Source organism: Triticum dicoccoides, chromosome 4B, assembly GCF_002162155.2.
Source record: "Triticum dicoccoides isolate Atlit2015 ecotype Zavitan chromosome 4B, WEW_v2.0, whole genome shotgun sequence".
Taxonomy (NCBI): Eukaryota; Viridiplantae; Streptophyta; class Magnoliopsida; order Poales; family Poaceae; genus Triticum; species Triticum dicoccoides.
This window is the reverse complement of record NC_041387.1, coordinates 218,607,248-218,679,336: the sequence shown is the minus strand read 5'-3', so window position 1 is coordinate 218,679,336 and position 72,089 is coordinate 218,607,248. Positions and strand designations below refer to the sequence as shown.

At 45.4% G+C, this 72,089-nt stretch overlaps 2 protein-coding genes and 1 non-coding gene across 3 annotated transcripts; 1 reads left to right on the top strand and 2 right to left on the bottom strand.

Annotated features, from left to right (window-relative positions):
- The first annotated feature begins 13,629 nt into the window (after positions 1-13,629).
- Positions 13,630-14,372, top strand: LOC119293554 (putative ATP synthase protein YMF19). The gene has a single exon (XM_037572000.1). It carries the CDS (start codon positions 13,644-13,646, stop codon positions 14,217-14,219), a length of 576 nt encoding a protein of 191 aa, XP_037427897.1. The 5' UTR covers positions 13,630-13,643; the 3' UTR covers positions 14,220-14,372.
- Positions 14,373-20,610: 6,238 nt separating this feature from the next.
- LOC119295825 (NADH-ubiquinone oxidoreductase chain 4-like) lies at positions 20,611-28,289 on the bottom strand. Its single transcript, XM_037574274.1, has 4 exons — positions 27,749-28,289; positions 26,213-26,727; positions 22,351-22,773; positions 20,611-20,699 (listed from the first exon to the last, which is right to left on the bottom strand). Exons 1-4 carry the CDS (start codon positions 28,207-28,209, stop codon positions 20,611-20,613), a joined length of 1,488 nt encoding a protein of 495 aa, XP_037430171.1. The 5' UTR covers positions 28,210-28,289.
- Positions 28,290-45,936: 17,647 nt separating this feature from the next.
- Positions 45,937-46,011, bottom strand: TRNAP-UGG. The gene has a single exon. It is a non-coding gene; the product is annotated as a tRNA-Pro (tRNA).
- Positions 46,012-72,089: the final 26,078 nt, after the last annotated feature.

The following is a 72,089-nucleotide window of genomic DNA, read 5'->3' as shown; positions in this document are numbered from 1 at the left end:
GGAGTTGACCAAATATCCATGGCAGAACCCCACATTGGCTAGGAACTGGGCTGCACTAAGCCCGGCACTTTTTGGGCTTCTTCATGAATCTAGTTTTCAGGTAAGGTCAGATCATCTTATTGAATAGATATCTGAAAGAAAGCAAAGGAATGAATCGTTTTTCCAATTACCTTCTCTCGAAAACCATAGATCTTCTGGTTACCATTGACTATCCGGCACTTTCGTCTGTAGAGCAAAGCAACAAACTGCATGGAAGGGCTTTTACGCTAATATCAGCCTTGTTTGGAACATTAGATGCAATCCATTTCAGTGTATGTCACTGAGTTCACCATTGCAGTTGAGACGTCAGGCAATTGAGCGTTCCCTAGAGTTTGGTTCAAAGGCTAAGGACTCCCCGCCGCCTTCATAAGGGCACTAAGGCGGAGCATGAAAAAGCAAATTGGGCACCCATGTTTTACCAGTCCCAGATCTCAGGGCCATTTTGCCAACCGCCGACATGAATGAAATCGAATTTCATTGCGGGAAATTAGGATTTCATGAGGGAGGAAAAGGGGGTGGAGAGTCGTACAATGCATTGGTGGGATGAAGGTGCTAGCTTGGCTGAGATAGGAAGTTTCGATGTGTATGTAGATTTGGTTCTAGGGCCCCCACCCTTTTCGAGATCTGTCACGATTAGCAAGATGTTCTGGTGTAAACTATAGAGAAATGGAATGAATGAAATGTATCTGAGAAGAAAGGAAGCCATGCTCCATCCTGTTTCTAAAAAGAACATCACCTCCCTTTTTGGTTAGATACCGCTCCGTTAGGTACTAATGCTTCTACCTATCACCCGGAGGGTGAGTTTGAGAGCTGTGTTTTTTTCCAACGTTAATAGCATTCCACGAGAAAAGTCATCTACTGATGTTGTCAGCGGAGTCCCTCGTCCATCCATGTATGAATAGCGGTATCCCCCATTTTGGAAAGTGATGAGGTAGTCGACGCAATTTGCATGTGTATTTGCGTTCGGCTTTGCTACTTTCCTTCTAGAAAAGAATGTCCGCGGAAGGGAATAGTCTACGTGGCCCGAGGTAGTCTTTCAATTCCTTTATCGGGTGGGAGAGTTTAGAACCAGTTAAGCAAATAGCTGCTGCTTTAGTCACACTAGCTACATCAGTTGATCATGGATTTAGCATACCACCTCGGAATAGTCTACGTGGCCCCTTGTTTTTACTACAATTTGATATAGTGAATCCAGTAATGCAGACAACCCTTTTTAAAGCGCTTTTAAAGCCCCTGACTCTCAAAAAGAGCTGGAGGTTTTGCCTCAACTCATTCCATGAATGTTGTTTCATTCCCCACGCGGCTGAATCCAACTCAGTCTTTATCCTGCCTTGGAGTTCTCTCTCATAACTGAAGCCAAGAGGTATTCGATTTATCGGATTTCGAGCTAGCTGCCCTTTTCTTGCTCCTTGCCATTAGCGCAGCCCTTTTCTTTTTCTTAGCTAGCATAGTTTTTCACCTTTTTAAAAGAAAGCGCCAGCGCTTTTGTAGTGACCCCGGAGGGGTCCCGGGTTGCTTTGGCGCGCCCCACCCCGTCAGTCCTGTGTTGTACTTGACTTGACTCTCCCCGCTTGCTGCTTGCTGATCGCAGTGTTCAAAAATGACACGAAGCTGGATATGAGTAGATGTTGTTGGTCGAAAACGTCTTTCATTCACAATGAAACAGAATGGTCTCGCTCGATGCGTTATTTTAGAATGTGTATTTTCATATTAAGAGTTCTTAAAAGTTCTCAACTCAAAGCCCAACCGTCAAAAGGATGCTACAATGTTCGAAATTATCAACTTAACATGCCCCCTTACTTCCTTCGTGACCTCCCACTACTTCATCTACCGAAATGATTAGGCAGATCTCGTTTTTCTTTTTGAGGCCCTATTCTTTGATAAAGCGCCACAAATTCCTGAATGACATCTTGTCGCATACTAGACAGCTTTTCTTCCATTAGGAAGAGCTTAAGCCGTCCAGGTATGTCCTTCAGAGGGGTATTGTGATTAAGCTCGTTCTGAATGAACGTAACCCATCCAGGATCCTGCTCGTAAAGGCTCAGATAGAAGTTTAGCCCTGCTAAATGAGCTAGAGCTTGGGGATCCTGAATCTCTGGAGGAAGAGTAATAATGAAGGAGGCTCCGAAAAGATTTAAAATTGGGAGAAGAATAATCGAAATAAAACGCACTAAAAATAAAAATAGACAAATAGAAAATAATAAAAAATCATATATATAAGGAATCTTAATACAAAAGTGCAAATAGAAAGCAGTAAACCTGCTAGTGGAGAAGAGCCATCGAACCATAGTTGTCATTGTTTATTTGAGAAATGCAAACTTTCCTTATCAAAGAGGGGCCGGGGGGCTGGAAGAGAAGAACTTGAATACTAAACGCTGGAAGAGAAGAACCTTAATACTAAACCAAGTTTCGGGAACTTCTTGGTGACTTGGTTGGTTCCCTTCCCCCAATTTGCAAAGGATGATTCCCGTGAAGGTGATCTCGATCATCATTCTATGATATTTCTAGATGCTTTTGAGAAGCTTTTCCTTTTACCTAATGCCGGCTACCGACAACTTACTTCATGCTATTACTAACACTTATGACTGAGCCGCACTTGCTTTCCAAAAGAAATGGAAACTATCATGCCTGAGACTAGCCAATAGAAGAAAGAGCCACAAGCAAGCCATAGCAGCATCCTTTTTCTTCGCTTTCTTCAACAATGTGAATCTACCTCACTCCTCATCATAACTCAAATACAAATTCGAGTTCCAAATTGATATTTCCTCACGTAAGCAATAAAATGTGAAACCAATATTCATCATGAAACTTCAGACACTGATGATTGTGAGGTTCTGGAAGAGAGACGACGTAGGCTGAAAAAAAGTAAACAGAAAACCACCCCTTAAACTCATTTGCTCAACATTCTTTCCACAGCAACTAGAAAAGTGGAGAAAATCCAATAAGGGGAGGTCCCGGTGAATACAAATCAATTGGAAACCGAACCCCGCATTCATGTCTCTAACAAGGCTGTCTAAGCTAAGCAGCCATGGACCCATGGACTCGGGCAATCTGAACCATTAGGTAGAGTTTCAGCTGAAAGAAAACCAGGTCAATCTTCCGATCGCGAGTCTTTACAAGCTTGAAACAACTTAAGCACAGCCGGAGTCGCCCCTTTTAAAGTCAGTATTTATGCGGCGTTGAACTAACGAGCGGATACCTAACCTTCAAAGGAGAAGAAAAGACGGATGTATCTTTCATTCATATCGATCAGATGTGCTTTGCTTAGGACTCCCATTTTACCATTGCTTAAGCCATATTACATAAAGCATAGTGAGTGATACGCAATGCTGGTACCACCATGTTTTTTTCCTCACTCTGTGTAGCCACACTCGTTTGTCCATTTCTACTTATATTTATGTTAAATAGTATCCGTTGGTTGTAGAAGCACTGGCGTTCAGGGATTGCAAAATCCATAATATCAAGAAGCGGTAGGAACCTGGCTAACTTCGATGCAGATAACGCGCTGTAGAAGAAAGTGGATCAACCAAAGTAGACCTTGATCGAAAGGCACCACAAGGCGAACCAATAGAGTGTGGTGTAAGCGGTGAAGCAGAATAGGAATTGGAACTGCTTGAACTAGAAAGGGCTTCCGCTACCGTGCTACCTCGGGAGCTCCGAAAACGGTATACTCGCTTCACTCATCTGTAATGGTATCCTTGAAAGCTAGCTAAAGTGCGTTCTAGACAAAGTTCTCCTAAGCAGGGCGGAAGGAAAAACAAGAGCAGTATAGCTCTACATTACGCTTCGGGGGCCTCTTCTTACTCACTCACCTTCTACTAATCGTGCCGTGACAAAACAACCAGCCCAGCAATAGGCAAGGACTGGCTGAAATCCCTTTCCGGATCCACTCTATCCGTATCTGCTGTCCCTTCCGCTTTCTGTGTTGATGGAGCTCGGTCAGATAGTTCCGGTATTGCGAAGGAGGGCAACGCATTGGGATCGTCCAATCCCTTCTGATCGGTTGTTATATTGAATTGCAAATTCTCGTATAGTAAGAGTTCCTTCGGTTTCCTACCTAGCACATTCTCTGTTGTCTACGCCAATATTTTACCTGCGAGTAGAGTGTGGCTGCCTACATACGGGGGAACTCAACCTACCTTTCGAAGGGTAGACCTTTACAGATGAGTGAAACGAGGATTTAGGTATATAAGGAGACGACCCGCCAAGCGAGCCAGCCTGATACCGACTTTCATTGATAGGCCATGAAACATAGAGAATGGGAACTTGTTCGCACGTACCTCGACCGCAGGTCAGAGAATGACGAGTGTGCTTTCGCCCACAGCTTATGTTGCTTAACCGGCTCGTGGTGTTTATGGTCCTGACCCGGTACAGCCGCTAAGCTCATTTTTCATTTCCAAGTGTTGTTACGAGCCTCGAGAGAGATGTTTCACAGGATTCACATACAACTAATAAACCTGGGGGATAATACCAAAACAGTCCTTTTTTTCTGATCATAGAGGAGCCGTATGAAGCTAAGGTTTCATGTACGGTTTTGCAATAGCGGTGGGAGCTATGATGTTATTATCGACTATGATTATCTAACAGTTCAAGTACAGTTGATATAGTTGAAGCACAGCCAAAATATGGTTTTTTTGATGGAATCTTTGGCGTCAGCCTATAGGCTTTCTAGTTTTTAGAATTTCTTCTTTGGCCGAATGTGAAAGATTACCCAGAGGGGGAATTAGTTGCGGGTTATCAAACCGAATATTCCGGTATCAAATATGGTTTCTTTTCTCTTGTTTCTTACTTATCCTTATTAGTTTCCTCTTTATTTGTAACAGTTCTTTACTTAGGCGGGTGGCATTTATCTATTCCCTACATATCCACGATTCTCCCAGTGTAGGAATCACACTAGTTATCTTGACCTTGATTCGGTCAAGTAGTTTTTCCTTACTATACTCCAGTACGAACAGGAAAAGAATCTGTGTACTCAACGGTGCATTAGTAATTATCTGGGATTTATTTGGCTCTTTAAAGCAAAACGGTGTCTTGACTCTCAAGAATAGTGCGTGTTAATATCCATGTAGATAAAGATAGAGATAGCAACGAACTGGATGCATAGTCAAACAAAAAACTTGTGACTTGTTCTCGTAGGCTAACTAACCAAATCATAGGATCTAACACGAGAGCGGATAAACACCGCGCCCCCGCCGCGTCTATCTATATAAGTTAATCCCTCGACCTCAACCGACTCCCAAATCTCAATTGCTTTGGCTCTCTCTCTCCCTCCCTTTCGCCGCGTGCACCGTCCAATCCAAACCAATCCCAAGTCCCCACCCGCTCGCGGCGAGCAAAGCAAGATGATTTCCCCGGACGCGGCCCGCAACGTCGTCGGCAATGTCATCTCCTTCGGCCTCGGTGCGCTGTTCGGCCTTGTCCTCTACGCCTGCTACTACAGGCCGACCCCCAAGAAGGAGAAGAGTGTAAAGCTCAAATGTGATTGAAGGCTCCTGGCTCCTTGACTGCAATAACAAGTGCTAGCTACAGTAAGAACAAGGGAATCTAGAGACCGAGACTGAAAGAAAAGGCTAGGCTACTTCTATTCATTATTCGTTTCCCATATGATTTTCCATATTTTACCATAAAAAATAGGATGTTTTTAGCCATTTATTGTTAGTACTGAAATCAGGCATAAAGGATTTTACGGGAGGTAAAGAAGTTATTTCAACAACGTTCCTGTCATCAAATCCTGATTCAACAAAGCCATGCCAGCTGTGTTGGTCGTTCCTCCGATTCAAAGTTCTCTTGGATTCCAAAAAGCATCGCTACCCGCATACTAAAGTTGCTTAAATCTATTGAATTCCACCTATGCACCTCTTTCTTGGGGCATAGGTGAACCTATAATTGATAGTAGAGCGTATGCTAAATCCCCAACCCTCATGATGCACTTCGTTTGATTCATTCCGCTTATCGTACCACTTAGAGCTTTCAAACCCTTTTCTTAGCGCTGCGGTAATATGTTGTTATTTATAAATAGGAATGGTATGTTTAATAGCTCGCATATGTGTGTTTCAGATTCTATAGTACTCGGTTCTTCTGTTCGACGAGTTCTTATTTTCCTAGGTCTAATAATATGTTTACTGGTTCGTTTTCACTGGAGGAGGCAGCTAGAAATCCTGTTTTGTAAGTAGGTTGGCGTACAAGGAGCTTAAAGGGGATGGATAAGGCTTTCACCCATCCGATACTGAGTAATCCGTTAATCGATCCCCAAGGGAAGGGTACTTGTATCTATAGCACATTGGTGTTTCAAGCAGGCCAGCCCACTCTTAACAACAATGCAATCAGTCCATTCACTCAAAACCGGAACCCACACTCAAAGTTAAGGTCAATACTCCATTTATACATACAAGCCTCGACAGAGGGGAAGCACCTACAGCATAATCACTCATGAACACACATTGACTCACTTCTAGATAGATTAGTTGATTCACAATGCCCGCAGATACCTATATATGTTATTTAACCTTTTTATTGGAATATGTTTATCTAAGGCAGATCGAACTAGTCTTAATATATGGAAGATCTTGGGGACAAGGAGCTTAAACGTTATCGATCGACATATTGGCTCGATCGGGGCCCAGGCTCTGCCCTCCGAGCACTTAAGCATGCATCCGGATTCGGGCTCTGGGCTTGCTCATCAATATGTCAGTGTGGCAAGTGCTTAATGTAGCATTCTTGTCAAGGACTTCCCAATGTTTAAATAGAGTCCAGGGATCTGCAGGCTTGTATTGGGAATGCCATCCGCTTCCAGCGTGCGGTTGACCGGGCTGCCATCACAATAATCTAGGGTTTGCATATGCTCTAGCATTCATTCTTGTTCTTGGTCTTGCTTGTTCTCCCTGGATCTCACTGCTTCCTTCCTACCCCCGGTAGCAAAAGTCACGAGATTAGTTATTTAAAACGGGCCTTCTGCCTTGGATTGCTTTGGCCCATTTGACTGGATTCCCAGTATGGCACCTTGCCCATAAAAGCTAACTACTAACTTCGGAGAAGGAAGAAGCAAGTTCCCAAGAGAAGTGAAGTCATCAACCTGGTATTAGTTTGCTAATCTAAAAGTCAAGTGATATAGGTCGGGATGGGAAGAAAGAAGCGATTTCCTCGAATTTGCTTTCGAAAAGGTGTAGCTGCATGGAACAAAATCCACATTACCAGTTCTCAATTATGAGTAACTTGCAGGATGAAAGATTCTTATTATTGTTAGCACCTCTGCTCTACCTTTTCAGGCTAGCTTCCCATCGCTCGAAGTACACTTCTGGTGCACTTCTCACTGGTCAAGCACTATCGCTTGATTTCTCTCATAACTCTTCCACCTACTCCTTTGAGTAAAGGAGAAGATTGTTGGATTGATCCCTCGATTTGGACACTGTAGGGAGCTTCTTCAGTCAGTGGGAAAGGAATTCTGCGGCTCAAGTCTCTGAGCTTGATTGCACATAGGGTGAGAGAAATCTACCTTCTAGTAAGGTGAGGTGTACTGTGTGTAGGGCCCTGCTAAGTCTTAAAGACCAACTTGAGGACTCAAGCCAACCGCTGACTGACTTCTCGATGGCCCGAGAAAAGCAATTCGAAAACAAATCTAAGTAGTTCCACACACAGGGCTTTGTTTGCAAGACAGAGGTATGTTAGTAAAGGTATGCTAGGCGCAGTGCAATCCTTAGAAAGCATACCTAGATTCAAAGCCCACTCTTTCCTTCAGCTTCCACCGCTGTCTTATGCGACAAATAACCACCTAGGGAGTAGAAGTTTCTTATTTCGGTCTTTTCCTAGTTGTCTCTATTTCAATTGCATTCTATGTCAATAGGTTCGTTTTTGCTTTATCGATAACTATCTCCTCTTGATGGAAGAACAGAAATCTCATTTGATTCGCTAGGAATAGGAAAAATTGGAATAACCAGAAGGGAGATTGGATTGGGACGACCAGTCGGTATTCGAAGATCCTTTGGGCTTAAATGAAATAGACTAATAAAGACATTCACACAGAGCGACGATTCGCTAACTAGTCAGGATTCAGATTTGGTGTAGCATAGTTTGGATCAGTGATATCATGACCTGAGCAGGCATCCTTCACCTTGGAATTTCCCATATTATGAACAGTCAAAGTTCACGTGGATGCTGCTTTCTGTCTCGGATACTGGAATTGGCGCAACTGGAGCAATTATCCGAGATGCGGCGGGCATGTCCATTGCGGCCTGCAGTGTTATGCTCCCTCAGGCAATTGACGCGACATCAGCGGAAGAGAAACCAGTATCTATTGATGGAGAGCCTGGATAATTGAAACAAGCAAGATACCATCTCTTCTTTAACTGAACTGAACAGAGCAAACCTCAACCGATGCGGCCAAAGAGCAAGTGGACTGAACTGCTCTCCCTTACTATGAATAAAATGGAGAGTAGAACCGAACACTTGAAGCTCTAATTACCAGTATCTTTGGATACAGAGACCGAGGAAGAGTTCCTCCAATCTCTTTAAACACACTCTAATTGGGGGTCCAGATTCCAGGTCGGAACCCACGTTATCCCTTGTTTAAGGGGAATAGATGAGATCCATGGCATATACCTCGTAACTAAAAGAGGCAGACCCGGTTTAATGACACCTTTCACAATATCATTAACCCGAACCTCGTCCTCAGCAGTCAGAGGCATGATAATTGACGCGAACGTCCTCTTATACTAAATATCTTTTTATCAAGCTATTATGATGCTCGCTTCTCTTCGGTTGGATTCCTCTCGAAGAAGGAAATTGTGCTTCTTCAGTTCTACATTCAAATTATTGTGAGTAGATGGATACCAGGCCTTTTCTGAGAAACTTGGTTTCGGGAACTTTGTGGGATCCTTGGTAGAGCCATTTGGAGCGGAGGGTAATCGGTTTATGACAAAGACTGTGCTTTCAAACACGACACCCAGGGGAATGGAGGCTTTGTACATAGTTGCAAGACGTTGCTCTACAATGTCTCGGTGTTGACGCTCTGCGAGGCCTTACTGCTCCTTATCTCATTTCTTTGGAAAGGCAAACCTAATTCATACAGAACTCTTGGTACATTTCTTTTTCACTCTCGCCCCGGCGAAAGCACACAATGCAGATCCATGCATGGGAGCTAGTTCAATAGGCCTCTCAGTGAAATCGCCTACTTTACTTTTTATAGGAAATTCGTTGCACGTAGATCTTCCATTTATTGGGAATTCGTTCGACGACCGTCTGATTCTAATTCACTTCCATCCTTTAGCCATGTCTCTTGATCGATACCATCCACGTGTCTTTTATTCTTTCTAAAAATAAAATGCATTGCGACTTCCTCTTTTCTGATTTGCATTCAAGTAGATAAGAGAAGCTTGTGGGGATCGTCAAGAACAAACTTAGACCAGTTCATATTTGTTCTTGCACAACTGAAGAGGTGAAGAGCAATAGGCCCGGATGCGCTCACCTTGGCCCAGGGTTGGCCCTTGAAAAGGATTAAAAAATATGAGATAGAGTGGAATTCTTTTCGCTATTGCATTCCCTGTAGATCGGTTCAGCCCATTTCTTGTAGCATACATTCGAAGAGAAACCATTTATCCAATCTGCAGCTGTACGCTGAGAAGGAAGGGGCAGCATACCCGACCGTTGCTCATACTCGGTTTTCTATGGAAGGTCTCGAGTCAGCTAAAAAACTAGAAAATCAACAGCGATCGATCTCAGGGATCAGCCCCTCTGATCTTTTATTTGATTGGGATTGCGGTTTCACTGGGCTTACTTTCTTGATGAGGTTTAAGGTATAGCAAGTAAGGCGATGCCTCCTCCCTGATTGCAGAAATTGTTGACTTTAGAAAAGGTTCAACAAGAACTATAGCAATAAAGGAGCTTCTCCAGTTCCACAGGTCAAGGTACAATGGTAGAACTTGTCTCCTTGAATGGCTACTTTGGGAAGACAGACCTCTCCCTCGCTTACCGCATGGCTGTCTTTCCCCTCTACGAATGCCCAAAATCGGGTCGATTTTGAAAAACATTCCCTCCGGCTATAGGCCGAAACCACGCTCAAGTGCTTTTATAAGTTATTTTTTACTCGAAAGCCGGTTGCTTTTTATACGATAAAGCCGCCTCTACTATGCTCGCCAGCAACTGATACTGGTTTAGCTTCAGCGGAAGGATGGGGAATCAGGAGAACATGGGGGGAGGAAGTAGCTACGCCTAACTCAAAATCTAGGAAATACTTAGTAAGGTATCCCCGGTATTTACTGATTCTTGATGTCCCTATATATCTGTAATGATCGCTCTGGCTCTGGGCCGTATGATCTTCGGGATGCAGAATAGGGGATCGCTTGTAAAATGGACCAGCTCCGTATCAACGAATCTTCTCCGTTCTTATTTTTACCTGTTGTATTATTTCCTAGGAGGAATACAATGCTCTTCCGTTCTTTCCAATGACAAACAGGAAGTCAGGTTTCAAATGTAATTCCGTGTTGGTAACTTAATTTGGGTCTGGGAGGCCGAAGCTACCGATCAAGCTCCATTTTATAGATTTTATAGCTCAGCCTCTTTCTAACAATGAATCACTGATTTCCCCGATATTTGCCTCGGAAAGGGGAAACAAGATATCGATGGAATTTACCCACACCATCACCACTTTTGAAAGAGAAAATAAGTGTTCAGCTGACCCAAATTCCGATCAAAAAAACAAAAACTTATGGATTGAATGATTTCGACAAGCGAAATCGACTCGCAACCAAGGGGAACAAGACGAGATTCCTTGTTCACTTATCGATTCCAAAATGAATCGAATTCGTGAACTTTAGAACGATATTACTCCTCTTCCTTACGGCTCCCCTGTGCCTAGTGATTTCTCGTGCTCGATTCATCCCATTCGAGTATATCTACTCGGCTATCATTAGAAAAGTCAAAAGATAAGGAGCTCAACCTGTGGAAATCCTACTACCATCGGCTGTCACATTCGTTCCCACTTACCGCAGGGATAGATCATGTAACTGGTGATTCTTTTCAAGGTCAGATGCTTTTTGGGCTTATTTTCTAAAAAATCTTCATTTTGATAGAAAAAACCCGGGGTTAGGCGAATGCGCGGGTACTCTTGATCTGGCTGCTCCATGTAAATTTCCTCATCCAACTCCCCATTAATGAAAGCCGTCTGCCCATCTGATGAACGAGAAGACCGTGCGAGGCAGCCCGTGATAGTAGTACTCGAATGGTGGTAAATCTAGCCACAGGTGAGTAAGTATCAAAGAAATGCCTACTTTTGCTGCTATGCGGATGGAGGACTTTTGGGCCTGGCATTACGAGAAATCGGGATAGTTCTCTGTCCATTCTGCTTACCGGATGTTGATAAAAACGAAGCAGCGACGGGGTACCCGTGGATCCACTATGCAATAGACCACTCGGGTAGTGTTGCCATAGGCGACACGCAGAGCCCGCACTGTCAGATGGGAGAGCGCCAACGGCCTTTGGACGATGTTAGGAACGGGGGACCTTGAAGGATCAGGAAGAGAAACATCCGAGCCACCGTCAGACTCATCACCGTCGGAGCCAGCGTTGTCAGGCGCCTGAATAGCATGGGATCAGTCCATCATCGCCCGCAACTTCACTTCACTTCAGTTCAGCTCAGCATACTAGGGAGACCATGGGGAATGTGAGAGTACTGACATATGACCCAATCGCGACAAACCCTTGTGCTGCAACAACTGTGGCTAGGGATAAGAGTTCCTCGGCTGCAACTTCCAATAACTAAGCTCGCGTAAAAGTATTAGTTAGCGGGTCTTGGTTGAATAGTGGATCTTGGTTGAGAAACTCATAGATAGAGATTGATCTGTTTGCTCTCCGCTTAGTGGTTTCTTACTCGGTCTCCTCATCTGAATAGATGGTCGCACGCTTCAACTAGAATCCAAACCATAGTAGAATGGGGGCTCAAAAGGAAACTTCAGAGCTGGAATATATAATCTCTAGTAGTACACTTAGCCCTTCGGCCTTATTTCAACTTGAACATGAATTTGCAGCACATTTTGGCGTTATTATATTAACATAAGCATTGAACACTGACGGCTAGCCCATACATGCAAACACAAGAAATCAAACCAAACAAAGACACTTAGCATAGGAGTAGATCGGAATCAAACTAAGACAAAGAACACCTGACATGAAAACAAATGTCTCCAGACACTTATTGAATTTAAATCAACCTTAGAAAACTAAAAAGAGTCTACGGACTCTTCTATTCTAGCGAGATGCTAGACGAATAAAGAGCACTTGCTGCTCCACCCGCAGCGCTTCCTGCCTCTCCTCCAAACCCTCTATGCGCTCTCTGGTAGCGCGAATGCACGCTTCTTTCTTTGCAGGATCCATTGTTCTAACACTTCTCAACTGGTTGTTTAGCACTCTACGGTGCCCTTCAATCTCATTTTGCAATTGCTCCGTTTCGGTAGCAATTGCAGAAAGCATGTTTGCGGTTGCAGCATCCATAGCAATGCGTGCTAGTACTCAATTTCTTTGTGATGAAGTGAAGATATCTATATACCATTTATAGAGTGGTAGAGTAATATCGTCATGCAGTACGAATTGCATGGCTGCATGCAGCCTTTATGAACAAACAAACTTTGCAGAGCCTTTCACCTAATCGATTCCATCGGCGGATCATCCACGTCACGAATTGAATGGCAGGCACAATTCTTACTAGTTCTCCGCCCTACTTTTTTCAGTTGAAGACTATCAAGCCTGGAAATGGAAACTTTGGACCCGGGAGACGGTTTGATGTCTCGTACATAGCCAGCCCAGGGCGCTGCCCATAAGGGTCACTGTATGTAGGTTTTCAGCTCTAAGGTCCCGACTCATCACAATCGTTGGCCCTCATCCCGCATTGGAGCATAGCGTTAGTATCTTTCGGTGTATCAACAACATAGGCACCTGATCTATTTGAACTTTAAACCACAAGGGAAGTTTTCACATAAGCAGCCTTTCTCCCGTTAAAAGGTGGGTACCTTTCCCTAAATCCTTCTCCCGTGCATGCTATTCTCCTGTTCCCCCGAAGGGCGGTATCAATACGGCAACCCGAAAGCTCGTTATCAAAGTGGTCTCTTCTCAAAAGCTTATCTGCCAGATGAAAACAAGTTCGTAGTAACAGGTGGCCGTTGAGCTCCTAGTTTGATTGTTGGTGCCAGACTAGAATGGAAGAATGCCCATAATACTAAAATGCAGAAGAATACCTCACTAATAAGAAATAGAGCAACACCCATTGTGCTTCCTTTCTTTTACTAGAGAGAGTAGTCCAAGCCTCTAAATATCTTGAGGGCTTTGTGTTGGATCTGATGGTTGAGCCTTTGCTCTTTGCGAGCCTTGCCTTTCTCTTTTTTGCTCTGCTGTGGAGTTCTTTGATGGTCTATCTTCGCACCTGGCGCTTCTGGCGCTTTCTTCCTTCCACCTTCCTCTTGTACTCGACTCTTCCCCAATCACTCCCCAACAAAGGCTTGCTCGTCTTCGTCATAGTACAAACTCTTTCTCGTGTGACTATGGTGCTTTCTTGAGCGATGACTTGGGAGGGTTCTGGTCACCCCTACCCGGGCAGACAACCTCCCTCATTCACATCAGAAATGGCAAAGATTCCATTTTGGAAAGTCAATCTCTTTTTGTATAGATATAAAATAGCAAAAGTACGGTTCGGAGTCTTTTCTTTCTTATTTGAAATCCAAATCGAAATGCCTCAACTTGATAAATTAACTTATTTCTCACAATTTTTCTGGTTATGTCTTCTCGTCTTTACTTTTTATATTCTCTTATTTAATAACAATAATGGAATACTTGGAATTAGTAGAATTCTCAAACTACGGAACCAACTGCTTTCGCGCCGGGGGGGCGAGATCCAAAGCAAGGACCCTAAGAATCTGGAAGATATCTCGAGAAAAGGTTTTAGCACCGATCTCTCATATATGTACTCCAGTTTATCCAAAGTATCCCAATGGTGTAAGACCGTCGACTATTTGGGAAAAAGGAGGAAAATCACTCTGATCTCTGATTTCGGAGAAATAAGTGGCTCACGAGGAATGGAGAGACAGATTCTCTATTTGATCTCGAAGTCCTCATATAACACTTCTTCCAGTCGGATCACTTGTTGGAAAAACATAATGCTCACACATGTTCCACACGGGCAAGGAAGCATAGTATTATGATGAAAATGAATGGAATACTCGGCAGAATAGGAATATTCCTATTAATGATTGTGATAGCTTTTATAGGATACGTACCACCTTGGGGTCAGATGAGCTTTTGGGGAGCAACAGTAATTACAAGCTTAGCTAGCGCCATACCAGTAGTAGGAGATACCATAGAGACTTGGCTTTGGGGTGGTTTCTCCGTGGATAATGCCACCTTAAATCGTTTTTTTAGTCTCCATCATTTACTCGCCCTTGTTCTTCCTTTTGATTTAAACGTTCTCCCCACGGGAGCTGCAGAATTCTGGCAGGGGCAGCCCCCTTTTCCAGATCATGAAAATGTGGTGGAGAGTGATGATTCATCAACTGATTCATGAGGGAGTTCATCTGATGATTCATCAACTGATTCATCAGGGAGTTCATCTGATGATTCATCAACTGATTCATCGGATCTCGACACGGATTATGATGAGCTAACTGATGATTCATCAACTAATTCATCAGGGAGTTCATCTGATGATATGGACTGCTCTGAAGGAACACCCCCCCTGAAGGGAATGAAAGCCGTCTGATAATCTTTCTATAGGTTCCCCGAAGAGAATGGAAAAATCACAGAAACACTTTCTATATGTTCTGTTATTTCGAGATTTGAAGAAGCAAGCAAGTTTTTCATATAGTTGTTTTTGTGTAGTGATCTCTGTTCATGGAGATCACGAGGCCACTGATACCCCATGTGGATAGGTGGGATAGAAGAGTGGGCATGTGGGCTTCTATCAAAAGAGGAAAAGATACCGCCACGCTCATATCTCCCTTATCACCTCTGGGAGGGGGAAACTAGCACTTTCGCACTAGATGGTTAACTCTAAGTTTTTTCTGAAGTAGGTTGTTCAATGCTAGTTCAATGATTGAGCCATCTTCCTATCACCAATAACAAATGGATAGCATGCGTTGTGCAACCAATCCTACCCTCAGTTGTAGTAAGATGAGTGTGATTCGTAGAGAGCAAAGTGTGTATCACATGAATTTGATAGCTCAGGCCTTGGAAGGACCTTTTTGGCACTAGACAGACTCTTTAATATCGATGGCAGCAACTATCCATTTTCTCAATCAGATTACTGCGTGTGCGCTTGTGTGCTCCAATCTTTAGTAAATAAAGCAAAGATTTCTGAGCTAGGAATCAGAGGAAATGCTCTGACTCAAATCCAGATACAATTTGATATGTCGGAGACCTGTGTGACTCCCTACATGTATTTGAAGAGTCCCTCGGGATCATATCACAATAAACTAGACTGGTCAGGATGCTCCAACTAACAATCTAGAATCCATACTTGATAGGATCAAGAATAAAAAACATGATATCAAGAATAGCATATTGAAAGATCCCAATCATTTTTCTTGATAACTTCTTCAACCTACGTATTTTTCGTATAAATTGGATCAATTATTAATAAAATAAGGAGCAAACATAGGTATCAGATATCAGGAACATAAGCTTACCCGGGAGAAATGCACTCTGTGTTAGTCCGATCACTTAGCTTTTGCTTTCGCACTCCCTACTGATGCCTATTGCATGACTCTCATTCAGTCAAACTAGAAACTGTGTTTACAGCTGGAACGATGAATGTAATCCTACTATTCTGGAAGGGTAGGGTCGTCTGAGTACGGTACTATGGACATCAGGGCATATTGAATATAGTCATATAATTTGGTGTGCTGGCACACCCAGAAAGGTTTCTACCTACGCAAGGAAAATGAAGAAAGCAAGCCAAATACTGAAATGTATTAAGCTATCGATCGGGGGACATAACACTATGAGGGTTGTTAAGGCGGGGCTAGGAGCTTGATATGCTGCCGACTCAGAATCAAATGAGCACAAGGGACCCTAGTCAACATTCATATTTCTACCCACCGGTGGATGATCGGTCAGCTTAGTTCCAATTTAGCTACTATTCATTTTGTTGAACTCCAAGAAGGACCGATTGCTATGTACTCTTGAGAAACAAGATGTTATGACGCCGCTGTGCCCGCGGTCCAATGATCCACCTATGTTTGTGTCGGATCTTATCCATGCTGCAACCAGGCCGTGGAATATGGAGGTGGTCAGAGAACATATGTATGAGATGGACGCCGAAGCAGTAGCGAACATTCCCATCAGTCATGTTGCCCAGCCGGAAAGAATGGAAGAGGATTTTTCGTATCACATTCGTACTGACTTAACAGGATCCGTCTCCCATAGTAATATTATGACAGTCTCTCTTGCCCCTTCGTACTTACTTGAAACAGGAATTTCTTGGTGCTCAACTGCTTATTCTGCTTTTCCTGGAACCGGTATAGATAGATAGAAAGCGCATTCAATCGAGAAAAGGATCAACTGATCCACCTCTTTACTTTTTGGTTTTATTCGGCTGTTTCAGCATAGGTTGCATTTTAAAACAAAAGAAAAGAGCAAGTTCCCACAGGCAAAGAGCTGCTTCTGAGAAATCTTTTACCCCCTTTACGCCCTTCGGGGCTGCTAACAACGAGCTAATACACAGAACGGCACGGCTCCTACACCGCTTAACTCCAATAATAGAACCTGGTCCCACATCCCTTGCATTTGATAATGAAACAATCAGAATTTGTTGAATTGAAATATGTTCAATCTCATTTCTTTTATGTGGTTTTGGCAACTATCAATTATCTCTTTGCTCGGCTTCCTACGCGGATATAGCCGTAAACGGTATCTAGTAGGCAACCTGGGAACTACATTAGCTTAGGGGGATCGGGTAGCGAGCGCTCTCCTCGGCAAAGCAGACAAGAAGCAATTCCACCATTGGGAACGGCACGCCCCCTTCCCTAGGGCTAGAGGTATTTACACGCTGCTTTGAACCTAACGCTAGAGCGAGTACTACGATGAAAATCACTTTTACGAGCGATACCTTTGTCTTTGGTGCTTGAGTTGTCCTCCCAGCGGTGTGGTCCTCGGTTTCGGAAATGACATATTGAACCGGTATCTTTAGCATATAAAAAATCCTTTGTTTGACGGCATCCCTCCTCTAAAGCTGCTTCCTTCCTTTCCGGTTCGTAGTGGTTATGAGCAGAAGTGCAATTCAAAGCGCATTCCATAGTTGTATTAGATAGTGTAGATATAGTGACCCACTAGTTCGAGATGCACTGACCTTGGCCATTGCCTGCTAACTACGGTCATTATATGTCAATTCGGATCGCACACCGGAAGCAAAGATCAGGGGATTGCCAACTTGAATGAATGTAATCCGGTTACGGTGTAGGGGAGATTTATTATTGAGTTGATAACGCACTCCGTTTACTAACATTGAGAACTATGCCATGGAATGGAATATTCCCATTTCCGATTGTTGAAAACAAATGCGACTTTCAAAAGGCACATCAAATGTATGGACACAACGATTTGCCCATGGATTCATTGATTCATTAGCTGCGCTGCTTTTGTGAGTTCCACTGGCGTGAAACTCCGAAGGGAGAGCCTAGAGGGAGCTTATTCATTCCTTTCGTGGCTTGCCATGGTTATTTCCTTGCCCAGGGCACAGTCTGGTTATCTGTTTTGTGCCTCATCGGGCACCCAAGGGTTTCTCTTATGAATGGTGCGATCCGGCATCCTTGAAGCTCGGAACTCCTCTCTGGAATTTTGACCATGAAAATGCCATTTACCCTTAGCAATGAAGAAATCTATTGAACAATCTGTTTCATTGCAATACCTCGCTCTAACAACTCCTATTCCCACGGCATTACCACAAGGATTTCCTGTTTCCCCGATCCACCAGCTACATTCGCACACTTCCAAATAGTAAATGCTCCCGCGGTTGGAGTTGAGACTTTCTTATCCCTCTTGTTACGACGGATCGAGCATATGATCTTTTCTTGATTGAAATCATTCACTTTTCCTTGAAATTGTCACAAAGTAATTGGGCTGATCATTTCGAGATGAAGTAGTGGATTAATCAAATTGGGCTGAACATTCAGGCCCGCGCTTACATCATTGGCATCGCATGATTAAACATCAGCACACACACTTCCCTCCGTTTTCAATGCCGACAGGGGGCTGCTAGGGGGTGTAAAGTTTCATTTCGGTCGTGTCAGACGACATGCAGGGGGGCAATGGCTGCCAACGGAATCTATAATAATTCGATACTAGGTCAACTGTACCATCGGACTTGTAAGAACATGTAAAATGTACCGCACGAGGTTGTACCAGCTGTGTGCAGTCCTCCGGCACGGGTTAAGTGTCCTGCATAGATCTTCCCCTCTCTCCCAAAGAAGAGATGTTTGCTTCATAGCCTTCTCTTCCGAGATAAACCCTACAAAGGATCCTAATCGTGCTAGCCTTTCATGGACTCTTCTTGGATTTCCTTTCAGCTGCGCCCAGCACCTCTCTAGTTTCTCTACGGGATGGAGTTGGCTCATTCTCTAGTTTTCCTACGAGATATAAGTAAGTTTCTATCGTACTTTGAAGTTCAGGAAGGAGTTGTTAATTAAGACAAAAAAGAACTGGGTGGGGATATGCCTTTCCCATAAAAATAGAAAGAATCCAAGCCAATATACACTAAACTATCACTATAGAGTTTTCGCCTACCTATGAAAAGTGAGATGAGAGCTTTGTGCTAATAATTTATTATAAAGGTGTACCTATCGACCCCAGGTAATTAATGCCCTATCCTTCTACTTAAAAAACGTTACGTTAGACTTGACCAACTGTTAATACCAATCCGGCAGCAATAACTACTACTAATGCATATTCATATCCCACTAGTAGACTTAGCAGACTGTGACCTAGCCAGTCTATTTGTTGACAACAGACCAATACTATCCATCAATGCCACAAAGACCATAGACGACCTCTATTTCGTGGAAGAACTCCTTCTTATATGATGCAGGGCAATAAGACCAGCTGCCCGCCCTACCTAGTGAGAAGAAAGCTTATAAATATAAGCATAAACGAATTCCTAGCCGAGCCCTATACTTACTTGCTTGTATGGTCAATGCCCTAGTAGACATCAACTTGTTCATAAACTCCAGCCTTATCTATGCTGCTTTACCCGACCCAGGTGACCTACTTTCTCAGATGAGAGATTCGGCCGAGTAGTAGGAAGTCCCTGTGGTGAACTAGAAGACAAAACGAATATAGCGAACCTAGCAATGAATGACCTAGCCTAGGTAGTCCTATGTTTGACCAATGCTGCCTTGTATGTATTGATCCAAGATTTCTCAGCAAAAAAGACATGGGATTATTGATCAATTCACCACCCTCTTCATCTGAGTGTGCTTCCACTTTACCGTTTGTGGCATGTGCATTATGCAACAAGTAGATTCCTGATAAATGAACCTTCTCCACCCCTTTCCTATCCAACACAGAGCGGCAGAACTACTCGTCTACAAAGTGGGAAAGCTCCCTCCCTCCTACCTAGGTGTACCTCTTCATTGGAGCAAACCATCCAGCAACTTCTTACATTTAGAATTCCCTTCTAAGCTAGCTATAACCATCCTTATTGACCAGAAAGGAATTGAGAAAGGGGATGCTATAACCAGACCATAGACAGTGTTTCCACATTCACTTTTGAACTTAGGGAAACAGTGGAAGAAGCCCTCGTTCCCGCTCTTCTTTCCCCCGACTTACCCTTAGAAGGAAAGTAGGGGCCTCGGTTTCTGCAGAGAAACCTACACCAGTGAATTTCTTTTTCATAGGTGATCTTGCTCCCAATCGCAGATTTGAATAATCAAGTCGGTATGGGGCTGCTCCCTTTTGTTACTCTGAAAATCTTGGCTTCGCTTGGACATATCTTCGAGGACCTGGGCGATTTTGATCCGTTTCTCCGCGCTCGCCGTTTCAAGGTGAAGATCCGAGTAAGTAGAGCGTAATAGGCGATCCGCTGGGTACCTATTTCGACAGGACTTAAGAACCGTTTTAATGTGTTTCCTTAAGAAATCAATAGATGGTGCTTCAGGAAAAGGGTTCGGCGGGGTGTGGCTTGTGGATGGCTCTGACCTCAACTCCTCTTTTCCATCGGCGTCTCTCCGTCCCACTTTGTTTTTTCTTGGATCATCATCTCCTGGCGTAGCGGAAGCACTCGACAAGGCCTCTACGACAGAAGAGATTCTTGCCCGTTTCTGCCCGGACGATTCCATAAATGAAATACAAAGAAAAGTGCAAAGTAAAACGCATAACCAGAAGAAAAAGATATCGTGATGTAAAATGATCATGGGAACACATTGTTTTGAGGACCACAATTTCCTGCACTATGCCTGCAGTGATTTCAGAATTCGGCAACTTAGCCTACTAAAAGATCAGTTACAAGAGCACAATGCTTTTTGTGGCTTCCTGCTCGGCAGAGAAGCCACGCTGCCGGGGCGGCCCTGTCACCCGGAGAAGATTTCTTTTCTTTGCTGATTCCTCTTAATGAAATTTGCCATGTTGCACTAAGTTACTTACGGATGTATGCATGCAGTCCGGGAACACTTTGGGGTGAACACCCATCCGAACAAGTAGGGTCAATAGTTCAGCATTTAGGCCGTAACATTTAGCAAAAAACGAATCTAAAACCCAACAAGTGCTCTCCGAACCAAGCTAGATAGTCTCCTATCACTAGGCTCACCAACCAACCTGGACTTTGATTCTTTCTTATTATTCTAACCGGATATAAAAACCATAAGGATTGTTTCCAGCCGAGAGTTCCCATATGACATAAGCGCTCTTGGGTGGGGTGGGCCCTCATTCGCCAGGTCTTTGAGTGCCCGTCATACCACGTGGTTGGCACACTAGGCTGATAGATACTTTACTTTAAGGATCTGGCACCTTCGCTAGACGGAGAGTAAGCGACTTCTATTAGCACCGGACCGTCGAGTCGAATTTCTCGTATCATGTGCAATGTCCATCAATGGTGGTTCATTAATGTCCATAGATTTAGACTCCTTCCCCCTTCCCTTATACGCAAAAGATCGAGAGGGGCCCGAACCCAAACCGAGAACGTAAACAGAATTCAACTCACTCTCGTATGGCTCGCCCTCGAGCCCTGGGCGAGTCGGCCGGGTCTGTCCCTCTTGTTCTGTTTCCGCCATGATAAAGACGCACGGAAGAACTATGGTATGCCTAGCGCGTGGAGGATCCGTTGAGAGTGTCCCTTGTCTCGGTAGGGAACAATACCTATTGTCTTGAAAAAAAAGGTCAGTGCTACGGTCCCCTATTGTTTGATCCAATATTGACCGGTGCGGATCACGTTCTACTACCTCCGGTCCGTGGTTCGACCTCCCGTAGTGGTCCTTGCTTTTCTTTTTGAAAGCTCCGCAGGGCCAATTTTGCATACTTGCTCAGCGTGCCCCCCTTCCGTCGAGTGCCCCGCCCGGTTCACAGGGCTGTTGGCCTACCAAGCAAGCACTTGCCCGCTGCTCCTGCCGCCTGCCAAGTGGGCTCCGCGCTCGTTATCCTGACTGTTCTCTCTGCTGGGCCCTTTCCTATTGCTCTAACCATAAGCTATGGCAATTCCAGCTCGCACCCACTCTGGCCCGCCCAGCGGGGCCTCAGTGAGCTTAGTGGTCAGCCCCTGACGTTAGGGGTCTTTCGCTTTTGCCAGATCTATAGAGATATTACGAGTCCTCCATCCCAGATTCCCTCGCCGCGGCCATCTGGTTCACTGGTACTACCAAAAAGTCTCATGCTTACGTTACTGTGACTGATATATAAGTATGATCTCGGACTATGAAGACCCAGTCATGCTTCTGGTTTCCATTCTCATCATCATATTGAAGGAAACTCCTCGTGCTCTGCCATAAGAACTTGGAGTCCGTATCATGGTGAAGGTAAGGTAACGCTGTGCTTCTTGCTCAAAAAACTGACCGAACACGTTCGAGTTATTGGCTCGTCCGACCCGGCAGCATTCATGAGTCGCTCGTTCAACTGTCCCTCGGAGACACGGTCGAGAAGTGCCATGCATGGTCGCCCCCCCGTCCTTTCTTTCTCTCGGTCCCACCAGGGTGGGCCCCTTTGGGGTAATAAAGAAATGGATAAAAAGGGGACTTCTGCTACGGGCTATGCCACCCATTACTTATGAGGGAAGTCGCATCCGTCCCATCGCAAGCACCTACAATGTCATGATCACATTGGTTTACCCTTTTTTGGTAGTTCAAGGGACGGTCACCCCTCCAACAAGAAAAGGTAGAAATATGGAAACTTCTCTGCCATTTAGATCGGAGAATTTATAGAGGAAATCGGGTTTTAAATTTCCAGAAACCACACGATTATATAGCCACAGGGAATACGCCGCGCCTAAAATCATCCCAAGCGCAGCTAATGTGGTTACTAAGCTATTTCTATGGAAAGCTCCTACTAAGATTAGAAATTCCCCGATAAAGCTGCTAGTGCCGGGTAAACTCATATTGGCTAAAGTGAAAAAGAAGAAAATTGTAGAGAAATTCGGCATGGTGCTCACTAAACCTCCATAATATCTAACAAGTCGAGTCTTATGTCGGTCATATAGAACACCAACACATAGAAAAAGGGCTGAAGAAACCAGTCCATGACTTAACATAAGTAAAATGCTACCTCCAATTCCCTGTATGTTCGATAGAGCCTAATATTCCCCCAGAGTACGCCGCTTACCCCCCAAACCATACAAGATAGTTACCACCTATCATACGGCTTTCTAACTCCACTTCTTTTTCTGGTCGTTCCGCTCTGTCGGATCGATGGTAGTCTCAGAGATCTGGTAACCTCCGACATATTTGACAACACGCTTCCTGCTTCCGTTTTGAGTTGCGCATCTTTCTCCTCGGGGCATACTATAGTATCACATCGTAGACCCCCACCCCAACTCTATCTTCCTTATCAGTGAACCGGAACATAGTGCATAGGTACTCTTCGATGCTGCGAGGACGAGACGAGGTGACATACTACGATCATGCACTGAAGTTCTGCCCTTCGGCTCGGCATATGGAACCTCTCAGCTGCTCCCTCGGGATAGGTAGGCCCACCCCCCCTTTCCCGAAAGGCGGCCGGCTGTGTTTCCCCTGCGGCCACCCAGTGGCAGCCGAAAACGAAAAAGGGTGGGCTCCGCACGGTTCGCGTTTTATTGTAAAAAGAGAGCTTTTCATTCTCTTATAGAAGCCCACGCCCATGCGGGTAAAGCCCAGTGAAGCTGCAGGGAGCACTGAGCAATGGGGGGATGAGGGCGACTCCGCCCACGGGTTGGACCACACCACAGGCAAAAGTCCTTCCACGGCAAGAGAAGGGTGACCGGAACAAGAAAAGGGAGCTAGTCGTTGGAGGGAAGACAAGGCTCGTTCCGTGCGACTCCACAGAAGAGTACGCGCGCTAGAAAAGGCAGCCAGCTTAAAAACGCTAGCTAGCTACTTTTGTAGCCTTATTTAGTTTGGTTGCCTACGCTTGCTCTCCGGCGCGCTACAGCAACACCCCCTGCTTGCTTCTTTCTATTCGACGCGGAGTTCGCAGCCTCCCCACCCTTGCTTAGCGTTCCACTTGTGATCCTGGAGGATTTGGAGAAATGCGCCCGGCCATGAAGAATGGATTTTGTATTTTCTTTCATGTGAACGGCCCTATCTTGTAAAGAATGGTTTTTTCGTGCTATAGACCATGTTGAGAAAGACCAACCAACAACACAAATAAAGACCGTTCCATTTCGGTACCTCGAAAGGGAGGTGCTCTTTATGATGCTACGGACGGCTGTCCGAAGTGCATGCAATGACGGGCTCGGATAGGATAGGATTGTGCGCGCCGGGCCCTTCGGGTGTCCATATTTTGGCCGACCTTAGCGTATATACTATGTTATGGTTATGCGGCCGTAATATTTTGATACCTTCCACCGCTGTTACGCCAGAAATCCAAGGTTCCACACGAGCTCCTGTTCTGTGGCGTGGTGGCAGGACCGCTAGGGGATTGGCTCCGAGTGTAGGTAGGGTCAAATCCGCAGGGGTCATGCAAATACATAGGCCCCTTCCCTTCTGCCGAGTTGGTTAGAAGGCGCTTTCCGTTCTATGGTCCCTCGGAGCGAAGGGTTAGGCAGGTAGTACGGGCCCTCTGACTTCCAGCTATGTGCTGTGTGCGACTCCTGCGAAGCGAATGAAGGGAAGCTCTTCGAGCTTTCTCCGCCAGCGGCTTATGTAGTGGTCGGCATTCCTACGTGCTCCGACTGATCCCCACTGGAGATTATATGAGGGGTCTTGGAAACTGTCGTGACACTTTGGTGACGAAGGTCACCTGGGTGACTATGGAAGGATTCCGTGGTAGTCTCTGACTCCCTCCAACTCAATCAATATCAAGAACATGTCGTGAGCATGGGGGTTTGGCCGACTACTAAACTATTAGCTAGGGCTTTTCTAGTTATAGCTTCTATAGTGAGTGGCCCTTCCGCTTTGATCTAGTTGTAGTTTGTATTGTACTAAATTGAACACATATCAAAGAAAGGCGATCAATCAATAAGTAGTTGCCCTTCTCCGGCCTGGGAAAAGCAGCGAACTCGTTAAACAAGGGGCTTTTTTATTCATGGTCGCTACTGTTGTATTGTATATTGTCGGGGGAAGCTACTGCTTCTACGACAGCTCCGCTTCCTCGTCTTGCTTCTACTTTGCTTGTTTGCGTGAAGGCTTAGAGTCCTTTTCGCTAGGTCCAAATTCGTCAAAGCGAAAGATCTGATCCAACGGAAATCCCGCATATTGAGCGCAACTGATATGTGGGTACTAGGCGCGATCATCCCACATGCCATAAAAAAATACTTCTTTTTTTATGGCCCGTCATATAAAGATAGAATAGATATGGATAGAGAGACATTCTATTGATTCGCGAAATGGCTCGTCGATCCAAATGAATCATTCCTCTGGTCTCTCTCTGCCCCCCCGCCCCAAAACTTACCCACGACACAGCGCCCATTCGTTTCGCGCGCGGGAAGGCAACGAAGTTCAGTTCAAAAGACCGCAGCGGAGTGGAGCAGCCGCGACACGAAGTTCCTTACCTTAGCTGGATCTCGTTGGTGCCACCTAAACGGTAGGTATAGGCGGCGGATGTCTGACGTTTGGAGTTGTCGTTCGTGCACCTGTCCCCAATAGAAGAATGAGTGATCCCTTCCCCTGCGGATCATGTCCTTACCACTAGGTCCCCGATGGCCAGCGGGGGATTCGGTATAGCAGCTCACGTTCGTTTGCGCTTCGCGTTCCCGCTGGACTGGACACGTGTTAGCTGTAGGAAGTATGGTTACGAAAGTGACTTCGGTTCGCCAGTTCAGGCTCAACTCCTCGCTTTACGTTAGCGGACTTACAGGTCAGGCCGGGGCTCCACGCTCTTTCTTTCTATGTGGGACGATGCCGGGGAATGTGTCGAGGTGGCGAACAACAACAAGACAACTAACTACATTTGCTTTTTCCCTCCATGTGATGAGCCAGTGCATTGGACCGATGGATAATAGAACTGAGCTGGCCAAACGCTTGGGCGCTCTACATACGATGTAGAAAAAATAAGATACATATCGATTTCTTTCTGATGGATCCAGAATAGATAGAGATCTTGTATCATCAATAGATAGAAAGAGGTCAACCATTATTATTGATAAAAAACCTTTCGATCTATCAGAACAGATCAGGCCATCTATCAATCGATTTGAATCATCTCGCTTTTCGTTCATTTCAGCCACGCCATAATAGCCGCCACAATAAGAAAGAAGCAAGCAAAACAGCTAGAAGCGCTCGCTTCGCCGCGCCCAACAATTCTTATTCACGGGAAAGCCAACCGAAAGATTTGATTCAGACTTCGTAGAGCTGGTGCTGCTGCTGTCTGCGTAGGGCCGTCCCCCACTCCCGTCCCGGGGCGCTAAGGGGTTTTGTTTTAGGAACAGACGACGGTGTTGTGCTGACGCCTCGAATCGACGCTTTTGTTGCGACATGCTAAGTTTTCTCCCCTATTGCTAGTAAGTTGATGGGTCGCACGCCCGGCACACATGTTTTGGCCTTGCTTGTGTGTCCATAACTCAAAATAGGTGACCTAACGGCCGCCGCCCGACTAAACATACCAATAGTCACCAAATTCATATGGGCTACTGAGGAGTAGGCAATGATCTTCTTAAGATTGATCTGTCTTAAAGTGGTCAAGGAAGTATATATTATAGCAATCGCGCTTAGAGTATAAATGAAAGGAGTGAAACAAAGTGTCACCTCGGGAAACATGGGTATGGAAAATCTTAAAAACCCATAGGTTCCCAATTTTAAAAGAATTCCAGCCAAGATGATGGATCCAGCCGTAGGTGCCTCTACATGGGCTTCGGGTAACCAAATATGAACTGGTACCATAGGCACTTTGACGGCAAAAGAGGCGAAAAAAGAAATCCATAGAAGGATTTGGCGCCGCTCACTAAATTCAGTGGTTAATAAAATTTGTAAATCGATGGTTCCTGTTTGGAGAAGAATCAACAGAATAGCTAATAGCATAAAAACGGATCCCAGTAAAGTATATAGGAAAAACTGATATGCTGCCTTGATCTTTCTTTGTCTCGAACCCCATACCCCTATAATGATGGTAGAGTCAGGGGTGGCCCCAAAGCGGAATTGACCGGTGGTAGTTGGTCGGAGCTCCAGTGGGTAGCCACTCCCTTCTCAGGGAACCGTACGTGAGACTTCCACATCATACGGCTCCGTCCCGAGCTTCCGTCGTCGGCCCTTGTCATTAGACCACTATGCTTGTCTTTTCCACCTTTACTCTCGAATCTTTTGCTTCTCGGGTGGTGGCGAACAATGCTGCTTGCGTAGCGGGAGATGCCCGCCCGTCGTTTAGGCCTGCTTCCTGCCCGAAAGAAGGCTAGCCGGACTAGTGGTAGGGGACCCGACCGTAAAAAACCCTACCCTATTCTCGAACCCTCTGCCGAGCTCTACCCTGCCCGCATTTATTTGGAAGGGGGCCAAAGAAATGTCTCCACCTGCTTCCAACAGTCTTTCTTCGGAATTCTACTGAACGGGTCGATCCTACCCTCCGTTTGTTTTAGCAACTTATCCTAAGGTCTCTTCGCCAAGAACTCTCCGGCAACGACAGAGGAACTAACATGCCTGTAGTGGCGGGGCAGCTTTTTTTAAATAAGACCTGGACGATTATCCCTACCCTTGGTAGCTTACGAGTTTACGTCCATCCCTGGTCGGGTATAGTTTCCTTTATTATTATCCCTTGTAGCCATTACCCAAATTCGCGCAAGTGTGTCCACACCCCCCCTGACTTGACGAGGAATTCATTCTCGCGAACAAACACACCCCCTACACACACCTAGGAGCTCCCCTTCCTGCATATCCATACAAGACCTGAGTAGGCGGGTTGAGGTCCTACGAGGTACCCACTACTCGGAGTACCCTCCCACTAAAAAAGATGTGTGGTTTGGTGGTTCGACCAGAAATGCTATGCTTACGCACAAGACTACCCCTCTTCCCGAAAGCTTCGCGGGGACCTTTACTACTTTACGACGACGGGGGACCGCCCGTAGGGGGTTTACTGCACAAGGCCCCTGCAGAGGAAAAGCTTGATCCCAGCGAATAGAAGATGCTCAGCTCCGCACAACATAAGGATTGGCACGCTTTCGGAAAGAACATAGAATAGTAGAGGATCCAGCATGCAGGACACGGCGATCATTAGAAATTCACGAATTAGAAATGTTGTAATATACTCTTTACCAAAACTTCTCATACCAGACCAACCCACTGAAATGCAAATAGGGATCAAAAATGTGGTCAATATCACGAAGAATAATGAAAGACCGTCTATACCCATATACAAATGGTTGTTTTCATAAGGAAGCCATCGAAGGCTTTCCATAAATTGAGATTTGGCCGTAGAAGGATCGAATTGTATCCGAGGAACAGGGGGATACAAAAAAGTAATAAGAGAAATGCACAGACCAATCAATCGTATCGGTCTTATTGAAGAATTTGGAATGAAAAGAGGAGTAATGCTTCCTAGCACGGGATAGAGAATAGGACCACTTAGATCGAAATAGCATTCACAGAAATGTTCTAACATAGAGTAGAATTGAACATTGAAAAGATTAGTTGACAACAGTCAATCAAAAGATGGGGCGCCAAATTACTAAACAATAGGGGTCTTTCCGTGCAAGTCAGCTGAACACCGTAATTGATGAGTGAGTAGGTGGGTTAGGTGCACCCCTCGCCCAGTGGGAAGTCATGAGGCTAGCCCCCCTGAATGAAGAAGTAGTGGGGCCCCCTGCCCGCCCACGTATGCGCCTTTATTTAGATTCTAACTAAATATTCTACTAAACTTTATCCGGGAATCTTTCTAAAGAATCCATCTGGCAAAATGAAATTTGTCGATTTCAATCTAAGGTGCACCTTGCCTTTTTCAGGTAGCTTTGTTACGCCTATTCAGCTAGGTGGGGCATTGGTCATAGCCGAAGTCGAAGGGAAAAAATAAGGTAATGAGATGATGGTGCCATCAAGAAGTTTTCGATGAACGTAGTAGCGGCCAAAAATGAAACTCTTGCATGAAAGACCGGATTTGACGCAAGATGAATGGCGTTGGGGTTTTTCAAATGAAACCCGCGATCAGAAAGTCACCAACGGAGCCATACAATCTATCTAGTAGTGTGCCATGGCACGGTACTCCGCTTCGGCAGTGGAAGGAGCAACTGTCTATTGCTTTTATCTCATCCAAGATGGTGTCTCGTCTCCCCATAAAATAGATAAGCCTGTAGTTGAGCACCTATCTGAAGGCCCAATCGGCATCAGTAGTTGCACGCAACTCTAAAGAAGACAATGACGGAAAAAAGGACGGCTCGAGAAAAGGTACCTCGAATATATCTAAGAATCCGATGAACTGCTGCAAAGTGAACTGACCGGGGGGCAGCCATGAAAGGCTGACTTTCTTAGGAAAAGCCATCTGGGCAAGAGATCGTCAGATAAACCAAACTGCCGACCTACTGTCTGTACTGCGTCGGATCAGATAATGGTGAGCCATCAGTCGGACGGAGTTTACCGTAAAGCTCCAAGGGAGTGTCAACAGTCTTCTCATCATTGAGTTGAGCTCGAGTGATCAAGTCATGACGTTATTTGATCTGAGATACCAAATATCCACGAGGAGAATGTGCGACCTCCAAGCCAAGAAAAGGCTTAGGGCGCGTCAGCGCCTTCATAGCAAATAATTGATGAAGGCGACACTTGATCAGCGATATGGTAACAGAGTAATCACCAGTCAGTTTGATATCATCAACATACAACAACAAAATAGCATGTCCTCAAGGATAAACTGATACGAACATGGCCGAATCATGATCACTCCGAGCAAACCCTGCCTGGATAACATAACCACTGTGCTGAACTTCAAAAACCGACGCTATCGGGGCTTGTTGAGACCATAGATCGCTTTGCGTAAAGGACAGACAAGAGAAGAAGTCAGAAGGGCAGGTTCTCTTTCATCCGTCTTTTCTAGGTGCGCATCTCCATCTACTAAAAGTAGGGGTGGTTGCCATAGATAGATTGGGTCATTCGTAACCTGAGCAATAACCGATGCTACTACAGCAATAACGGAAATAACCGATGCTACAGCAGAAACTACAGCTATACGTGGCGGCCCCACACGCAGCTTTGTTTAACAAGCATCACCCTTCCTTTCTTTTCAAATGCTTCCTTAGTCAATCAGCAGCTTATTCGATTCCTATTCTTATTAAACATCTGATATAGATGGTGGGAACAATGAAGCAGATTCTTCATCTGTAGGTTGCAATCCGTATGATTTCTTTTCTCAATCTCCTGCTTGTGTTTCACCTTGCACCTAAGCATCACGTTCCTAGGGACAAAGACATCTGCGCTCTAAGGCAATCATAGTACTACCAGCATGGTTACATCATTCTGCGGGCAAGCTTCAACTTCAAAGTCACCTGATTTGGCACCAGCCAAAGGAGTAGGAACAGTAGCCGGGGAATCACCATTACCATCCATGGGATGCTTTGTGAACAGCCCCCTCTGTTCAATACCAATACCTGTCAGATTCCATAGCTGATGAATCTCTTTCTTTTTCCACTCCTTCCCCGTCACGCAAGATGCTTTTCTGGCACAAACCTAGTAGTTATTTGTCCTGCTGATCTTGGGTGAACTGATGACACTGATGCTCCAAGACCAAGAGTTTTCACAGCCAAAGCTACTGAAGCTGCTCCCTCCCATGAATCACAGCTTTCTGGACGCACTGCTTGAACACCATGGAGCAAGATAGAGAAAAACTCCTATCCCAGTTGATCAAGCTGAACCCACCCACCGCCGGGCAGGTGCATCAGCCTCTTCTTTGTAGTTTCTGACAGGGGTACCCGCACTAGCCTCTGACCTCTACTCCAAAACCTGAACTTCACAGATCCGAAGCCTAAACCTTCACTACTTCCATCACTTCACAGAGCAGGTCTTGTTTTCAAACTTGCTTTCGGGTTAAGTGAACAAAATCAATTCAATATTCCTGTCATTGAGGATCTATTAGATGAGCTACATGGTGCACAACTGTTTTCCAAACTTGATTTGAGATCAGGTTATCATCAGATAAGAATGAGAAGAGAAGACATTCCAAAATTTTAGGACATATTTTTGTCATTATGAATACTTAGTGATGCCATTTGGACTCACTAATGCACCTGCTACCTTCCAATCTTTAATGAATCATGTTTTTGCTCCGGAAATACCTTTTGGTATTCTTTGATGATATTCTGATATATAGCAAGACCAAACAAGCTCATCTCAAGCATCTAAAGTTAGTCCTGGACATTCTAAGGTCATAAAAACTATATGCTAAGATTAGCAAATGAAGTTTTCCTGTCCCTCAAGTGGAGTATTTAGGGCATGTTATCTAAGGATAGGGTCTATCTACAGACCCCCAAAAAATAGTTGCCATCAAAGAATGGCCAGCACCTAAGACTATCACTCAGTTGAGGAGTTTTCTTGGTATGGCTGCAGAAAAAGAAGATTTGTCAAGAATTATGGGATAAATTCTAGGCCATTTCATGACTGTCTAAAAAAAGAATCATTCCAGTGGTCAGATGCTCAAATTGAGGCCTTCACAACATTGAAGAATTGTCTGGTCACTGCTCCTGTTATGGCTTTGCCTGATTTGACCCTACCATTTACTTTTTAAACAGATGCATCAGGTCAAGGTATTGGTTCTGTCCTCATGCAACAAGGCAGACCAATTGCTTATTTCAGTAAAACCCTTGGACCCAGAAATGCAGCTATGTCAACTTATGATAAGGAGAAGCTTTAGCTATTTGTGAATCCTTGAAGAGATGGCGCCACTACTTTCTTGGTTCCCAATTCTTTTATTGATCAAAACTGATCAACAGAGCCTTAAATACATCACAGAACAAAAAGTCTCTGAGGGCATTCAGCACAAGCTTATGTGAAAATTGCTTGAATTCAATTACAAGATTGAATACAAGAAAAAGAAAACAAGGTTGCAGATGCTTTGAGCAGAAGAGATTCTCTTATGATGGCAGTCACTGCAGTTACTCCTGCTTGGGCTTCAACTGTAGAAACCAGCTACACTAATGATGATCACTACAAATCTCTGCTTGAGAAGCTCACTGTATCAGCCAATGCAGCACCCCCTTATACTCTTCATTCTGGCATTTTGAGATATAAAGGAAGAATATATGTGGGATCAGATGCTGTTCTTAAACACCAAATCATTGATTCACTTCACAACTCTCCCATAGGAGGCCATTCAGGCATTGTGGCTACTTATCAAAGGGTAAAAAAGCTATTTGATTGGCGCCAGGCCAGGAGATTGAAACTTTTCTACATGAGTGTGCAGTTTGCCAAAGAGTCAAGGGAGAGCATTGCCACTACCCTGGTCTCCTAGATCCACTGCCATTACCTACTTCTGCTTGGACTGACATCTCCCTGGATTTCTTTGAGGGTCTTCCCAAATCATTGGGCAAAGAAGTCATATTGTTGGTGGTGGACAGGTTCACTAAATATTCTCATTTCATTCCCCTTGCTCACCCTTATACAGTACAATCAGTCTCTCATGCTTTCATGGATAATGTTTTTAAGTGGAATGGATTGCCAAAGTCAATAGTCTCTGATAGAAACTGGATATTCACAAGTAACATGTGGCAGGCCTTCTTCAAAGCACTGCAAGTGAAATTGAGGTTTAGCTCTGCCTATCACCCACAATTAGATGGCCAGACAGAACGTGTGAATCAATGTGTGGAAAATTACTTGCGTTGCATGGTTTTTCAGCAACCAAGGAAGTGGGCTAGTTTGGATCAAGCAAATGCCACTTGGGAGGATGCCAACTTCATCAAAGGTCTCTTTCCGGAGTTCTATACAGCTCCTACTCGTGGTTGGTACCCTAATTCCAACACTTGGCAATGCTTTGGGGGAGGTATTGTCATATCTGAAGATTACTGTACCTAACTCTCGATTGAATTCAGAGTGCTGCCTTTACTTCATCTGCCGTGAACGGAGCCAAGAGGCTTGCGTTCATTTCTTCAGTTACTCGCCTGTTTACTTTCCCCAGTAGCCCAGGGTCGGGAGCTAGGACTTCTGAGGTGAACAGTTCCTGAAAGTAACCCTGTATCAGAGATGCTAATTGGTCATTACCTTCGATCCTGTTGCCGTTTGAGTCATTCAGAAACTTTATTATGTTCTTCTTTTTTCTCCGTTGCAAAATGATGTGATGAAAGAAGCTCGTATTTCAGTCTCCATGGCGGAGCCAATTAGCCCTTCCTCTTTGCAGCCATTAATCCAAGTGCAAACTCTCTCAATTAAGTGTTGGAAGCAGTCGCTCCTATCCACTCCTACCAGGGAGGGTAGCCCCAAGTATTTGTCAGTGAGCGATTCGGTGACAATATTCAGCAGGTTGCATACCTCTTGTCTGTCCCCCCTATCTGTCTAAGGGTCCTTGGTAAAACTCTCTTCATTGAAGGCAGTACGTGGGTATCCATCTTATCTACGGTCTGTGGGTCATCCACATGACCAAAACAAAGGGTACGAAAGCAGTGAAACCGATATATCTGTTGAAGGCGATCCCACCGGTCCTATTTATTAAGTTGCAATGGCGAGTATCTTTGGACCCCAAAGAGTTGTATAAGTTGGAAAATGGAGATTTGCCTGTGGCATTGGCCGTTGGGCAGCTAGCTATTGCATTTGAAGGCTCCACAGAAAGAACCCGCAGGTACTATTACGACAGGTGGCTTCGAATCCAGTTTGTTAGTCGTTTGCATCTCGGTTAACAAAAATAAGCTGGAATCCGTCCATTCGTAGATCAATCAGCTAAAGTTGTTAAAACAATGCCCCGGTAAAAAGGTAGCAGAAGGTCGTTCTTTCTTACTCTAAGTTACACTCAGGTGCTGCCATTTTAGAGCTAGGCGATATTCTCTATGTAAACCAGTATCGTATCTGTTCGATATGGACCATTCTATAAGTATAGTCATTTCAGTCTTCCTCAAAGGATCTCCGATCTATTGTGCAACCTTCCCTTCGAAACCCACCCCACACGAATACTTCTACCCCTTATCACAGCTCCAATGTCCATAGGCATCTGTCTCTAGCACAAAACTTTTACTGAAATCAGGGAGAACCAACACAGGGGCCTCAATTAAAGCATGCTTGAGAACATCAAAGGATTGCTTTGGCTTGTCCACACAAATGGTACTCCTTTCTTTAACAAGTTCGTGAGAGGTCTCCTAATTATGTATATACAGGATGAGTCACATCTTGACCGGAGCCATGCGGAGCACAAAAAGTGAAGAGAAAGGATTTGTTCACCACTTTAAGCCAAAAGATAGAAATGAAAGTTGTTCCCATAGAATGAGATTAGATCCCGCAAGTGATCTATTTATACCGAAGCTTACAAGAAGCAAAGTTGAAACGGGAGCTTTCCCACCACGGCATCCAACTCTTCTCTTCCGTAAGCAATGGGGCTTTCAACGAGATAGGGAGCTGTACAATTTCACCCGTGGGTGGGGCTGGCTACGCTTGCTAGATTGGATCAAATATACGTGTCCTACGCTAGGCGGAATCGTTGTTTCACTCCTCCAAGCATTCCTTGCCAATGGGTAAAGCCTTCATCTATCACTTCGGTTGGAGACATATTAATTACCTTTTTTATCCTTGGACCCTTGAAAGGTCGCTTCCCTTCCTGAACTGAGGGAAACCGGTGCCTGAGAGATCCGTTATCTGCAGTCTCTGAGCTTGATTGCACATCTTTTCCTGCTCATACATGTGTTTTTGCACGCTTGAGACCTCCTCTTTCGCTTGGCTATCCGAGGAAAGATGTCTTACGAGGTGGGTTGGACAACGTACGTAGTGAGCCTGCTGCTATCAGTGTGAGGATGAGCATCTATCTTTCTTTTCAGGATTTAGTGTGTGTGTGCTTGTTCTTAAGGGAACGTGCAAATCACCCAATCATATCAGGATGGATCCAATGGGTGTGATTTTTGTCTGTATTGATCACTTACCCACGCTATAAGAAGAATGGCGTCATGGAAGAGTTTGGGGTCCAAAGCCACACCTTCTTTCCCCCATAGGAACAGAGGTCAGGAGCTGCCGGCAGGGCGCTGCATTCAATCTGACTGATGGCTCAAGATAAGTACGAGACGTACTTGAGATAGATAATTTATGTATTTCGCTATTTCGAATACCTAAACTGCTGCTAACAATAATAAGTACGGAGAGATTGGATCTCCCTGGCGTAGTCCCTGAGAAGGTTTGAATTCCTCAGGACGCTCCCCATTGAAAAGAACCGAGAAGGTAACTGAAGTCACTAACCTCATCACCATAGAAATCCCACCTTTGCTGAAAAAAAGTGGGCTGGATAGCCGTCCGGGCCAGGGGCCTTTCAGGGTACATCTTAAAAAGGTCACACTTCAGAACCAGTAAAGGGCGCAGTCAATTGCTCATTCATTGCCTGAGATACTTTCCGAGGAACTATCAACAGAACGAACATCCTCGATTCTTTCAGTACCTTCAGCAGTATAGAGATGTTTAAAGAACTCATTCATCATCCCACTCATCTCCTCTGAAGGGACAACGAAGGATTGTCTGAAGTAGGACCTATTCATAGCTCATTTCAAATGGGCCAAAGAAACTAGGGCCACAGAGACCCCCCCTGTGTCATGAAAAGAGACACTTTCGGTAGTCACAAAACCCTATTTTAAGAAATAAGTCATTAGATCCCGTATCAGCTATAGCAGTGAAGTTCTCATAAGTTTTCATCATGTCGAGCTTTAGTGCACACACCTGATCATCTCGTGCCTCTTATATAGTTTCTAGTTTAGGAGTCCGAGCTGGAAGAACAAAAGGTGGAGCTCCACCCTAGTGTTACCCTTTGCCTCGCTCTTTAGAGGCATGAGTGGTCACAACTCGACGTAGTCTAGCAGTTCTATTTGGCGCATGAATTGCGTATAGCAAAGTTGAAGAAGGCATTCTAGGAGCTAAAGGCGTCTCATTCGTCTCTCATTCGCTCGATGCTTAAGTACCTGTTTGCTTCTACGTCTACGGTTGAACTTGAAGGCCTCGGATTCCGAAACCTGTAGAGCTTGCACGGTGAAGAACAAGTACGTACTTCATACGAAGAAATGGTAGTCGGACTCCTCTGGTTTTCTCCACAGTAGGAGTAAGCATAATCCTAAAGCCGGCCCAATGGGCTATATTTCTTTGGAGTACTCAAAAAGTATGCTTTTGTCGGAGGGAGATTGCCGGGTCTATGTAGAATAGAGAAGCAGCAAAAGAAAATAAATTGAGTAGCCAAAGGCCTCGTGCACAGTATGGAAGGAAGAGGAAAAATGCACGTTACGCAATGTATGATGATGAACATATGGAGTTAGTTCGGTGGGTTGGTTGGGGAGTAGGGCCGGGGGGAGAAACTTGTCCCTTCTTGATGGCGAGTATATGCTTCGATCGATTCTTGTGCTCCCTATGCGCGTGTTCTTGATCACCGAACAAGTTACAAAATAAGTTTATGCGCTCCTATCCTTGTTCTTGTGAGTCCTTGTGAAGCTACATTGGTGATGGTTGGTGGTAGATGCGGATTACCAGCGAGCTCTGGATGCTACTCTTAGGGATATTATTACTGTGCTTTTTTGCTATGGTTAGTCATGATTACTGATCAGTTGAGCAGTTCTTTTGAATGTACCAATTTTATTTTTTCATTTATTTGTTTCCCCCCATTTGAAACAGGGCTCAAGTCGCTTCCTGAGATGCATTTCACACCTGACTCACCTCCCACGCCTAAAATGTCTCCAGGTAAACGTTTTTCTGCTTGTCTAGTAATTCGGTGAATCTGCGGCCACTAATGCCATTCAGAGACTCTTGGCCATTTCGGCTTTCGCACCATATGATCCCTGCTCATCTGCCCACAACAAAACGGAATTTTTTTATTTTCACTTGCGGTGTTCTCTCCATTTCTTGTTATATGCTGCTATAGGGCTATAGGAATACAGATTCAAACTTGATTGTATGATAAAACTGATTATTGATTCAATTCTTCTACTCGCTGCATCTGTTCTATTAACTTGTAACTGCCTACTAATTACAGTATCGAGTGTCCTGGTGATGCGGATGCTATATATATAGTCTTCTCAAACTCTGAGTGCACAGATCTGTTAAGTTGTAACTGTACCTTCTAGTTTTTTAATCTGAGCAATCGTTGATCATCTCATCCATTTGATCGTTTGAACACTGGAATTAATATCTTTGCGGAATCGTTGATCGTACTTCGTGTGTACTAATTGAAATCAGTTGTGCATGTCCGTGCTGCTGCCGCCCCAGGACAAGTGAAGTGCCCCCGTCGACTATGGAGGAGCTTTCGACGTCCGTGCCGCGCGATCGGTCGGGATCGGTGGCCTTCAGTTCCTGCCGGATTTCCCTTGTGACGTTAGTCCTCGCAGCAGCAGCTGCAGCCTTGATCACGTTGCTGTTCTGATACATGCTTGTCTGACCTCGCTCTTGAACTTGTGCATGTCTGCTTCGTCTTTCTTGATCGGTTCCTCGTGTTGCATACAATGAAGTGGTGTCATGTGACGCTGGGCATAATCTCTGAAAACTCCTGACTGGTTCGGTGTGGTTTTGTTTATTCAACACCAATTGCCTTAGCTTTCTTTTTCTGAAGGAGACAGAGAAGAGAGTAGCTAGATTTCTTTTTCTATTTTGATTTACAAATGGTCCGGTTTTATTTCAAAATGGTCCGTACTTTTCGATCTTTCGGCTTATTAAGCTTAAGAATCTTACTTAATAGGAGAAAATAGCCTCCTAAACATATGGCTAGCAACTGGTTCACCAGGAGTACGCAAGAAAGGCAAAAGCACTACGAATTATTGATTTAGGAATGGGAATGGGCTAGAACCCTGGGTTCTTCCTTATATAATTAATGGTCTTTTCATTCTAATACTCTATCTGAGAGTTCTCAGTATTTAGCAAAGCTGTTCCTATCTAACGGATAAAAACAGGATCAAATGACAAAGACATTGTTTGTGGAGAAAGAGGTGGCTTTTCCCGGATGAAATGAAACATTTGATTTGTGTAACAGTAGAAAGATTTCCCACTCCTTAGCCATAAAGATATGTGGCCATGAAAAAGGGAGGGGATTCAGTGGAACAGGATTGGCCGGGCGGTAGAGTCGGAAACACTTGTTGATTCCTATTTTGGACCCTAGCTCCATGGAACAATATGCTACTGCGGAAACATGGAAGAATTGCAATCTTAGATCAAAACACTATGTGTGGAAAGCTTGATAAGGGTCAGTTACTTGTACGTTTGATTAGTATGAGCCACTCACATCGTTTTTTAAGGATAGGTGGGAGTAGGACCCTACAATAAAGAGCAGATAGCCCACATGAATCATGGGAATAACAATATGAGGCCTTTGACGAGTAAAGGAGAAATAAAAGATTGGGATCCGCGATTTCAACAAGTAGTTCGTGCTTCGTCGGCAGGGGAGACTATAGGCCATGAAAACCCACCCCTGGTATCTCCACCTGTGGATTGAGAGTCAAAAAGTGTGAATTTTGTATGTCCCGCTGGCACACGATTTCGATTACTTTTCTGGTTTCCCATTTCGGAGATCCGATAATGGAATGCTAAATCGATATCTAGGGTCGAGCCAGGGTACTTATCCTCCCGTCTATAAATCAATGACCAATAAAAGACCAAAGCGGTGATAAATCAAGGGGCAGACAGGAGCAGCATCGTAGCTAGGAACAGGTGCTGCACCGTAGCTAGTAGGAAGAAGTACAACATAGCTACATTCCCCATAGGGTTGGCGCCCCTCTTCTCCAATACAAATTGAATCATAGCAAGGGCTAAGCTATCTTAAAACCTACTATCAATCTGTTTATAGAACTCAATACTACTATCCATGAGATCATCATAACAAAAACTAGAATTGCCCAGTGAAATAGGAATAGAAAGAAATCCAGGGTAACTTGTATCATGAGATGGGTCCATTCCAATTGGAATTCCGTATGGCTACAACTCTTTTTAAACGAGTCGAAGTCCAGTCTTGTCACTTTCCCATCATCCCTTTCCGCATCGTCCTTCTCTATTGGGGGCTCCAACACCTCAGCCAATTCGTGCAGCATCTTATTCAGGATCTCGGTGCTCCCAAAAGTTGTGAGCGACTCCAGGAACAAGACTCTGCCACCTCTGTGCGTCACCGAATGAAGGAAGGAAAGAGCATGTCGTACATAAACCTGGATTTTTTCCATGTCGACCGTATCTACGCACGGCCGGATACATAAATCCTGCAATAGGAAGCACAATTTTGCTACTGGATCAACATCCACCGTCTTCTTCGGAGTCAGAAACAAGAACGAAACCGCCAAAAACATGAAACAGAACAAAGAGGAGTAGTACAACAACTGAATCATAGTCTAACACTGTTGATGGTTGGCTGTCGTGAGGAGGGTGCATTGCAGCAGTTGCTGGTAGGATTTTGGTGTTGCTATGTTCTTGCCGCAGATGATGATATATGTAGATGGGTGAGGTTTTGGACTCGAGATATTGCTAGGAGATCACATTTGCTGTCGCATTCCAAACAATTCGTGAGCCGTTTAGCTGGTTTAGTGGACATTTGCCTTGTTGATCAATTGTTTGGTATACCCAGTTCTGTAGAATTGTTTTGTTCCTGGAACTCCGAACGACCCTTATACTGTTTTGCTTTCTGCTGCTTCTTGTTCTGCTTTGCCGAGAGAATTTCACCTTTGTGGAATGCCCTATAGCTATTTTTAGCTATATTACTCCTCTAGCTATATTTAGCTAGTTCACCATTGTATACGACCAAGGTTTACACCTGAGAGTCGTAGTAAATCCTTGCATTCGTGAAACTGACCAGATGAGAACGAAACTGGTGGGAACAATCAACTATACGGCAGCTGCGAAGTTCTAGTTGGCTTCTGAAAATCAACTATGCTGAAATAGATTCTCTTTTGAGAGCCCTACATATACCGATCAAACATTCCATTTCAGACTTGTCTGCTTTACTATCTAATAAGTTTGATAGAAATCAAGGCGGGTATAGCTTCCTTTTATCCATACCGTAATATTCAAGCTGACTTTGTCAACTTATTCCCCTTTTTTCAGGTTGAATTGACAACGCTGTACTTTCTTCAACCATAGGAATCAGAATTTTGTAGGTAGAGGGGGCCAAGGTGCCAGAAACATGGATTTCATGGAAACAAGGTAATCCGTAGTTGGTAGCAGATGTTCCGCGGGATCAGATATCCTCCGTCTTGTCTCTGCATTCGAGGAATGCTTGTAGCTGTGCTAGGCGTGAGAAGAACTCTACAATACAATTTCTACGATTGGTACCAGATTGGAATTCATTCTCGGAACTCTCCTCTAGAGAATGGCCTGGCTAAAGAGAGTGATAGATCCATCGTGTCGTGTGGAAACTAAAGCTAGGCGCCGCTATTCGTCCTCAGCCATATTCTCATTCTGGGAAAAGGTATGGATCGTTCTGGGAAACGATCAGTAGTGGTGGATGGCAGGTATGGAAGGATCTCGGCAAGTTCCTATCTGAGATTACCATCGGCCCTGCCCTGAGCTGACTTCTTTGCTAGTAGTGAAGTGTGTTTTCACTTAGTTGGAAAAGTCCATAATCCGATTTGACCTCGGGAGCCTGTCCACGGATCTGATCAAAGTATGATTCCCTAGTGTCAAAAGTCTTAAAGCCTATGGCGCCAAGCATGGGGAGTCCACGGAGAAGAAAAAATCTATTTCGCTATGGGCCAAAACTAGTGTTTTTTCGGATTTCTAGTCTAGTTTAAGTGTAGGGCTAGAGAGTTCTCTTCCAGTATTCTTAGCTGACTGTCCACTTGCTTGACTCGAACAAATAGCTTTTGTTTCCACAAGGCAGATCCCATTCCTCGAATGCAAAGGAGAAGAAAGACGGATTCTGGTTGGAAGGAAGGGTTCTCGTATTGGTTCTTCTGGTGTGCTACTTCCTTGTGCTGTGCCAGATTGGAATTGGTATCGGAATTCTGGTTGGTAGAAGGAAGCTCGGGTATTGCTTATTGTTGAAAGCACTCGTTTGTTCCGGCTCATGAGTTGAAAGCACTCGTTTGTTCCGGCTCGTGATGTGTCTGACGCATGCATAGAATCAAGATCTATTGAGACCAGGATGTTTGTTTCTTCCTCGGAACAAGAGATACGCTCTAGCTTATTTGCATTCGACCGGAGAACCTCACTTATCAACTGCCCTGGATTGGATCTACTTACGATTTGAGAAACTGGCTCCAGAACCCCTGTTTTTGATGCAGAATCGGTGGTTCCTTCTCTTTTTCGTGATTTCATCCATAAATCAATGGAAAGAGCACTTTATTCAGTGAATTGACACGTTCCTGATGCTTTTACAGTAGCAACAGTCTCGGTAGCAGAAGTAGATCCGAGTGTAGATACCGGGATCATATCACCACTATTGACTATTTCAATTCATTCACATCTGCTCGTATCAATCAAAGTTTCCTATCAAGCAATCCCAGCAGCAATCAAGTTGGCACCCACTATATAAGATGCACTATTTCCTGATCTTGTCCCAAACCCAACTCCGCACTTTTAGACCTGGCCCTCCCTTCTCCGACAATATATGCAACCTTAAAGAAAAGAGACCACTCTCAGAACGACCCTTCGGAAAGCCCCACAACAAGCTATCCCAGAAGAAATTGTATAACTTGGCCAAAGTATTCACTTCCAGTTCCCTTTGCAATAAGATCACAGTAGATACTGTTTAGAAGGCTCACTCTCTCGTCTACAAAAAAGAGATGTGTGCTTACTTCTTGGAGATTGACTCCTGCCGGTAAGTGCACACCCTCAGTAGTATCTCTATAGACTTTATAGAGTATTTCCAATTGATAAATGATTTGTTCTTTAAGAACATCTTTGGATATATCAGTTACTTGTGTTTCAACATTAATAGCATTTATGTGATAGATCATCCGGCCAGCCCTAATGGCGACAAGAATAGCTATCGACAATGACAAACCCAATGAGACAATATACTCAAATAGAATCGTTTCCATAAAAATCTGCCATCATTTTTTAGTCATACTTATCCCTTAGCGGACTCACTCTTGTCTTTCTTCATCTAAGGAGTGATAAGTGCCAGGAGTCTGCCTCTAGCATCAATACATGTCCTAGTTACGAACAAAGAAGCGGTGCTGTCTCCTTAGTGTTAGCGGCCTTATGCCTATTTCAGTATACGCCCGTGTCAATATGTCTAGACTTACCTATACCCATGCTTCCTTCTTCTTTGACTAGCTTGCTTCCCCTATCAAATAGAACGGGAATGACTGCGTGCTTGGCCATCGTTAGTAAGCCCGCGTAGGGTAGGACCATCATCGAGCAAATGTTCCTTCAAAGGCGCGGAGCGTGCTATGGCAGATTTTCATCCCGCAAGAGGATGCGCCTAACTACTAATGCAGTGCAGCCCAATCCGTTGCTCTGCTTGTTGGGTCCACTTTTTGAAAGTTTCTTTGTTCGTAACATTAGTAGTTACTCACTGCATTAGTAGTTACTCACTGGGTGGGTGCACCAACGGCTTTCTAGGAATTTGAGTTGCTCAATACGGACGGAAAGATTCTTTCGTGAAATAAAAGAACGGCAGGTTGATGAGGGAAAGGAAACTAGATCTTTTTTCTATGGTATGGCCTGGGTGGCCTAAGCGAAATCCCGAGATATGAAGGAGCCGATCAATCTACCCGCCCGAGGTAAGCTTGCTCCTCACTTGAGTTGAAGCTGCCTCCGCTTCCTGCCGTCATACGGATTGATTTACTTTATCTTGACATACGCTACGAATATATTTGCTAGAGATATCAATTGAAATAAATAGGAGCTTTCTAAAAATAGAAATCGATATATCCATGGTATTGAATGGACAAGAATTGAATGGGATTGTGGCACCCAGTGATACACTACGCCATGTTACGAACAAAGAAATGATCAAGAATTTCATTATGGCATGGTGCTATAGGCCATCGATTCGGTTATAGGAGTAGACGCGGGCAATGGCAAAGAGGAACATTTGGATGGACGACCTCCAAGACACGAGTCACTACTTTAGAACTACGTTATTCCCTGGCGTCAGGTACACATCCGGGGTTGAAGAAGGGACGCATATCAAATAAATGCGATCTAGATCCACAGCATCTTCGCATTCCGAGCCGAGACTATTATGATTACCTACCGAATTGGAGGAATCAAAGATCCTTACTTGAGGAACTTAACTGGCACTCTACAGATTGGAGTTTACCGACTTCAGAAACCAGACAAGATTCTCTACCGAGCTGACCTATCAACCAGACGGACTTGAACAACTGACCTGTCTGCTATTGTTATTGCCGGGCCTCCAGACCATACCAATTCACCGAGTTAGAAACCGGACCAGAGCTATTAACCGACTTGACGTGCTTTCCTGACTAACAGACCGGACAGACCAATCCAATGAACTGACTTTGCTAGCTTATCGAGCCGAGGAGACAAGACGGATCCATATAAGGATACCAGCAACCCGAAGAGAAGAACCCCAGTTTATTAGAGAGATCCGTTCTATTTCACTAGTTGGGTTTCTGTCTCGGCCTGGCATCTTTGGACAAGAATAAGAAGTATAAGTAGCAGCTTCCTATTCCTTAGTACTTTCTTGTAGTGTAGTTTCTCAAACCAGTGCTTTTCCTGGAATGGATAGAATTCCTCAACTCTAGGAAAACCTGGTATGACAAATTCCGTATAATATGCAAAATTCCGTTTCCGTATCAAATAAATAAGTAGACTAGCTCTGGACCGGAAATCGAAACCCTAGAAACAAAAGACAGGACAGGTATGAATCACTAAACCTGAGAGCTTACTTCTCTTCTCCCAAAGCCAACTCTGGATTTTCCTTCTTCCGGCAAAGTCAGAGTGATGCTATCTCTCCTCTCCCCGGCCCTCCGGGATGAAGAATGTCCAACATCCTCTTCTTGGATACCAGATTCCATCCTTATCCACCTGGCTAGAAGCTGGCTAGAAGATCGAATTTCTTGGAATGAGTATCTTTGAGGTGTTTACGTAACTCATCCAGTCCAGAAATAGCTTGACCTGTCCAATTTCGAACGAATCAGGATATCCTATCGTTCCGGTAGCTATAGTAGCTATCTGTTCTTCCACTTGGAGAAGGTTTGATTGGGATTGTTTAAGCAATTCCCGTCATAAAAACAATGGATTCTGGCTAGTTTTATCGAGAGCAGAGGCGAATAATAGGCTTGTCACTCTGCGAATTGAGCTAGTTCCTATTTGGATTTGCCAGCTACTTGTTTCATTGCGGCACATTTGAGCCGCTGATCCTACTCTGGAAAGTGAAATACCCACATGAATAGCAGGTCGAATTCCGGCATGGAATAGATCCGCAGATAAGAAGATTTGTCCATCTTGGAGATTACATTAGTAGGAATATAGGCGGAAACCACTCCAGGTGGGCATACTCTCTTCGCCTAAAAGAGAATTGCATTGAGTGGCTCTTTCTAAAAGGTGTGAATGCCAATCAAATCAACCCTATCCTTATGGAGAATAGAGATCCACCCACCCACCTTCTATATTCTCCCATCCCCGAGGGAAGACCACGCACGGCCGAGAAAGAAGTGTCTCGTATTCAGCAGCTCGCCTAAGTCCTAACGTTAGTGGAAAGAGTAAGATTAGAAAGCTTAAGCGTGGTAGCCCACAGACCAAATATGAGAAGTTATGTTTTGAAAGCTTCTTATTGAGTCTAGTACTATCCTTTGGAAATTCTTGGTCCTCAGATCTGATACCATAACCAGCATCTACATGCTCATGCTGCAAACTATCACATAGGTCCTATTTCAGGTTCATTTACTTTCTCAAATAAGTAACTTTGTCTAATGTTCCCCGAACGAGTAGTTAAAACAACCACCCCCTGATCCGAAAGGAATGGGTGTTCCTGAGGCTTATTCAAAGGGCTTTCTAGTGAGTTAATGGGGAATGAGGGTATCACCCATAACCAGTTTGAAGATGCAAAAATTCTGTTCTTGTCAAGGAGGGGGATTAGCTACACAACCAAGGAAGGCCTTTTTAGATTATTAATATTCTGACTGCTTTTCACTCTTGTCTAGATCTTGCTTTTGCTTAGAGGGAAGGCCGCAGGACAAAGAAAGAGCTTGAATGCGAGGGGCGCTGCGAATGTTTGCTTCGAAGGAGCCTGTGAGCCAGCGATAATTAGACCCGTCAGTTAGTAGGGACAACTTGAATACTCCGCCTGTGTCTAATCATCCACTCGACTAGCCAATGAAACGAATTGAGATGAAAGTGATCGAAAGTTATCTCCCGTAGCAGGAGCTATGTTTGCGAAGGATCGAAGAGAGCGTTGAGGGCGCTAGCAACAGCGTGTTTGTTTCAACACAAGAAGTGTCGATCCAAGCTTTAAGAACTCAATCGTCCGTCCGACCGAATCACTCGTTTATGGCTCTGATTCCAAGTCAGGGTTTAAAACAGCGGTGACGCAGCTAGTTGAAAAGTTTTTACTTGGAACACCAGACATGAGAGCCAGCTACAGAGACAGCTAATGATATCAAAGTTGACGAAACAAGAGAGTTTCATTCAATTCTTTTCAAAGTGTACGCCTATGATCAATAGTTCCTTATGTAAAGGATCTTTCCCTTCTCATATTCTATTTGAGAGTTCTCAGTATTTAGCAAAGTTGTTCCTATCTAACGGAGGGCTATTGGATCAAATGAAAAAACATTGTTGAGAAATAGTAGCCACCCAAAGTAGAGGGAATCCAACCTTGCCCAGTCGATGCTCAAGTGGCCCAAAGAAGCAATCTGAAAAGGCAAGAGCTTGTTCTGAAGGAACCGCACTCAAAGGGAATGTTTACTTTATCAAATCATTCTTACTCCTTGGTTACCCCTGATGAAACGAGCCTATTCATTTGACCATTCACTAGTTTGTAAACTATGCCTACTTCATGCACAGAACTCCGCTCTACTGGAGGCTTGGCATGCTCGAAAAGAAAAAAAGCGGAGTCAATCTTTTCAAATTCCTTGCGAACAATACCGAAGACTTGCGGCGTGTAGTTGCTTGCGTGAGATTTCTCAAGATTGTAGAAAGGGGTTTTTAAAATAGGTTCCTTCCGTCTGAGAGGCTTTGCAATCCAACTCAGTCTCCTTTGTGTGCGCGCACACGCAAGCCAAGTTTCACTTTTAATACCCCTGCCTTCCCGACCACGGATAGGCTGCGGGGCTTTGCACTTCGGCCCCATTGTGTGAATACCACATCAAGGTGACAGGATTCGAACCTATGGCCCTCTGTACCCAAAACAGATGCGCTGACTAGACTGCGCTACACCTCGTCACCCCCTCAGAACATATGGATCTACCCGATCGATAAAGAAAAGAACCGCAACGCTGTCGCCCACCCCGCTTTGGGCATGGGGAGGCGAGAACCACCACTTTTAGGAAAGAAGCCTACAATTTGATTCTCGTCTCGTTTCACTTGCATTTTATTTCGTTCAGTCTCGTTCTGAGAGTGGAATCGAACCACTCACTCCGTTTGGATTTCGAGTCCAAAGGGCCCAGCCAGCGAAAGAGGATTTATAGTCCCACGCAGCCTGCCAGAACCTTTTTCTTGCTTGCTTTTTATACGATTTTTTGAGAAACTAGCACGAAAGCCGTTGCGCGTTAGCGCATCCGTTTTCTTGCTTGATTTTTATACGATTTTCTGAAGTGATCTGTCCAACTAAGTAGAAAAGGACACTAGAGTGTGGCTACAGGTGGTATAGGGCTGCTCGTCCCGCTTGGTGTTTAGAAATGACGTCCAATCTTTCGGTACCTATCATATAATCTAGGTGGATAAACTTATTTTTGATCAGCATCAATGGGAGATCTGATGTTTTAGAATGACCTTCCCCCGATCAGAGAAGGGGCTTGGTCTGGAACGGATTGAGACGGAAAGCGGTAATCAATCGCCGCGTGGTGGAACGCTTGTTGGAGAAGGGTAAGCGCCTCCATGTCGTAGGGGTGGGTAGGCCAATAGAAGACTAGGGAACTTAGCCTAGCCACTCAGTTCTGCCCCGAGCCAAGTCTATTTAGTGTCAGCGAACACATACCACTATCTATATATAGGTTTTTCTTTTTCCTAAAGGTTGTCGCTTAGGTCCTTGGACCCTTCCTTCATGAAGCTTGAGGAAGCACTCACTTTTCTATCCACGGTATTCTTGGTTCTGCACTTAGTCTTGAACCTGTGTTGGTTTGGGACGTCAATCTCATTCGTCAGCGGTGTGTGCCACATACTATGATTGCTTTCTTCTTGCTGTCAAATCCCAGTCTATCTTTCACTGAGCTTCCTTCGCTTGGAATTCAAAGTCCAAAAAAAAGAAAGAAAGCATACTGTGAGGTATGAATGATGAAATGTCTACGGGTGTCATTGAATATCATGGGGTATGAACTTCTAAGGTCATGGCGTAGGGTATTGGATAGGCTGGTCCGCTGGTCGAAGTCATTGCAGGGTGTGCTACGGACAGCTATTGTTCCTGGGCATTTCCTTTCTCTCGTCATCACGCCAACATACACAAGGCTTGCCTTCACAGGGCCCCACCTTGACTTGCCATCATGGCTACACTCTTTTCATCAAAGCAACTCTTCTTAAGAAGACCCCTTGGTCCCCACAACGAAGTTCCTCCATAGAGAACCCAACTGCACAGCACCATCGCAAAGGTTTCTTCGTAACTCGATTAGTCTCACTCAAGAGAACTCATCTACACGGAAGGTCTTTTAAGTGCCAGTTGTACCCGCACAGAAGTTCTGCGCCCTCAACTACACCAGGATGCCCCCTGCAGTAGCATCACAACTTTTCTCACCATGGACAGCTCGCCAGTCTTCTTGCATCAGCCACACCTAATTACAAATGACCTTGGCCTCTCCATGCTCGTCATTTACATTTAAACTGCACACCCCCTTGTTGAGGTCTTACTCCAAAGGTACGGCCTCTAGCACATGACCATTCCTCACTCAAGTCATTGACACCCTCGTCGATGTACGTGTTGAAAGAAGAAATTCCACTATCTCTCAAACGAAATGAGGTTTTTGAACTCCTATATAACAGAGTTTCATTGATGCCAAAGGGGGTTTTCCTCAAACGATTGGAACCAGAATAAAATAAAAAAAAGAATGAAAGAGTCAATCTATCTTAGTCAAGGCGCTCGCTCTGCCACAAAGGGAGGCACTGGCAAAATCTAAATAGAAAAGAGATGTTTCCAATTAAACCATAGATGTCCACTTCATACTTATAGTATTCTATTTCGGCTTGCTTGGGTTCATTCAAGGCATCTTCATATCTATTAAAGAAATCAATCAGCTCCTAATTAGGTCCCCCAAGGCGAGCGAAGTGACGTTTTTATTTCTCTTCCTCCGGTCAGAAAAAAAAGATTTCTAGGACCGGATGCATAACAAGAAAAGACAGAATAGTAGTGGTGCCTGCGCGCAAACAATCTTAGAACTGAGCTCTTGTAAAGGTGGGCGTTCCTACGCTCAAAGCCCATATCTCAGATGCATGCCCATTGGAATAGCCCATCACCAGGATGAAATTATCCATTTAGCGCAGTTCCCCTTTCCTCTCTTCTTATATAAACTTCACATCCTAAACATCAAAAGGAAGGGAGAAGCGAACTCGACCTGGTGGTTTTTTATCATTTCATTGACCTTCGAACCGCTCTTGCCCTCCCCTTTCACTTTCTTTCCTAAATGTGTGATTGATACCAATCCCTATGTTGTACACTCTTCCACTAACTAGAGAGAACCATGCCTGAAGTAGAAAGAACCAATTACAAGTGTTCATAGTGGTCTAAGAAAATCAACCCTGACCGTGAAGGTTCCTAGTGTTGATACCAGTTGTTGGAGATAATGGAAGGAAGCAACAAAACAGAGAGAGGATCCAGTGTAATCTTAACTACATCTCAGCTCTTATACAAAAGCTTATGTTACAATACATGGTACCAGTGTCAGGACCCCGACTCGATGTCACATCGATCTAGCCGGTAACACCTCATATCACTTTGCGGCCTCACGCACGGTATCCCCACGGGTGTCGCCTTACCTTTGCCCAGGACCGTTTGCGCCTTTTGGCTCACGTATATGATAGTGTTGCTAGCATCCATATGATAAGGAGCCCGGGCTGACATGACTAGTCGTAAACCCAAAGTGGCACAGACTTACAGGGACAGGCATCCATGACCCAGCTTCGAACGTGTCGGTCATCAGCAAGTGGGTCCGGGCTGTAGCACTGGGCTAGCAGGACTCCGGTAAACCGGGCTGTAGCGGGCTAACAGGACTCCGGTACTCAATGCGTGACATTTCCCCGAAGGGACAGACACAGGAACGAAGGACACATGGCGGCCAGCCTAAGTGTTCCAGAGCAGTAGCAAGCTACCATGGCTCAGTGGTAACACTAGGAGACATTTCCCGGTAAGAGAGGCTACTAAAGATAAACAACTAGGTAGTCAGATCCCACACATACCAAGCATTTCAATCATACACACAATATGCTCGATATGTGCAAATACAACGAAGCATCACAACATGACTCTACGATACAAGTACTTTATTTAAGGCTCAGGGAGCCATACATAACATACACAAAGGAACGGGTCACACGACCCAGCATTCAAGTCATACAGTCATACAAACCAGCAGCGGAAGTAACTTGTCTGAGTACAGACAACTAGTAAAATAAAAGAGGCTTGGAAAGCCTAACTATACTACGTGGTCCTTCACAAGCTCAGGGTCACCACCTGGGCCTTTAGCCTACTCGTTGATGTCAACGTCTACGTAGAACCCATCAGAAGGGGTTGCAGCGTCTTCTGTAAAAATGTAAATTATAGCAACATGAGTACAAAGGTACTCAGCAAGACTTACATCAGATCCTACATACATGCATATTGTCAAGAAGGGTTGGTGGAGTTATTGCAGCAAGCCAGCTTTGACTCTTGGCTAGACTATCCTACGATACTTCAACTTGAAATGGTTTTGCGCACACGAGTCCACTACTCACCACTTCAATACACTACTGAGGATCCGCCTCCGTCTTCCTACGGAAGAGCCATCCTCGGCACTCACACTTATCTTGAGGCTTTTAGTAGTTTCCATTTACTTGTCTATGAACTGTATAGGCAACCAAGTAGTCCTTTACCGCGGACGCGGCTATTCGAATAGGTTATGATAACCCTGCAGGGGTGTACTTCTTCATACACGCTCTCACCACTTACCGCCGTTTACACGACATGTACTCGGCAACCTTCAAGCGGAAGCCCAACGTGGGTGTCGGCCACGACCTACCTAATCACCTAAGCCTCCAGTCCAGGTTTATCGCCTATCCAGGTTCCATCCGCAGGGAGTCCGGCCGAGGTTTCCCATACGGCCCCGAACGATGTGAACAGGGTTCCCGAGATACCTAACGGGTATTCGGTACACCGTGCCACGTACCTACCGCATCCCAGCCCACCCCTACGGTCAGCGCTGTCCACGGCCTCCAGTAGGCTACAAACACCAGAAACTACTTGCAACTCCTGGACAGAGAGCTAGGGTGAATAAGAAGTCGAGCGGGGTCATATTTCAGGGCCCAATGCATGGTAGTAGCTGTATCTTAAATCACGCATACAGATCTCAGTGCTTAAGGTCGGCTTCAATGAAACAACCCACCATGTACTCCTACATGGCCTCTCATCGATACCTTTACCAAATCGTGTTCACCACACCACTCTCATTACCGAGATAAACATTTCACTCTAGCCCATCACCCAGATGAACCAGACCTGACACAACTCTAAGCATAGCAGGCATAGCAAGGTAGGAACAACACATACATATGGCTCAAACAACTCCTACACATGCTAGTGGGTTTCATCTAGTTACTGTGGCAATGACAGGTCATGCAGAGGAAATGGGTTCAACTACCGTAGCACACAGCAGTTTGAAACGCGTTGTCTTAATGCAGTAAAAGAGAGCAGGAGCGAGAACATGGGATTGTATCGATATGATCAAATGGTTGGTTGCTTGCCTGATGGTTCGATGCACTGATACGGTTCTTCGTTAGGGTAATCACGGTACTCCTCGGAGGCAGAACCTGTCACAAAGGACACCGATACACAACCATCACCAAACAATGTGCAACAATATGATGCATGCATGAAACATGGCAATATGAGTGTGTTGGGCTAATGCAACTAAAACCAGAAGGGTTTGAACCAATTTGAATCAAAGATTCAAATTTCAAACTCAAGCATGGCCTTTTAAAGTGCTTTTCCTTGTTCTTCTTTAAACACCAATTTAACTTGTTTGATCATGCATGAAAATAGTACAGATGGATAGATTGGATTTTTCTGATCATTTTTCATATATAATTTGTCTGATTTGGAGTTACAGAATAAAAGTTATGAATTTTTGAAGTTTAAATAATATTCTGGAATTTCCTGATTTAATTAAATCCAGAAATATATATATTGCGCCAGCATGACGTCAGCATGACGTCAGTGGTCAGCTGCGGCTGGCTGGGGTCAAACCTGACGTGTGGGGTCCACACGTTAGTGACAGGGGGGGTTTAACAGGGTTAATTTAATCCTAGTTAGGAGTTAGTGGTGCTCGGGCCCACTGGTCAGTGTCAGGGGGGTTAACTAACAGTGATTAGCGCTAATCTAACCACCTGGCCGACGGGGCCCACGCGTCAGTGACCCTGGGGGGGTCAAAGCCCAGGTCGAACAGGTCAAACCCACCGGCGACATGACGCCGGCGAGGCCCGAGACGGCGGCGCGATACGGAAACGCGCTACAGGGCACGGGCGAGGCCGTGCTTGGGCTCGTTGGAGAGCCCTTGCTCCCGCGCGTCGAGCGGTGGTGGTGGCCGTGCCTGTGGTGGCCGGTACCGACGACGGCGAGCTCGTGAGCGGCGGCCGGAGTTCGCGTGTGGTTGGGATCGGTGCTGCTGCTCACAGGCGAGGGAGCTGAGGCGCTGGAGGGGCTCTACGGGTCGCGGCAAGCACAACGGGTGCACGCCCGTGACCAAATGGTCACCGGGGCTTCGCCGGCGACGAGCCCGTGCGGCGGAGCGTCTCGGCTCCGGTAGAGGGGCGGCTAGAGCTCGAAATCAAACATGGGGTTAGGGGGAAACGAAGCAGGGGCTCACGGGGATCATGCAGGGAGGGTCAGCGAGCTCGGGGAAGCACGAACGGCGGCGAATCGACGGCGACCATCGGCGGCGGTCGAGGATGAAGACGATGGCGTGGAGGCGATGCAGAGCTTCCCGAGGGGCTTGGCTTGGTGGGGAGGAAGAGGGGGTCGCGGCGGAGCTCCTGAGCTCAGCGGAGGGGCGAGGGGTGGCCGGTGGCGGCTGCTATGGCGAACGGCGGCGATGGTGGCGTTCGGACACGAGAGAGGGAGAGCGAGGGAGAGGAGGGGAAGAACCGAAGGAGAGTGAGAGAGAGCAGGGGGAGGGCGTGGCGTCGTTCCAGGCCATCCAGACGAGGAGGGGAGGGGCAGGCAGGCAGGCGAGCTGGTGGCGTGGCGCGGTGGCGCGCGCGCGCGCCGGGCACACTCCCCTCCCTCTGTCGAGGACGAAGACGACAGAGGAGGGAGGCGGGCTGGGCCGCCTGCTGGCTGGGCCGGCCAGCTGGCTGGGCCGGACAGGGAGGAGCCCAGGTAAGCTCCTCCTTTTATTTATTTTTGTTTTTCTAATTTCTGACATTTGTTTTGATTTAAATAAAATATTAAATCATTTTATAACCTTATGCCAATTTTTGCAGGAGCTAGATATATTATTCCAGAGCTCCCCAACAGGTGGCATAATTTTTGGACATATATTAATATATATAACTAATATATTTCCAATGCAAATATTTATGCATTAATTCCAAATGCCCAAAATAAATACTTATGAGCTCTTAAAAATATTGGTTTGATTTTTATCTCTGTCCAATATTTTCATAGAGCAACATGAGCATTTTCTTGGACCTTTTTGGAGAAATTTTTATTTGGGTCATTTTCAGAAACGATTCTGAGGGTTTCACAAATCCCCATTTCAAGTTTCTGATGAAAGAGTAAACATGATGCAACACTCTAATGCATGACTAGCTAGGGTGTGACAACTCACCCCCACTCAAAAGAATCTCGTCCCGAGATTTGGGTTCCTCCGGGAAGAAGGCGGGATACTCGAGTCGAAGACGATCCTCCCTTTCCCAAGTTGCTTCATCCTCAGAATGGTGCGACCATTGTACTTTGAGAAACTTGATATTATGACGTCGAGTGGTACGCTCGGCCTGATCGAGGATACGAATGGGGTACTCTCGATATGTAAGATTATCTTGGAGATCAAGCGTTTCGTGGTTCACTCCATGGATAGGATCCGAGAAGCAACGCCTGAGTTGAGAAACGTGGAAGACATCGTGGACTCTGGAGAGGTGCGGAGGTAGTTCCAACTGGTAGGCAACTTCTCCTCGTTTGGCGAGAATGCGAAAAGGTCCAATGTAACGAGGAGCCAATTTGCCTTTGATACCGAAACGATGGGTTCCCTTCAGAGAGGTGACCCGAAGATAAGCCTTCTCATCAACCTCGAAAGTCATAGCCTTATGTTTTCGGTCATATTGACTCTTTTGACGAGATTGGGCTGTTTTCAACTTTTCACGAACGATACGAACTTGTTCTTCTGCTTCCTGAATCATATCGGGCCAAAGAATTGTCTTTCCCCGGTCTCTGACCAGTTAAGGGGTGTTCGACACCGTCGTCCATAGAGAACTTCAAAAGGGGCTTTACCCAAGCTAGATTGATAGCTGTTGTTGTAAGCGAATTCGGCAAATGGAAGGCACTTCTCCCAGTCCATTCCGAATGAGATAACAGAGGCTCGAAGCATGTCTTCTAGAATCTGGTTGACGCGTTCCACTTGACCACTCGACTGAGGGTGGAAGGCGGTGCTAAAGGAGAGACGGGTCCCCATAGCATTTTGGAAGCTTTCCCAAAATCGAGAGGTGAAAAGACTTCCTCGATCCGAGTTAATTTCCAAAGGAACACCATGGAGGGACACTATTCGGGAGATGTATAAGTCTGCCAGCTGACTAGCGGTTATACTCTCACGAACAGGTAAGAAATGGGCTACTTTGGAAAGACGATCGACAACGACGAAGATAGCATTATTCCCTCTCTTGGTTCTGGGAAAACCGGTAATGAAATCCATACCAATTTTATCCCATTTCCATTCAGGAATAGCTAAGGGTTGAAGGGTGCCAGCAGAACGTTGATGCTCTGCTTTTACACGACGACAGACGTCGCAATTAGCAATATACTGAGCAATTTCTCTCTTCATCCTAGTCCACCAGAACCTCTGGCGTAGGTCCTGATACATCTTAGTACTACCGGGATGAATGGAGAGAGGAGATTCATGAGCTTCCTTAAGGATCAATCGTCTCAGGTTTCGCACTTTGGGAACCACTAGTCGATTCCCGAAGTATACGACCCCTTGATCATTAGTGGAGAAGCAATTCGCAATTCCTTTCTGGATGTTTCTCTTTATGCGGGAAATTCCCGGATCTACCTTCTGTGCTTTGATAATCTGATCCGTAAGGGTAGGTTTTTCCACCAAGGTGGACAGAAAACCTTGAGGAACAATGTGAAGGTTAAGCTTCCGAAATTCCTCATGGAGAAGCGGTTGACTTTGTTGTAACTTCAGGTTGTTACAATAAGATTTACGACTTAGCGCATCAGCCATGACGTTGGCTTTCCCTGGGGTGTAGGTTATTCCTAAGTCGAAGTCTGTGATCAACTCAACCCAACGTCTTTGCCTGAGATTCAGATCCGGTTGGGTGAAAATGTACTTCGGACTTTGGTGATCAGTGAATATTTCGCAACGGTTACCGAGGAGGTAATGTCGCCAGGTCTTAAGTGCATAGACTACGGCTGCAAGCTCTAGGTCATGAGTAGGATAATTCTCCTCATGTGGGTGCAATTGGCGTGAAGCATAAGCAATTACGTGTCGATCTTGCATTAGAATGCAACCTAGTCCTTGTCGCGAGGCGTCGCAGTAGATAACAAAGTCATTGGAGAAGTCTGGCGGTACCAGTACGGGAGCAGAGGTCAGGCGTCTTTTCAGTTCCTGAAAGCTGTGCTCACATTGTGGAGTCCATTCGAACTTCTTATCTTTCTTGAGGAGTTCGGTTAGAGGTTTGGCAACTTTGGAGAAGTTCTCGACAAAGCGACGACAATAGCTCGCTAAGCCCAGAAAACTCCAAACTTGCTTGACCGATTCAGGTGGAGTCCAATTAAGGACGGCTTGAACTCGCTCAGGGTTAACAGCAATACCTTTACCAGATATTACATGACCCAGATAGGTCACTTCTGACAACCAGAATTCACATTTAGAAAATTTGGCATAAAGGCGATGCTCTCGAAGTTTCTTCAACACTAGCCTTAGATGTTCGGCATGTTCTTCCTCGTTCTTGGAGTAGATGAGTATATCATCGAGGTAAACAACGACGAATTTATCCAAATACTCCATGAAGATTGAGTTCATTAACCGAGAAAAGGTGGCTGGAGCGTTGGTTAAACCGAAGGACATGACAGTGTACTCGTATTGGCCATAACGAGTAACAAAGGCCGTTTTAGGAATGTCCCCGTTTCTGATTTTGATTTGATGGTAGCCCAACCTCAAATCCATCTTGGAGAAGACTGAGGATCCAGCAAGCTGATCATAAAGGTCGTTGATCCTGGGGAGCGGATATTTGTTCTTGATTGTGACCAAATTGACAGGTCGGTAATCTACAACCATCCGGTCCGTACCATCCTTCTTCTTGACGAATAGGACGGGGCAAGCCCACGGAGATGAACTAGGGCGGATGAAACCCTTTTTCAAGGACTCATTGAGTTGTTTCTTAAGCTCGGCTAGTTCTAGTGGTGCCATCTTATAAGGTCTTCTAGCAATCGGAACGGTTCCTGGGATGAGGTCTATTACGAACTCAACATCCCTGTCAGGTGGAACACCTGGCAATTCCTCTGGGAAGACATCCGGGAAGTCACGGACTTCCGGCACGTCCTCAAGGTCTGGCAAAGGGCTGGCGTTAAGAGAATATAATTGTCGCTTGGCTATTCGGGTTAAGACATTGACTATCTTGCCCGAAGGGTGAGTGAGTTGAACAGTCCTAGAGAAGCAATCAATTTGGGCATGATGAGCCGACATCCAGTCCATACCCAGAATGATATTAATATCTGAAGATTTAAGGGCTATCAAAGACGCGAGGAAAACAAGTCTGTCGACTTGGATTTCATTTCCATGGCTTACTCTAGAAGTTTTCCATTTGGATCCCGGAGTTTGAATTACCATAGAGGTTGGCATATCACCGAATGCGACGTTATGCAAACGAGCATAATTTTCGGATATAAAAGAATGAGAGGCTCCTGTATCGAAAAGAACAGATGCCGGGTGGCAATTAACAAGAAGCGTACCGAGAACGACGTTGGGATCCTCTTGAGCTTCTTCGGCAGAGATAAAGTTGACATGGCCACGTGAGGCGGTGACCGGCTTGGCGTGGAATACTTTTCCTGTCGGCTTGCCACGGCCAACAGCTTTAGCAGACTGGTTGGGGTTGGTCTGGGGACACTCACGCATATAGTGGCCAGATTCCCCACACTTGAAACAAGTCACGGAACTGGTACGTGGAGGAGCATTATTGGTTGGACCCCCATAGGGCTTGGCTGGAATAGACTGTTGAACAGGGCGAGGCGCCTGGAAAGATGGCCTCGGTGTGAACCTGGGTGGCAGGGCGGTGTTGGGCACCCACACGCGGCGCTTCTGAGGACCAGCACCGGACGAGGAACCCATGTCACGGCCATGCTTGCATGTTGCGTCATAGTCAGTCTGACCAGTTTCAGCACTGATGGCTTCGTTGACAAGTTTCTGAAAAGATGTGCACTCATGCAGACGGAGGTCACGGCGAAGCTCAGGACTAAGGCCCTTACGGAACCTTGCTTGCTTCTTGGCGTCAGTAGAAACTTCCTCGGTTGCATATCGTGCGAGGTTACCAAACTCCCTGCTGTAAGCATCCACAGAAAGTCGGCCCTGAGTGAAACTGCAAAATTCCTCACGTTTACGGTCCATGAGACCCTCCGGAATGTGATGTTCACGGAAAGCCTCGCTGAATTCAGCCCAAGTAGTGACATGGCCCGCTGGGCGCATAGCTCCATAATTCTCCCACCATAGACTGGTGGGGCCTTCAAGATGATATGCAGCAAAGGTGACCTTGTCAGCCTCCGCTACCAGCGCGGAACGCAGTTTGTGAGAGATACTGCGAAGCCAGTCATCAGCGTCGAGAGGCTCGACGGAGTGGTGGAACGTGGGTGGATGTAATTTGATGAAATCACTGAGTGACACCACGTTAGTCCTCTGATGGTGTGCTGTGTTCTGTTCAATACGCTCCAACAAACGGTTGGTCTCCCGCTTGTTTCTCTCAGCTTCCATCATAACCTCGGCTAGGGAAGGAGGATGAGGCAGATTTGCATCCCTGACTTCACTGCCTTCGGCCTGCTCTTGCGGAGCAGGGTTAGTGCGCGTGTTGACCATCCTAGGTAAACAAGACAATAATTTAGTCAGAATGATAAATTCCGACATAGGATACCAAATGTAAAGGATAACTCGAAATGCAAGATGATCATCCGTATGACATGGTAGATACAGAAACTGCTTCTTTATTCCATCATCATACACACCATACAGGGTTTAGTACAAGACCAAACAAAGTACTATTACGGTGAAAAGAGGATTACATCTCATTGGAGGCATTCCAAGCTCCTATACATTATTTTCTACTCCTCCGGAAAGAGTACAAACAAGGTCATATCCCACGGTCATGCGGGACGATAGACGACACAGCTAGTGCAAACTAGTGATACTACCACTAGCTCAGACCGATCCGTAGTAGTCCTCGTAGAAGTCACCTCCATAGCCTGGAAGCTCAACATGATCATCCGGAAACAGACGATCTCGCGGAGCTTGTGGACCATAGGGGCTAGGATGAGGCCTTGGACCAACAGACGGTGGCCTGCGGGGACCGCGAGGTGGGGTGATGCCTCCTACATCACGCCAACCCATCACGTCTGGCAGAGCAGATCTCACAGGATAGAGATCGCGCATATCTGAATATCCAGCTTGCACCGCTGGTGCGAACCGAGTCAATGTGGCCCAGTGGTCAGCACGGGTATTGAAGAGCTCTAACCTCAAGGCCCGATTTTCACGGTCCTTATCCTCGAGCATCTCAGCAGTGGTGCGAGTCCGTGAATCCTCCTGAGTGGGGTCAGCATAGATAGCCTGGAGATACCCTTGTGCTCCCGGAAGTGATGCTGGCATATACCGGAAATCAGAGTCCCGAAATAGTCCAGATCTGACTCGCATGATGGTCATCATAGAGTAGGCGGCGTCCTGCACAGCCATCTCAATAGTAACCCCGAGTCCATAGGAGCAGTGAAGGGGCTCGGTGGACCCAGGATAAGATGGAAATATCCTGACAGTGCAGAGATACTGGCTTTGATTAAAGTCTCGGAATTGCTCTTCGAACGTGTACTCAGGATACCAGCGGTATCCAGCCTCAGTCATTACCCTGACCAACTTGGCAGTATGGCCGGGTACATCTAGGCATCGAGTCAGGCGAACCACTTGATTGAGGTCGCGAGTGGCCATCTGAAAGCACAATCATAATGCAAAGGCATTAGAATTTCTAGCAAAATTTCGGCAGCATAACAGCTGTAAATGCTCAAGAAGGATTTTGAGACATTTGAGAAAGGATTTCATACACACTCAACATCATCATATCAAATTCTGAGTCCATCCTAGCAACATAATATGGTAGAAGAACTGAACTAGGCTTGTATCCATCATACCTATAAGGTACTACTGATTAGTAACACGTGATCCTGATAGAGAGAATAGATCCTAATTCCTTAACCCCCGGTGGAAGAATGGACTGACTCAGATCAGAATGTCATAAGATAAAGGAGTAAAAAGAGCCTTACGTTCCAACCCACAAACAATTCCCCTACATATAACTAAAGAATTTCTAGACTCAACATCGACCAGTTTGGCTTGGAGAACCTACAGGCAGTCCGGCTCTGATGCCAACGCTGTCAGGACCCCGACTCGATGTCACATCGATCTAGCCGGTAACACCTCATATCACTTTGCGGCCTCACGCACGGTATCCCCACGGGTGTCGCCTTACCTTTGCCCGGGACCGTTTGCGCCTTTTGGCTCACGTATATGATAGTGTCGCTAGCATCCATATGATAAGGAGCCCGGGCTGACATGACTAGTCATAAACCCAAAGTGGCACAGACTTACAGGGACAGGCATCCATGACCCAGCTTCGAACGTGTCGGTCATCAGCAAGTGGGTCCGGGCTGTAGCACTGGGCTAGCAGGACTCCGGTAAACCGAGCTGTAGCGGGCTAACAGGACTCCGGTACTCAATGCGTGACATTTCCCCGAAGGGACAGACACAGGAACGAAGAAGGACACATGCCGGCCAGCCTAAGTGTTCCAGAGCAGTAGCAAGCTACCATGGCTCAACGGTAACACTAGGAGACATTTCCCGGTAAGAGAGGCTACTAAAGATAAACAACTAGGTAGTCAGATCCCACACATACCAAGCATTTCAATCATACACACAATATGCTCGATATGTGCAAATACAACGAAGCATCACAACATGACTCTACGATACAAGTACTTTATTTAAGGCTCAGGGAGCCATACATAACATACACAAAGGAACGGGTCACACAACCCAGCATTCAAGTCATACAGTCATACAAACCAGCAGCGGAAGTAACTTGTCTGAGTACAGACAACTAGTAAAATAAAAGAGGCTTGGAAAGCCTAACTATACTACGTGGTCCTTCACAAGCTCAGGGTCACCACCTGGGCCTTTAGCCTACTCGTTGATGTCAACGTCTATGTAGAACCCATCAGAAGGGGTTGCAGCGTCTTCTGTAAAAATGTAAATTATAGCAACATGAGTACAAAGGTACTCAGCAAGACTTACATCAGATCCTACATACATGCATATTGTCAAGAAGGGTTGGTGGAGTTATTGCAGCAAGCCAGCTTTGACTCTTGGCTAGACTATCCTACGATACTTCAACTTGAAATGGTTTTGCGCACACGAGTCCACTACTCACCACTTCAATACACTACCAAGGATCCGCCTCCGTCTTCCTACGGAAGAGCCATCCTCGGCACTCACACTTATCTTGAGGCTTTTAGTAGTTTCCATTTACTTGTCTATGAACTGTATAGGCAACCAAGTAGTCCTTTACCGCGGACGCGGCTATTCGAATAGGTTATGATAACCCTGCAGGGGTGTACTTCTTCATACACGCTCTCACCACTTACCGCCGTTTACACGACATGTACTCGGCAACCTTCAAGCGGAAGCCCAACGTGGGTGTCGGCCACGACCTACCTAATCACCTAAGCCTCCAGTCCAGGTTTATCGCCTATCCAGGTTCCATCCGCAGGGAGTCCGGCCGAGGTTTCCCATACGGCCCCGAACGATGTGAACAGGGTTCCCGAGATACCTAACGGGTATTCGGTACACCGTGCCACGTACCTACCGCATCACAGCCCACCCCTACGGTCAGCGCTGTCCACGGCCCCCAGTAGGCTACAAACACCAGAAACTACTTGCAACTCCTGGACGGAGAACTAGGGTGAATAAGAAGCCGAGATGCATGGTAGTAGCTGATTCTTAAATCACACATACAGATCTTAGTGCTTAAGGTCGGCTTCAATGAAACAACCCACCATGTACTCCTACATGGCCTCTCATCGATACCTTTACCAAATCGTGTTCACCACATCACTCTCATTACCGACATAATCATTTCACTCTAGCCCATCACCCAGATGAACCAGACCTGACACGACTCTAAGCATAGCAGGCATAGCAAGGTAGGAACAACACATACATATGGCTCAAACAACTCCTACACATGCTAGTGGGTTTCATCTAGTTACTGTGGCAATGACAGGTAATGCAGAGGAAATGGGTTCAACTACCATAGCACACAGCAGTTTGAAACGCGTTGTCTTAATGCAGTAAAAGAGAGCAGGAGCGAGAACATGGGATTGTATCGATATGATCAAATGGTTGGTTGCTTGCCTGATGGTTCGATGCACTGATACGGTTCTTCGTTAGGGTAATCACGGTACTCCTCGGAGGCAGAACCTGTCGCAAAGGACACCGATACACAACCATCACCAAACAATGTGCAACAATATGATGCATGCATGAAACATGGCAATATGAGTGTGTTGGGCTAATGCAACTAAAACCAGAAGGGTTTGAACCAATTTGAATCAAAGATTCAAATTTCAAACTCAAGCATGGCCTTTTAAAGTGCTTTTCCTTGTTCTGCTTTAAACACCAATTTAACTTGTTTGATCATGCATGAAAATTGTACAGATGGATAGATTGGATTTTTCTGATCATTTTTCATATATAATTTGTCTGATTTGGAGTTACAGAATAAAAGTTATGAATTTTTGAAGTTTAAATAATATTCTGGAATTTCCTGATTTAATTAAATCCAGAAATATATATATTGCGCCAGCATGACGTCAGCATGACGTCAGTGGTCAACTGCGGCTGGCTGGGGTCAAACCTGACGTGTGGGGTCCACACGTCAGTGACAGGGGGGGTTTAACAGGGTTAATTTAATCCTAGTTAGGAGTTAGTGGCGCTGGGGCCCACTGGTCAGTGTCAGGGGGGTTAACTAACAGTGATTAGCGCTAATCTAACCACCTGGCCGACGGGGCCCACGCGTCAGTGACCCTGGGGGGGTCAAACCCCAGGTCGAACAGGTCAAACCCACCGACGACATGACGCCGGCGAGGCCCGAGACGGCGGCGCGATACGGAAACGCGCTACAGGGCACGGGCGAGGCCGTGCTTGGGCTCGTTGGAGAGCCCTTGCTCCCGCGCGTCGAACGGTGGTGGTGGCCGTGCCTGTGGTGGCCGGTACCGACGACGGCGAGCTCGTGAGCGGCGGCCGGAGTTCGGGTGCGGTCGGGATCGGCGCTGCTGCTCGCAGGCGAGGGAGCTGAGGCGCTGGAGGGGCTCTACGGGTCGCGGCAAGCACAACGGGTGCACGCCCGTGACCAAATGGTCACCGGGGCTTCGCCGGCGACGAGCCCGTGCGGCGGAGCGTCTCGGCTCCGGTAGAGGGGCAGCTAGAGCTCGAAATCGAACACGGGGTTAGGGGGAAACGAAGCAGGGGCTCACGGGGATCATGCAGGGAGGGTCAGCGAGCTGGGGGAAGCACGAACGGCGGCGAATCGACGGCGACCATCGGCGGCGGTCGAGGACGAAGACGATGGCGTGGAGGCGATGCAGAGCTTCCCGAGGGGCTTGGCTTGGTGGGGAGGAAGAGGGGGTCGCGGCGGAGCTCCTGAGCTCAGCGGAGGGGCGAGGGGTGGCCGGTGGCGGCTACTATGGCGAACAGCGGCGATGGTGGCGTTCGGACACGGGAGAGGGAGAGCGAGGGAGAGGAGGGGAAGAACCGAGGGAGAGTGAGAGAGAGCAGGGGGAGGGCGTGGTGTCGTTCCAGGCCATCCAGACGAGGAGGGGAGGGGCAGGCAGGCAGGCGAGCTGGTGGCGTGGCGCGGTGGCGCGCGCGCGCGCCGGGCACACTCCCCTCCCTCTGTCGAGGACGAAGACGAGAGAGGAGGGAGGCGGGCTGGGCCGCCTGCTGGCTGGGCCGGCCAGCTGGCTGGGCCGGACAGGGAGGAGCCCAGGTAAGCTCCTCCTTTTATTTATTTTTGTTTTTCTAATTTCTGACATTTGTTTTGATTTAAATAAAATATTAAATCATTTTATAACCTTATGCCAATTTTTGCAGGAGCTAGATATATTATTCCAGAGCTCCCCAACAGGTGGCATAATTTTTGGACATATATTAATATATATAACTAATATATTTCCAATGCAAATATTTATGCATTAATTCCAAATGCCCAAAATAAATACTTATGAGCTCTTAAAAATATTGGTTTGATTTTTATCTCTGTCCAATATTTTCAGAGAGCAACATGAGCATTTTCTTGGACCTTTTTGGAGAAATTTTTATTTGGGTCATTTTCAGAAATGATTCTGAGGGTTTCACAAATCCCCATTTCAAGTTTCTGATGAAAGAGTAAACATGATGCAACACTCTAATGCATGACTAGCTAGGGTGTGACAACCAGTCCAATTTATAGAAAATAGCAAACCGACACAAAGTCATTATCGACTCAAGTAACAACTATTTCTATTTTGTTCACAGCTCATTCCTAGCTAAGACATAATGGTGGGTAGGCAAACAACTTGATTCAGGTCAATACAATACTCTTCTTCGAATTTGCAAGCTTGGGACACAAGCATAAACTGAAAAAGAAGTAAGACCAGGTACACTGCTAAACATAAGTATAAAGAGGTGGAAGGCTGGGTGTGCTTGTGCTCACCTACAGGTTTGTCCCAGCATACAGTATCGAAAAAGACTGTCTCTTATTTTTGATTTGTCTGAATCAGCGTATATTAACTAATACTACTTTATCCAGTCAATAATGAATTGAAAGGTCGTCTTTAATTCAAAAGTTCATAAGCAAGCAAGGAACGGAAGGCATGCTAACTACACTACTAGAGTCAAGAAAAAAAACGACACTACAAACCAAACTACTTGAGTAAGAATCAAAGCTTATTGAAGATGCTAGAAAATCTATGAACAAGTACCAGGTTAGTAATTAGATTGTGATATCTTCTGCAGCGTTTTCTCTCTGTTGCTATTCTCAGCACTTTGGAAAGTATCTATGCAAAGGAATTAGTATTAAGAATAGCTTCGTTTGGTGCAAATGTAATATAAAAAAGGCATTCCCCTATATGCTGTTAGATGTACTGCAAAAAGGTCAAGTTAAAGAAATATTAGGAAAATTGTTTCGGCTGTCTGTGCTATCATTTTTCTGGAAGCTTTTAAGCCTGTTGTCCAGATGCTGCTGCCTAAAAGTAGTTCTTTTAAATTGTTTTCTTGTGGTCTTGTTCTCTGTATTGTTTTTGGAAACAAAGTACTATATATTGTTCATGTGCTAAACTTCATAGTTGGAGGTAGCACAGCAGCAGCAGCTACTCTCACCAGGTGCCTTTCGCCAAGGATACCGTCAACCGATTAAACCTTTGCTAATGGTGGAATTGCGAAACCTTTGCCCATGCCGAAAAAGAAGCCAAGTCCGATTCAATAATTACCTTTCTTTTGTCTCTATCTTTGGACTGAATCAGAATCAGAAGAAAAGCAAGGCTATCCTTCGTTGCACACCTAATGGAAAGCACTGGCTAGATTTCCGATGAAGGAAGCCGTCTACTAATCGGAATACTACAGCAGAGGACAAAACTAGGGACTTCGAAAACGAGGATAGTTTGCCAGGTAGGGATACCGTTGTTCGAATTGAAAAAAGATACCTTTCCCAGAGAGATAGGATTCGAAAACAAACCATTCATGAAACTCATGCAGGAGCATGCGGTGGTCACATTAATGGACATGCGCTAGCTAAGAGAACTTCTTAAGTTAGGGTACTATTCTATTGGCTGGCTTACTATGGGGAAGGGGAGAAGGCAAGCCGCGTATGGATTGATCCCTAATTCAGTTCTTTTTTCGTGGTTTTCTTTCCATCTCACAACTTCCATTTCTTGAGCCGACCTTGCCCGCAGGAGGTATGATTCTGATCTTTGATTCGAATTGGATTTTTTGTCTTAAAGTGAGGGCGATGAGTGGGGAAGGAATATGACGATTTTATTAGTGTGTAAGGTGGCCCCGAGAGCTGAACCAAAGCCGGCCGTTTCGAGACCAGGGAGCTTTAACAGTTTCTACTTAAACTATGTGTTCAGCTATGTGTTCAGATTATGCTATTTTATTAGTAGCTTTCGGTCTCGATTCGCCCTTACCTCGGAGGGATCAACTACTTCGCTTAGGCAAAAGATTGAAAAAGTCTGTATCTGTCTACATGTGCCTCCGTCTATGTTACCCCTTCCCCGGAAAGGAGATTATACGTTTAGTAAAAAAAATGAGAATAAAAAATCAAAAAGAAAGAAGAGAAAGAACTGGGAGTTGGCGCCTACATAACAGGTAGCTTGCTTACCAAGCCGTTCTGGCAAGCTCCTATAGTTCTCTTATTACTCTTGACTTGACTTATTAATAAGAAAACTACTCACTAACAAAATGAAAGACGATCTAGAATCTACCCAAGAAGATAGAGAGTCCCACATACGAGAAAAGGTCACAAATGGAGTTGAACCAAGTAACATTGCAAAGGCATAATGATAGTAGGGTCGGGATATCCGCGCCCTCCGAACCGGACGTGAGGGTCTCCCCTCATCCGGCTCTCCGCAGGGGAATCTCCACTCACTGCTTCCCCTAATATCCTCCCTTTACCACATCATGGGGGTTTACAGGAGATCCCAGAGACTCACTCGGAAAGGCTGCTATACCAAACATTATTACTTAACTACAAAGAAAGAAAAGACTATAGTAGTCACTAGACTGACTATAGTAGTCCGTCTGGCTGCTCTTGCTTAAATCATTACTCTTCATTCTCCCGTGCTCTAGCAATTGCGCTCCCTAGACCACTACCATTTAGTTAGGTAGGGACAATCAATCCATAGTTACGGGAATAACGGAATGCATGGGGATAAAAAAATAGAAAAACGCAGATTTTCTATGAAATCCTTTCTTTCCATAGATGTATCTGGTCTAAGACGGTACAGTACTCTACGAGAGGAATGCAATGGGATGGATGGTAGAGGGCTGCCTGCGCCCAAAAGCGATGATTCACTTGTCCCCTTGTCTATAGGGACATTGTGGCATACAACCGCCACGACTCCCGCGTTATAGCCGCCCCTTTCTCTCTTTCTTTTGACTGCCTCGTGGACGGACGAAAGAAGGGAAGTTACAGAAGGGGGCAGTGAAGGATCGCCAAGTAGACAGCAAGCCCCCACCCCGTCAGTCCTGTGTTGCCGTAGCGTGCCCTACTTCAATAAGGTATTACCTCGCCGATTTCAAAGGGGATGGGATTGGATTCATTCACTTGCATTCCTGCTAGCACTACAAAAAGCTCCGGTCTTAACGCCCCTACGGAAGCTGTGCAGCCTTTCCTCGGGTTCGTAGAGTCGGGTTTCCTGTTTACCCACAACGGAGGAGCCGCCCCCACCAACCAAAGCAGGTAGGTGGACACGGTTCATAACGCACTCTTCGCACAACAGATCCACTTTGAAGTTGACTTATTCGCTCGGCCAATCGTCGGAATGTGTACGAGATACCATAAGGGCCCAATATCTCAATAGCACCCTTGTCTAAAGCTTTGAATGAGATTGAATATCCGAAACGCAGGAACGATTTGACTAGAAAGTCATTCAAAACTTGATCGAAGAACCAGCGTTTATTGAAGAAGCTATAGAGTCGATTACAAAAAGTACTAGTTTGAAAGGATCGTTGGAATTGATCCTCTACGAGATTTACATTATACGCTAGAGAAGCACCTGAAGTACTAAACAGAATAGGTATTAGTTTTGTAATGGTTGGGGCAGCAAACTCGGATTCGGCAAGAATCTCATTTTTTGGTAGTACGAAGGGGGAATTGGCCCAAAAATTGGATAGGGGTAAAGACGCAGCCGGTGCCGGCGGCTTATTCAAGTGCCCCCCGAACCGCGCGAAATGGTCGCCTATTACACGGCTCACAAACTCTGCCTGGGGTGGGGCTACCTATTATTCATAGGCGGTACGTACGGCGCACGCAGGGCCTCGGTTTGCTGCGTGGACTGTCTATGCATTTCCTACAGAGTGTAATGGAACCCAGCTCAGCTCCGCCGGGCCAAAAGAAAAGAACAGAACAGCCGGAGGCGAATAGTAGAGTATAGCCAAGGGGCTTTCGTCATCCGTAAAGGACCTAACGGAAGACCGTGCTCCGAAGTGTGCACTTCGAGTTTTGTTTTAAGAACACTTGGCCTTACCCCTTCATTTTGAGCCATGTCTAGGTAGAATCGGCAAGATTGAACCGAGGCCCGCCCGAGCACCGCCGGGGGACAACCAGACCAACCAGTAGGCTTTCTTTCCGAAGTTTCCTCCCGGGGCCCTTAAATCATTGAATTCATAGGCATAGGGGCGTCCCAGGCAGTGGTTCATTCAATGAGAAAGAAAGACAGGAGGGCAGGATTCGTCGTGTCGGGCTAATTCATTCTGGGAAAAAAGGGGGAAGGGAGTCACCTGAGCTATGCGAAGGGAAGGAAGTCGTGGGCTGAGCCGGAGGTCACTTTTCCCGATCCAACCCGAAGGGTTTTTTCCCTCTCTCGCCCCATCATCGTACCCAGTCCTGCTATCGGCTCAGCCCTATCTATTCATCTCTTTTTTTTACATGGAGATTTTTTGGATCTCTCTTGTTCATAGATCTTGAAAGCGGATCAATAGAAATTTCTCAAAGGATCTATCTATAGAAAGATCTAGATCTCTATCATCATCTATCTCTATATCTAGATATGGAAGAACCCTCGAAGCCTGTCCCCGACGACGATGCCCCCTGGGCGAAAGGAAAGGGGCCACCATTCTCTTTATTTCCTCAATTGTTCCGATCATTTCTCTCATTCCCTTTTGTTTGTTTTTTCGGGTTGGTTCGTTTCCTCCTCCTATCTACGCAATTCTCTGTCTTCGTTCATGATCATCTTAGGCGAAAGGATAGGTATAAATTTTGTGGAGGGGCGGCTGTGAAAGGGCGATTCCCCCTTTTCCATTGAAGTAGGGAAGGGGGTGATTGATCTTTTTTTGAATCAGGCCTTACTGACCAAGTGGTGGTATAAGCTTCATTGCGGATGAAAAGAAGTCCTTGTGAGCGGAGCTACAAAAGGAAGTTCAAGCTCAAGAAATCCTCTCAATAGGGATTGGGCAAGCAAGCTGTTTGTTTATTTGATCTTACCCGGTTGTGAGACGGGACGTGAAGTCAACCAAGTACATGTGTGTTCATAGTGTCCCCAGCACCTTCCTCCTTGCTGAGTATGGATGCTGAAGTTAGCTGGAGTGTGGGGCGAGTGCGTGGTAGATGGAACTCCTATTTACCGCATTTCTTCTTGCACTTCCAACTTGAAGAGGAAGAAGCATCTCTCTTTGCATCTTCAATAGATAGGAAAAAGGATCTTGACCTGAAGCCTTCGACCAAAGAAAGGGAGACTTGGTGAAGTCAGAGGTGGTTTTCCTTCCCTAGATTCATGGAAGGACTTTTTGAAGTTTGAGTGAGGAAGGAAAGCAGGAAAGGTCCGATACAAAGGAAAGGGTTGCGAGGCTTAACGATTTAGAATATAGCTGTTGAGGTGGCACCTGTTCCCCCGGGGCAGGGGTATATGCCCGTAGCTTTCTTCTGTCACTTCTTTCAGATCAATGAAATGGAAAAGTAATATAGTAAGGGACCCTTGTTTACAAAGAAAGCTGTCACTCCAAGAACTCGAAGTCAAGCATCTTTGGGAATATCCAGATTAGTCTTCCACTAGAGAAAGGATAGGAATCTCCTTTGCTGAGTTTCTTCTCCAGCGGATGTAGCGGTAAAAGATTCTATTCTTTCCGCGGTCTAGTTACGTCTTTCCTCTCCCTATCTAAAGAGCTCTATTAACATAGACCCTCTCCTGACTCTCTATCATTTTAAGAAAGCAGCAAATCCTTCTCTCTATTCTACTATCCGATCTCGTCTGTTGAAAATCGATCTGAAATATGGTCATATCTTCGTTATCCCAATAGTAAACCTTCTTACTTCTCTTCGCATCTCGAAAGACGCAAAAGATCTGTTATTAGCTTATTTATAAGCTGTCGAACATCCTTAAAAGCCTTGATTTATGGCTTACGGCTTACTTGCCTTTTTCCTTAAAGCCTATATAGACAGACATAGACTGAGGGCATTCTGGGCATCCATGCTCCTTGCAATGGCAAGATCCGAGATGTCAGTTGCTTGTCTTCAAGCCTCAACCTTATTCTGACTCCTACTAGGGCAATCAGGTTTAAGTTAAGCCCGAACAGCTTAGTTTTCCACTTCTCTTCCAACACAAGCTTCTTTGCCAAGCCTTCCCCATCAACTGGAAATCCAGTAAGAAAGGCAAGGGGCGCAACGGCAAGGCAATCTCAAATCATAATGGGAGTTTTATTTAGGTTTATTTAGATAGATTCGCCTTTGGGGTTGTTACAAAATCAGTTCTTCAAGAAGGAGCTCTTAGTACGGTGGATGCATCGAATGCAAGCTGTAAGGAAGAATAATTCTCTTAGCAGACAAGAATGAAATTCAATTAGTCCCACACTTCCCGCAGGAATCGAAGAGTACGCAAGCACATTCATTTAATGGGAAAGCTTTCCTTGGCTAGGCCCCTATGAAGAAAGATGCCAATTCCCAAAAGCAGTAACAATAGCAATAGCAGTAGGAGTAGCATTAGGAATTAAGACCGTCAGGCCTCATTCATCAAAGTAGCAGTCCTTAGGGGCTGAAAAAGAGCCCAGATTCCCCGCAACAAGCTTGGAAAGGAAGAAGACACGAAGGGAGGAGTTCCGCTTAGCCATTGCTCCTCTGTGATAGAAGTAGCTCTTTTGTTTGCCAGAATGGCTTGTTAGCAAGAAAATGCCTTCTTAGGAAGTGAAGAAGAATACGCCTGCTTGAGAATGCCCTCTTGTTGTTCTCGAAAGATGGAGGGGGGCAGATTTCACTAAGGAAAGGAACTGAACTAATGGACGAGGAGGAAGAGAATATAGAAAAATTGCCGACATTCAAGCATACTATAGATGTTCCAGAACTGCTAAAGGGAAGTTCTAGTAGAAAGGACAACTAAGCGAAAGGCCTTCTTAGAAAGGCAGAGTGACAGGTAATGCCCTATTTCCTAACAGTGAAATCTAAGATCAGACAAGAAAGAAGCTAAAGGCTAGGCAAAGAAGACGAGGGAGAAATCGTAGGTGAAAACGTTGGGTTACCAACTCGGGTGGGTTCTCACACCAAAGTTCCTTTGTTTCGGGCAAGCCCAATTACAGACAAAAGAGAAGGTCGGTCCCGTACTCAAACCAAATCAGAAGGGTGGTACTCGGATGGAAGAATCCCAGGTCGGTCCCATACCCGAACAAAGGCTAGACTGAAGGTCCCGTCCCATGGGTTAGGTGCTTAGCTGAAGGTGGAAGGCGAAGCCAAGGCAAGAGCAAGGGTTCAAAGACAATATAGAAGAATTCCATCTCCCCTATTTGTTCCATTCTCAATGGTTGGTCAAGTTGAGATGAACTACGGGAATCTATATATGGACTTCAAGGTCAATCAACCCATGCAAGGAAACTCAACGGAATTTGTGTTTTGATGGATTCAAGCTAAGAATGAGAAGTATGGCTTGGCTAGGGAAGCAGTAGTAGTGGCAGAGGTCGAGCTTTGAGATGAGAAGAGGGCTGAGTCGTCTAGCTTTTATTCCAAAATCACGTATCACCGACCAGCCTATTCGAGAGGAGCTGCTTGCCTTGCCCACTTCAATATGGAAGACTCCATCCATCTAACCCATATCCATTGGAACCAGAAGCAAGTGGTAAAGTCACCCTTTGGCTAAAAAAACGATTTGTATGCGTGGCGCAACACACACCTCTACAAAAGAAGAGAAAGAACGGAAAGAAGCAGGCCCACAAGACGACAAGTGGATTGAATATCCTTTGCTTTCGTCACCGGTGCTATTGAATCCACATTTAGAAGAAAGAGCTCCGGGACTGAATTGCTTTGAGTGGGGCTTGCCCATTAATTAGATCACCTGAGTAAGCCAAGAAAGACGAAAGCGATGGATGTATGTGACAAAGAGAACTTATGAACATGAAAGCCAGCCTGTTCCCTAAATATTTTAGGAAGCGAAGAAGACAGAAAAAAGTTCGGTAATCTTCTCCCTTTGGTAGGCATTTACCCAAGGCACTGATATTATGAGTCTCTCGATTATACGTGAAATAGGGAGTTCGAGGTCTTATTCGTCTTTCTTGGTCTATGTGAATATGAGCCAATTTCGGAAAGTGAATAATTCACTATTGAAAGTGCAAGTCGACGTTCCTGATATGAAAGTGAAAGTGGAGTGAAATATGGATATGAAGGTTCAAGTCCAGTTCCAATCTGGATATCAAAGTGCTGTTCAATCGTCGAAAGTGATCTCTCTTTTGTTGTTCTCTTTTAGTCCGCTTTTCTTTTTTCTTTCTTTGGAGTCGGGTTCTTAAGACAGGACTGGAAATCGGGTTTTCTTAATATCTCTCTTCCAGAGAAGTAAGTTTGTTCGAGATCGAAAGAGTGCCCTCGAGAGACTAGACTGATAGTAAAAGTAGTGCGCCTTCAGTTGAGGAGAACTGTTCACAAGCAGTGGTTATGAGCTCTTTCTTGTGGAGGTTCAGAATAGGTAATTCCTTCACTTCAGTTGCACTAGTGGATTGAATAACCTTTTCTTTAGTTCTAACAAAGTGCATGTGTTGTTGGTTAATAAGAACACGAGTTTCGATAGGCTGGAGGAAAGATACTATAAGTAGGACAAATAAAGACCCTATAAGAGACCGGAACTCAATACGATTCAACCAATCCAAATTGCTTTGCTAAAGATACCCGTTCCGCTGTTCCTTTACCGGCAACAACTATTGAATAACAACCTTCTCTTTGCTTTCGCATCGGATCTCGGCATTAGCAAATCTAAGAATAGAGTAGATCCCGGGGCGTACCTAATGGTTTCATTGATTTGAATGGATTGATCCGTTGTCCCGTTGTAGGAATCCTCATCCGATGTACGAATCCCGTGGAGGAAGTGGGCAAACAAATCCAATTATTTGATTTTGATAGGAGCAGTGCCGGTATTGAGGGTTTCTCTATCTCTTCACTCATGAAGTTAATACAAGTGAGGATTGATTTCAGTTATTCATATAAGAAATAAGAGGAATAAATAATCTCGGGGAAGACAGGCTTTCTCGCTCTCGGCACATCTTCGCTAGGGATTCTTCTCTACCTTCTTGCGTTGAGATGCCATCAACTCTTTCCTGGGGAATCAGGTCAATAGAATACTCTTGGAAAAGCAAGCTATAGCAGATCCTTGAGTATAGAGAAAAAGGAATGGAGTTTCATTAGCTCTCTGCGCACATACAGTATAATACCTTTGCGAGCCCCTACGGAAAGGGGTGCCGTGTTCTCTTTACAATGGGGGTGATCCTGGTTTCCAAAAGCTGCTGGTTGGTTGTATCTTTTTCTATTGGCAATCCCCAATCCGTTGCTTGTTCATTACGAACAAAATAAGCCGATACCAGTTCTGGTGTTTATCCAACGGAGGCTCGTATCTCTTCCATGTGAGACCAGCGACCTCAGATCATCCCGGACTTATGTGCTGGA

What these genes read in the sequence shown, in the direction of transcription:
- LOC119293554 (XM_037572000.1), top strand. Translation starts at nt 13,644, where the DNA reads ATGGCAAAGATTCCATTTTGGAAAGTCAATCTCTTTTTGTATAGATAT.
- LOC119295825 (XM_037574274.1), bottom strand. Translation starts at nt 28,209, where the DNA reads ATGTTAGAACATTTCTGTGAATGCTATTTCGATCTAAGTGGTCCTATT. An exon ending in AGCGTGCCAATCCTTATGTT is followed by an intron (nt 26,728 to 27,748) that starts GTGCGGAGCTGA and finishes CCCTGACTCTAC; the next exon opens with CATCATTATAGGGGTATGGG. An exon ending in TCTACCTTTTCTTGTTGGAG is followed by an intron (nt 20,700 to 22,350) that starts GGGTGACCGTCC and finishes TATTGACCCTAC; the next exon opens with TTGTTCGGATGGGTGTTCAC.